Below are 72,089 nucleotides of genomic sequence, written 5' to 3'. Positions count from 1 at the left end.
GCCACGTAGTCTTCTTCGGGCTCCCCCTCTCATAGGTGACTGATATCCTCGAGGGGGACCTTTCCTTGGGCGAAGTAGGGACATCTTCAATGATGATCGGGCTGCTGGACGGAGGCTGTGGCTTGCCCGTCTTTATTCTCACACTTCTTCGAGCTTTAAAGTATAGAGGGGTCTCCCTCTTTCTCTTCTCCTTTGGCTTAGGAGGTGTGCTGAGGGCGGCCAGCACAGCTGCTGCCTCCCTTTCACGAATGTCAGCTTTCTTCTCCTTGGGTTTCACTTTTTCGGGGCTTCCTATAGAAACAGCTTTCCTGTAGGAGCAGCGCGCGATTTCCGGGGGATACTGCAGTGGGTCTGCACTCTTGGTGTTACTTCACAGGCATTCTGATGGCCAAAGACTCGGAGTATCGAGCTGCAGAGGGATCTGGATGATCACTCGAGTCTCAAATGGTGAATGATAAATGCATGGGGTGGCAATCTAGCCGATTAGATTTGAATCGGCGGAATCCATGGCGCGGGGGTGAGCTGTCCCTGCCGGACCATTGGACGATGTCATTCCATCATTTGCCTGCGAGTTCCCTTACTGCCGCATCATTCCCCGCAGATCCGCCGCCGTCTCTCCTGTTAAGCTCGTTTTTTCGACGGGATTTCTCTCACATGTGTACTGCCCGTTTCTTTTGCCACGACCGCCACCCAAACATACGACTAGACCATTAACTGCTCGACGTGGCCAGTCGAATGGCCATACAACCGCTCAACCCATTCACTTCACACTTGCAAACATTTTCAAAGTAAAATTCATGCAATTCGACGGAAGAAAGGGTCGAGACACTTACCTGTGCGGCCGCAACGTGATTTTTCGGTTCTTGGACGATGATGAGTGGATTTATTTGCTGCTGGTGGATTTGCACAGGCCCGGGGGTTCATATTCACAGGCCGCTGAAGATGGATTTGATGCCTCGGCTGCATGCGCCCGCGTTTTCATTGTATATGGCAAGCGCTGTGAATGGTGTGCACTCTAGCAGGCTTAACTGTTACGGGACTCCTGCAGGATGTCCTGTAATAGTTTTTTCCTCCTCGGGTGCATGCTGCACGACGAAGGCAATGGCCCCATGATCATGCTCACAGAGCTCATGGATGGCTGGGATGGATATGGTATGACATCTCATCATTTTTTCATCTCAAAAATTTATTTTCTCTTGATAACTCAATGATCTGCTTTGATGGTGCAGGTAACTTCATTGCATGTCGATAGGGATGGTAGAAAGAGGTGATAGCAGTGTATCAGAGTGCCAACAATAGCTTGCATGCGTCCAATCTGATCCTTGGTCGTTAGATCTCCTCATAAAATGAATTTTGGGTCGTCCCGAACTTCTACAGGAAGTTTCCTGTAGAAATAAAGAACTTCCTGTAGAAAGTCTGTGTTTCCTGTAGAAAGTCTGCACCTTCGTGTCGAAAGTTTGCATCTTCCTGTAGATGACTCAAGCCGTGATGAAATTGTGCACATGCCTTGGAGAAAATGAGTATTCTTAGAGGAGGTGCTGGTGAGGTCTCCTGGCAGCATGATAAGGATCTTTGGCTTTGCGTTAAAAGACCTCCTCTCCTTCATAGGACACCTACAATCTGCATGCATTTTCACATTATAAACTTGTTGTCCTTATCTTTTTGCTTATTGTTTTTTTTCTTTTCTCTTTTTTTTTTTTGAAAAATAGCAGGGGTGCCTCAATGAGGTTTTCACCCTTGCCATCTGCCTTAAGCACCTCAGAGAGGTTTTCACTCCAGGATCTTTTTCAAATCTCTTTTTTTTGAAAGACAATAGGGGCGCCTCACTGAGGTTTTTACCCCTACCACCTGCCTTGGGACTCAAAGAGGTTTTCACCCAAGGATATTTATTATTATTATTATTATTTTTTAGATCTTTCAGGGTATGCCCAAAGCAGAGGCAGAACCCTTCTCTATGACCAACACTGATTTCTCCATAGTTTTGATGAACTCTTGTCTTCAGAGAGGCTTCCTGTAGATCTTCAATCGATGCACATTGACAAGCATGGGGATGGCTTCCTCATCAATGGTTCGAACAAGAACAGATCCATTGTCATGGCATTTTTCCACTGCATATGGTCCTAGCCATCTGGTTCTCAGCTTCCCCTTGAAATCTTTGTACCTGGAGTCATACAACAAGGCCCAATCTCCCAGCTAGAATTGCTTGTCATGGAGGTGTTGGTCATGCCATACCTTTCTCTGAAGCTGGACCACTTCTGAGTGAAGGAGGGCCTGCATCCCGTGCTCATCCAGTCCATTCAGCTGCAATAACCTTTCTTGTTGTGCATGGCTGAGATCTAGGTCCAGCTGAGCTGCCATCCTCAAAGTGTTGTATTCAAATTCAATGGACAGCAAAGCTTTCTTCCCATAGACCAGCTCATAAGGTGTGAAGCGGTGGTGGTCTTCCAGGTGGTGTTGTAAGCCCATGTGGCCTCAACCAGGCGATCTGCCTAATCTTTCCTACTGCTGCTCACCACCTTAGTCAAAATCCCTTCCAATGCTCTGTTGGTGACTTCCACTTGCCCATTTGCCTGTGGATGATAGGGGGTGGAAGTCCTATGCTTGATTTTGTGGTGAGCTAGCAGGTCTTCAATCAGGTTGGATGTGAACTGGCTCCCTTGATCGGTGACCAGCTCTCTTGGATAGCCAAATTTGTAGAAGATGTTCTACCTTAAGAACTCAACCACCTTTTCTTCTGTTGCTGCCTTGATTGCTTTAGTATTTGCCCACTTTGTCACGTAGTCAGTGCACACAATGATGTAAGACCTTTTCCTCGAAGGAGGGTTGATTAGACCCACAAAATCCATACCCCACTTCTCAAATGGCTCAAGAGTCACTTGAGGTTGGAGAGGCATCTCATCCCTTGGAGTCGGTTTCCCCATTCTTTGGCATCAGTCACATTGGCTGATATATCTTCTGACATCTTGATGAAGCATGGGCCAATAGTAGCCTGCCTGCAGGATTTTGAAGGCAGTCCTCTTTGCTGCAAAATGTCCTCCACAAGGCCCATCATAACAGGTGAGGAGGATATCAAAGACTTCCTCCTCCCTTACACAACGCCTTAAGATCTGATCAGGGCCAAGCTTGAACAGATTGCCCCCGATCCAAGTAAATGAGTCACTTTTTCTGATGATTCTGCTCTTCTCTCTTGAAGATAGGTGCGGAGGGAACTGTGATGAAACAAGGTAGTTTGCTATATCAGCAAACCATGGAGAGAGTACTGAGATAGCAAACAGATGTTCATCAGGCATCTGGTCATCCACTGTTCCATCCTCATCTGCAGACAAATCCAATCTAGATAAAAAGTCAGCAACAACATTTTCTTTACCTGGTTTGTCAACAATGGTCAAATCAAACTGCTGCAAAAAAAGTAACCATCTAATAATACGAGCATTCAAATCTGGTTTATTCATTAAATATCTCATTGTAGCATGATTCGTATGTACAAAGGTTTGATAGCCAGTGATATAATGTCGGAACTTGTTCAGTGCATGGACCACAGCCAAGAATTCTTTCTCGGTCACAGTGTAATTCAGTTCAGCTTTGGACAAGTTTTTGCTAACAAAGTAAATGGCATATGGAAGTTTTTGTTCAACTTGTCCTAAAGCTGCCCCTATGGCTTTGTTCGAGGCATCAGTGTTGATGTGGAAAGGTAGGGCCCAGTTTGGACCTCTCAAGATTGGGGCTGACACCAACTTGTCCTTTAATTCATTCAAAGCCCTCTGACAATCGTCAGTCCATTTAAACTCCACATCTTTTGCCAACAGGCCAAACAATGGCGAGGCTAGCTTGCTGAAGTCTTTAATGAATCTCCGGTAATACCCAGCTAATCCTAAGAAACTCCGAACATCCCTTACCTTTTGGGGAGGTGGAACCTTCTTGATGAGAGCAATTTTGTTAGGATCCACTTGTAACCCTTGGCAAGAAATGGTATGGCCTAGCACGGTCCCTTCAATAATCAGGAATTCACATTTTTCAGGACTAAGGGACAGGTTCATCTCAATGAATTTGGTTAGGACCTTTCCCAGATTGGACAATGCCTCCTGGAAGTTGGACCCATGAGGAGTGAAGTCATCCATATAGATTTCCACCGCATCATGGACCAGCTCCGAGAAGATGCTGAAGACAACTCTCTGGAAGGTAGCAGGAGCATTGCATAGCCCAAAGGGAAGGACTCGGTAGGCAAAGGTACCCCAAGGACAAGTGAAGGTGGCTTTATCTTGGTCTTCCGGGCTGATTTGGATTTGGTTGTACCCGCTAAACCCATCTAGGAAAGAGAAGAACTTCTTTCCTTCCAGTCCATCCAACACTTGATCTATGAAAGGTAGAGGGAAATGGTCTTTCTTGGTAGCTTTGTTCAGTTCTCGGTAGTCCACACAGATTCTCCATTTCCCATTTTTCTTGGGAACCAACACCAGAGGGGACACCCATTCACTATCTGAGATGGGGTAAATGAATCCGGCATCCAACAATTTTTGCAATTCTTCCTTGACAATGTCCTTAAGGGCTGGATTCATTCTCCTCTGAGGTTGCCTAACCAGTTTACAACCCTCTTTAATGTATATGTGATGGGTACAGACCAAAGGATGGACTCCTTTCATCTCCTTATAGCTCCAAGCAAAAGCATCTAGGTGACTGGCCAACAGGCTACACAGCTCCTTTTCCTGGGAAGGAGATAGGGAGGAGCTGGTCTTTAACGTTCTCTCAGGGCCGAACTCCACATTCTTGACTCTGGGAGCGACAGGGTTGGTGGCATAAAAGTCCACTAAGGTGCTGGCTTGGGCGTCCTCCACCAATTTCTCTAAGGATAGTGCACTGGAAGGTGGATTCTGGATCAAGGTCTCAATCAAGTCATCCTCGGTTGGGGGGTCTCTTCTAGTGGTATCTAGGGTGCACAAAGGTGCTGAGTACACCTCATCCTCTTCTCCTTCCTCCAACCACAGTGGTAAGTCATGCTCTAAGGAGGGTTGGGCAGGAGGGTATAGGACTAGCTGCTTGGACATAGGACCGTTTTTTATGGTCATGTTTCCTGCACGGCAACTTATGTAAGCATCTACAGTGGCTAACCAAGGCCTTCCCAAAATAAGAGGATATCCAGTAAGCTTTTCCTTGGGTTGCAGAACCAAGAAGTCTGCAGGGTATTCCCAAGAGTCGACAGAGACCAAGACATCCTCCACAATCCCTTCGGGAGTCACAGTGGAGCGATCTGCTAGTTGCAGTACTGTCGAGGTATTCCTCAAGGAACCCTGAAGATTGAGTTTGAGCATGGTATCCCTGGTCATCACATTAATGGCAGCCCCCAGATCAATCAAGCTGTGAGGTATGATGGTGCCATTGATGTGGACATCCACTACAGGACTCCCAGGATCTAGATACTTTGGGCATATGACTTGTCCTAACATAAGGTCAGACAGTTGTCCTAAGACATTTATGGTTGAAGCATCTCTCTTTCGTCTGCCTGGGTGTTTAAAACACTTTTCCTTAACTAGTTTGTTGTATATTGGCACATCCTTGATGGCTTGGAGAAGTGGTATTTTCACACACAACTGTTTGAGTTCTCCCAGAAGCTCATCCTCCTCTGGGTTGGGTTGTGTGGTGGCTGTTAGTCTCTCAGGAAAGGGTGGAATAGCCTTTGGTTCACTTTCCTGTTTGTCCTCCTCATCCTCTGGGGGAGGAGGTTGGCGATCCGGAAGAGTCTTTCCAGATCGAAGATTGATCTCCTGGATCTCCACAACATAGGTAGGGCATGATGTTTCCCTAGTGTATACCTGTTGGGCCTATCTATTGTTGGGGTTCGGGTTCGGTTGAGCATGCATTTGAGGTTGCCTTGGAGGAGCAGGAGGTAATGGTTGAGGTTGAACTGGTGGTGGAGGCAAAATGGCGGGAGGAGTGTTGTACTGGGGCCTCCACCCCGACTGAGGTGCATTCCATTAAGGTTGTGGCTGGGCATGTGAATGATATGAATAAGTAGTGGGTTGAGTAGGGTACTGAGGTGGATAAGACCATGGAGGAGGCATAGACTAGGAAGGATGAGCAGGGGGACCCCAGGAAGGCATACGAGTCGATTGGTTGGGGTTGTAATAAGCTTGAGGTGCCCCTTGCATCCCATGCTGGTAAGGTCTAGGTCCTTGTGGCCTCCTTTGGTTGAGGAAATAGAGAGGTTCCGTGGGAGCTTTTGTCCCTTGGTACATAGCTTTAAGTCCAGGTAAGGTTGGGCATTGATTTGTGGAATGGTCCTCCTCACAAACGAAGCACACTTCGACCAAATGCAATGGGCATTCGTTCTTAGGGTGTCTCCTTGTACATCTAGGGCAGAAGATAGCCAAGGCCCTCTCAGCTTATTCCTTCTTCTGATGGATCCTGAATGTGTCCAGTTGCATGGCAATGGTCTGTCTCACCTCACTCTTAAGATCTTCTAATTGATTTGCAAACTCATGCTTGGAGAAAGGAATACCAGCTGAGAGAAGGTTTCCTCTACCTCGTTTTCGGGCTGCCCTAGAGTGGTTTCTGAACACAGTCTTGATGTCCTCATAAGGCAGTTGGTAAATATCTCCCCCAGCTAACATGTGAAGGGTATCTAAAAGGTCTTCAGGGACTCCTCGGAGCAGGACCAATTTGAGGGATTCAGGGTCAAGTGTGCACCTGGCCCGCTTATAGCTAAGTTGGAACCTTTCCTCATAATCCTCTAAGGACTCATCATTTCCCATGGTCATCCGAAAGATTTCTCCCTTGGTTTCCTTGGACCTACAGTAGTCCCGGTACTTGGTATTGAAAGCTTGCTACATCTGAGCCCAAGTGGTGATACTATTCCCAGGTAAGCTCATGAACCAGCGTAATGCTGCATCCTTAAGAGTTGAAGGGAAGAGTTTCAGCTTCTGCTCATCTTCAATATAGTCATAGGTTCTACAAAGGATAGCAAACTCAAACAGGAAGGTATCAGGATCTTCAGTAGTCAGTCCATGGAAGTGAGGCAGAGCGGAGGGGCTAATGTTTTTCATTTTCATATCTCCATTGGTTTCTCGGATGGGGAAGGCACCTTCTATTCTCTCATCTTCTCCTCTATTGTCAGCCATAGCTTCAGATGGGATGGTCTCTAATTCTTCTTCTGCTATAGGATCTTCGTATATCTCAGGAGGTTCACCTATAGGTTCTTCTGGATCACTGTCACCGAAGAAGAGAGAAGGGTGACTCAGTGATGTGGTGGGGGTGTTGGGTAGGAATTTGCCTGTTTTATCTCGATTCCTATGAGGCATGAAATGGAAAGACTTTTTGATTGCTTTTGCTTTTTTTCTTGGGTACCTGCAAAACTGAAACAGATTGATCTACAACTAACTATCTTGCTGAAATAAAAATGCAGAATTGAAATGAAAGCAGGAAAGGACTAATCTACTTTGCTCAAATGGAATTGCAGGAATGGAAATGCTAGTCTACGCTTGCAGAATTGAAATTGCGGAATTGAAATGCTAATCTATGAAAGCAGGAAATGTCTATGCTACTTTTGCAGAATGGAAATGAAATAAACTACTTGGCAGAAGGCGAGAGTAGGAAAACAGAAGAAAAGCAACAATTACTAATACTCTGACGCTTCCCCGGCAACGGCGCCAAAAAGATGATGGGCTCCAGTATTGTAGCAATAATGCTACAACTCCTGGAGCTTCCTTCTCTAATTTTATCAACCCGGTAGTTCGTAACAAACTTGGAAGCGACGGTGCTGTATGCACAAGTACTAGCTCTTGTCGCAGCTGTCACTTGGTCAGCAGGCACAAGTCCGCTAGGGCTCAAGCCAACTTCTATATGTTCTCAGAAGAAGCTTTCTAAATGATGAACGAAGGCTATCTCAAAGGAAATTAACCTACTTTGCAAGAATGAACTGAAAGCCAACAAAGCATGGAAACCCTAGTAAACCCTAATCTGACTAGCTTAATCCTTATGATGCAATGGTGGGAATCTAACCTCTAAAAATGATGCCATTACTTCTAGTGAGATGAGATGCATGAATTTAAACTACTTCCATTGAAGAGAACATGATTTTGTATTTTTGCTCAAGTGGGTGGAGTTATTATGATTGTGCTTCCTACTGGGTCTTGACTGTGCAGGAGTAGTTCAAAGGGAGGAAGGCTTGGGAAAGGTCAGGAGGACTCTGAGAGGTTCTAGGGGATCCCTAACATCATTCCACAGAAGCTCACAACATTCAGGTGCTTGGCAACCGTGTTTGCAGGCTTCTACAGGATGTCTGCAGGGGATCCTACAGGAAGCTCGGGATTGCTACAGGAAGTCTGCTAACTTCTACAGGATGTTCTGCAGTCGGAGTTTTGGGTGATGGAGGAGTGAAGGAGCTATATGGGTGGATAGGTAAGATGAAAGGGGAGCTTGAGATGGCTCAGGGACAGAGAGATGAGATGGGGAGAGAGTGGATAGAGCTGGTTGGTCGATAGAAGGGTAGAGGCAATGGAAGGCCGAAAAGATTGAGCAACGTGGACAGTAGAAGGGTTGGAAGGCAAATGAGCTAAACAGAGGATGAGTAGGTGGCTTAGGCATGGTTTAGAAGGATAAGAACACGATGAAGTGGTGCTGCACAGTGTAAATGAAACAAATCACCCTTATCTTGCATGTGATACGAAAGTTTACCAACCTATTCTAACTGTTTTATTAGGAATCAAAGAATAACAATGTAAGTTGAAGGGAAATCGTGCATGATGCTGAACAAAAGAGGAATTACTCAAGATATAACCATATGGACAATAATTCAACCGAAAACATTACACCAATACTTGCATGCATATGTTAAAACAGTGTTTTTGGCAGTTGGCACGGTCTACACTTCCGGTCCCCAAACAGAGGTGAAAGTGAGCATGCATTCAACCATTTTTTTGTACTCAACGTAACTTCAACCTCCCTATGCTAATTCTGAACTACTGAAACAACTTCATTCAGGAAACTAACCTACATAACCAAACCAAAACAGTTAACTCGCCAAACTGTGTTTTCCAAGTGCATGTAAAGGAAAGAAATGCAATGATAAAAGAAAGACAAGTAACAATACAAAGAAAAGGAGGTCTATTGCTCTCAGGTTGGGCCCTAACCTGAGAGCTATAGCTCCTCTAAGAACTCAGAATTGAATCCAAATCTGCTTGCCTTTTATTAAAAGATCATAATCATGAGTCTAACAACATGCCAAAATTGGCTTACAAAGAGCAAAAACAGAGCTACAGCTCGTGATTCAAAATCTACAACAAAGATTCAAGAGTCTTTATCGAAGGCTACAACCTCAATATTTATACATGATGAGGGCCAAGCTAGCCTCCTCAATTAGTGGGGCTTGGCTGTCCAACTAGAAGTAAATTGTTGTTCTTGTAGAATTCTTTGGCTACCTTCTAGCTCGGTGGTGATAGCTATTGGAGCTCGGAGTTGGGGTGGAGATCACGAGGAAGGTCATTCAAGACTGTGGACAACCTCCCTATAAACTCACAATGCCACCTTGGCTGTCTCCTTGTCTCCATTTGTGTGGTCCTTGCTCCATTTAATGTCAAAAAACCTGAAATCATCATGTATTAGCCACATAGGCATAATGACTGCCCTTCTTCCTACAAATAACACGAATATACTAAGAAATGATGCATAAGTGATAAAAAATGAAGGGTTGAGCAAGGTACGTAGGCAAAATGAGCCCAAATTGTTACCAAAAATTGGGGCTCATCATGGACCTAGAGTTGGTGTGCAAATTGGAAGCATCGTAGGATAATATCGCACGCATTGTTAATCACTGGCTTGATCAAATTATAGGAGGATTCATCACTAAGTTTGTGGTAGATACTTCAGTCAGCTATAGCGAGGTAGAACAATGCTTCCTCAAAGGACCGCGATGTAAGTATGTTAAGTCTATGAACACTTGGATTAAAATGCTACTAAGTGAAAAGAATATTAGGCGAATACATTGATGTTTGGGGCCACACAAAGTGGGAGAATTTACAGAAATGAAGGTACTGCAAAAATATAAACTAGCCCCTTGATTTCACCTCCGAGATGGGACGAGGAAGAGCTTGCCAAGGTATCACCAATAAGTGAGATCAATTTGATAAGGCAGAGGATTCCATGCATACCACCCCCACTCCCACCATCGCCAATTTCACTACCTTCACCCACATCTTTGCCCGTACCACCTCCACCACCACCACGAGTGAATATGGAAAGTACGATAAGGTTGTCGGTGTTCAAGGGAGTAGGAAATGAAGATCCATGCCATTTTTGGTTCGTGATAATAACTGTATGGGAAGCCCAGGGAGTTACGGATGAAAATATAAAGAAATTGACATTGGTTAGCACTTTACAGGATCGCGCGCTAACCTGGTGTATTAAGCATTCTAATGACAATCTGAATGCGGGGATCATAGACATCCAAGCTGCGCTAAACAAAGAATTTAGTAGATCAAAGTTAGAGGTGCAATCAATCATTAGGTTAAAGGAGATCATAATGCTACTAGGTGAGATTCCTTGGGAGTTGGATTAGAGACTAAAGTGCACAATTCACAAAGCTAATATGACTTTGACAGATGGACAACACCATGAATGGTGTGTAGCATTGCTAATGCCACATTTAAGGAGCGCACTATCACAATAGAGGCTAAAAACTCAGGAAGAGAACTTGGAGATCGCGATGAGGATACATGAATCCCCAATATAGGATCTTAACCTAGGAGTTCAATAGATCCATGAGTAGTTGAAAAACTTGTGCCTTAAGATGTAGAGTCTGAAACAAGACAAGAGAGCTTGCCCAAAAGTGCACGACGAGGTATGGTGCATAAAGTATAAGGGTCAAGGACATGATAAGGACCACTGACTGGTGTTCATGAATTACCTTGCGAGAGGAGGACCGATTCCATTATGACCAGAGGCACAAGCAATACCTAGCACGGTGTCTGCGTTGTGGTGCACGATTTGTCAAATAGGAGGAAAGCATGCTACAAACAACTGCCATTTTTTGTATAAGTACACATAGAATTCATAGCAGTTGTTTTGTAATTTTTGTAAGTCAGTAGGACATGCTGAGGGCACTTGTAAAAGCTATGAACTGATGATGGATAGGACTCCCACCAATAGAGTTTAGGCCGAAATGCGGCCCCTTGACCAAAACACAGGAATTGCGTGAACCTGATTTCAGGGGCGCAAACGAGGCCGAGGTGGAGGAGGACCTGGAAGAGGTTGTGGAAAACTGATATGTTACAATTGCGGAGGGCCAGGACATTATGCCCGTGATTCTATGAATCCAACGTGTCCGTCATGTCTATATTGTACATTGTTTGATCATGAGACGGAGGATTGTCCCACAGTGATAGCGAGCTTGCGTGACAAAGGAGCACTCCAACCTCTCCCGACTCAAAACCTGCAAATGATGAGGTATGAGTCGCACGAGGAAGACCCTACTGTGAACATTGTGCTCTGAAGTTGAATTAGGATAGGGGATGACAAAGGCATGCAGCCTGAGGATAGTACTTGGGTTCACAAGGCTCTGACAAAAGAACCAGAGTTTGATTTGGAGCTCATTAAGGAAACATTCATGGAAGCCAGGAAGAGCTTTGTTGATGCCTCCACTTCAGGAAGCAAAGACAGACTAGATCCCAAAATGGACCCATCAATGCTCATGACGTTCTTGGAAACATGCATGAAGCTACTACACGACAGCAAGGCTATAAAGGGACTGTAGGAACTCATAAATAGATGCGTTGGCATCATGCCAGGAGAACTTCACCTAATTCGGAAGATCAGAAAGCATGCAACGAGGACGAGAAGAAAAATGAGGTTGACCATGTAAATTGGGGAATATGAGATGGATCAAGTGATTCTGGACCTAGGATTAGACGTGAACATTCTGCCAAAGCAGACGTGGGAGTGCATGGGAAGGCCTACGCTGCAGTGGCCTCCTATTAGACTATGAATGGAGAACCAACAAAAGATCCTACCTATGGGAATATTGCAGGGAATCACCATGGATATTGAAGGAGAAAGTGCGCTAACAGATTTTGAAGTGATAGGAATTGTTGATGATAGCAATCCCTACCCTGTACCATTAGGAATAGATTGGGCCATCGACATGAACGAGGTGATAAATCTGAAGAAGAACAAGATGACTTTTGAGAGAACGTCTTTGCACGTAGTTGTACCTTTGGACCCTACAGAAGGATCGCGCTACACGGAGATAGTGCACGACTATGAAAGTGATGACAACTTAGATTTCATCTACAAGATAACCACACGAAAGTAAGACTGGGTAAATCCCATCATGGATGGATGAATCTCATGAGAGTGCGAATGATCCTGTACGTTGGATTCAGATGAAGAGATAGAGCGATGGTAGAACCGATTACACAAGGTAGCCATGCTAAACTACAACAGCCATGCTAAACTACAACATGATGACAAGATCGCTACGTTGCGTATCAACAGAAGAAAGAGATCTACCTACCTATGATGGATTAAGTGAGGTAGATGCTTTCATGAAAAAATTTGAAAGGGAGGTGCTAGAACAACATCATTTCAATGCTTTGAAATGAGTACTATGCGTTACGCCTGCGAGGTGGTGGGGTATGCACCAAGGAAGCTTTGAGGACTGGCACGAATACAGGAGACTGATGCACACGTATTTTTGGAAGCATCAAATGCAATTAATAAACAATATTGCCAGACAAAATGATCCGCACATGCACCTATCTAGATGGATATAGACATATGTTAAAAGACATGCGCAGATGCACAAAGACTTCACATTAGGAGACACGGTCAATAGGCATGTGTGGGCAAGGAAATTGCATCAACGACCCCTCCTGTTGGAACAATGGAGTATGGAAAGAACATGTGTGAAAAAGGTTATCCATGCAGAAGCCTTTAATGATGTATTCCAAGCACTGAACAAGGTATATGATGCACGACAGACTGATTGGGACCTGCACGTACCAGCGGTTTTGTGGGCTTATAGAACAATGTGCATGAAACTGACGAAGCAGACACCTCTGAGGCTGGAGTATGGAGGCTGTGGTAGAAATCCATAAATTACCACACATAGCAAGGCAGAAGAAAGACAAACAACCACTGATTCTAGTGTGTGTCCCCTTGAAACTGTTGTGCACCAGATTAACGATGGAGGAAAAGGGAAAGCAATTAACCTAGAAATCGATGAGAAGGAAGAAGACCTGGAGGACCTCATAACTGAAGAAGACGAGGACAAGGGCATGGAGGAAGAAACCAAGCCTACGCACTCTCCAATAAGGCTACCTGCATATATCCCCTCGTGGAAGGAAGAGCAAAAGTGCCCAAGGACCTCGACGAGAGAAAGAGCTCTCTCCAAACTCCACTCCTGCCGAGCGACATCATCATTGAGTGCACGCACTTGGGATGGGTGCCGAACTTGAAGTTTGAAGAATGGATCTCGCTAACCACGAGAAATTCCCTCACCTAGAATGTAATGTCGGTTTGAAAGATCTACCCATGGTCCGCAGACCATGGAATTGTATAAATAGAGTGAGGCTCTAAGTATAGAAAATAGAAAAGCTAAGAGAATCTAAGAATGGGTCTAGGGATTCGATGAAGAATTTAGTCGAAGTGTAAGTCGCGCCTTTGGATTGTAGAGTAGGAGAAGGCTCTACAACTAAGTGCATAGAGGCCTAGTAGTTCGCAGTTGAGTGCACAGAGCCCTGCAACTAAGTGCGCAGGGCTGGTTGTGTCTGTAACCGTGGGAAAACTAATAAAAGAGAAGTTTTACCATATTTATGTGTATCTCTTCCTATTTTATGTATTATTGGGTATGAATCTCAAGTTTACTGTTTATCTACTTTGTGAATCATATGAATGTGTTGAATAAGTAAATATAATATAAGACATCAGTTTAGACATATGCCATTGAAAATGGAATGGGTGTTTAGAATTCACAAATCGGAGGGAACGACTTTGCAACAAGCCACTGTAGATATTGGAGATAGCAAGGGGAAAGGTTTCACATTTATAGCTATATCAAAAGTGAAGTCATTAGATGGTTTGCATATTTCACCACCTTTTTCTTTTCAACATTATCCTAAAGTGTAAGACAATGCATATGTTGCACTTAGAAAGAAAGAGTAGGAATAATTGAAGTCGATATCATTTTCACGGTATTTGTCTTAATTAGAGCTTAGTGTTTTGGCATGTCTTTCACAAAATATTATTTGTTGTGTGTATTTGTTATTGTTTCTTGCAATTGATTATTTGTATGAAGATTGATAGGTTCTTTTTTCTTCTTGTTAATGATTTCAATTGATTTGTTGATTGGTAAAGTAGGTAAACATACCATCTGGAAGTATTTGCATGGGTAAATAGTTTTTTTTGTGATCATGTTGTTGTTTACTTGGTTGAATTGTACCTATTTTTTATTTTTTTTCATTGTTTTGAATTCTTTTAGTTTTATGTCTGATAATTTATTTTGTGGAATTAACATAAAATAACGAAAAACATATATCCACAATTTTCTTTATGTTTCTCTGTTTATGTTTACAAGTATTGATTTCAATTGTATATTTTTGTCAATGCAATGTAGATATGGAGAACAATGATGGCCTATATTACATTTAATTGATTAAAGATATTGCAAAAACCAATAGTTTTATTACCTATATTTGCATAAGATTTGATAGAAGACATGTCTTCCATCCAGATTTTGTTGATGAGCATATTTTTGTTTTCAATGGAATGAAATCAAATGTTAAAAATTTATATCATTTGCACCAAAAAGAATTAGGAAGGAAAACAAGAAGCAGTTGACTTGAAAGTGTGAAGTATCATTATCACAATCTAGTTGATTTCAATAAGTGTTTCTTGTGTCACTGATCTAGGTGTGTTTTGGATAAGGTGACATAAAATAATTGTATTCTTGTCGAGTGTTGAAAGTTGGGTTTCACTGTGGAATCTGTTGTTGTTGTGGGAACTAAAATATATCTCATTAAAAATAAAAATTAAATTTTTTCAATATCAGTAAATTCCATGGTTTTATCGTCAATGTCATAATGTTCAAAATTGGTTGTCATTTCTTTTTGTCACAGTGTGACAAAAATTCTCACAATAGCCCATTGGACCACTGTCAATGATTGTTAGTGATTGCCAACAACGGTCAATCATGCTCAAATTTGTTCTTTATTCATTGCCTTTACTTTTTATTCTAAATATATTTTTCCTATAATTATATTAAAATTTAAATTTTTATATTTATATTGTTTTTTTTTTAAATTTATGTGTACTTGGATTAATATTATTATATTTATTAAGTATTGAAAATATAATATCAATAATTGTATATAATTATATAAAAGTATTACTATTATATTTTCAATACTTAACATATATAATAATATTAATGAAAGCAAATATAATATTAATTATTATTAATTTACATATTAACAACTTTATTATTATTATTATTATTAATTTAATAATATTTATTTATATTATTGTTAACATAATTATTATTTATTTAACAATATTTAAATAATAATTATAAACATTTTTATTTTATTACAAAATAATTATTTTATATTATTAATTTACATTATTATTACCATTATTTTATATTAATTTATTATTATTTATATATATATATATATATATATATATTATATTTTTTTTCTCATTAAAAGTATTCTATTATTTACAGTATCAGAGAGCAATTACATCATTACATAGCAAAAAGAACCAATTGCCTGGAGGTGATGGCGGCATGGAACAACAGAGACCGCAGTCTCAGAGGACTAACCAGACCAAAAAACCAACCCACGCAGGGGCGCTAGTGGAACAACAAACTAATCCCACAGGGGAGCCAAAAACTTTCCCAACCACAGAGAAAAAATTCCAGAACCCAAACATAGACAATTTCTCATCAGCATTGACATAGACAGTAACACCACAGCTTTGACACAAGAGCATATCCGAAAACAACAAGAGTGACTGAATGCCCTCACTAACGGGCCGCAGAGACCTGATAAGAAGTTGTGTCTAGTCTTTAGGATCCTCCTCCACTACCCTGCACCACCCGAATTCTGCCATGTCATGAGCCTCCTCCGTAGCTGTCGGAACAGGCTCCATCTTGACATCCTCGTTCTGGCTGATCATCGCCTCCTTAGCTCTCGTGGGACCAGCAAGAGGGCTTTCCAAAACATTCACAGGATCTGCAGAGGGAGTCTCCATGGCTCTCGCGGAGCCATCAGTTGGCATCGTCCCCCGATTGGCTCTAGAATTGCTCTCATCATGGGTCTCCTCAATGAAGAGCACCGAAACATGGGCGTTGATCCGGGGACGGTTCAAAGAACTGTTGAAATTGAAAATTGCAGAGCCAAAGGCGGGTGAGGAAGAGGACTCAGGAGCACTGGCATCCAGGAATTGACTAGACCGAAGGAGGCTTGCACCATGAGTGCGATGGCAATGGCAATGGTAGTAATGGGGAGAGTCTTCGTCGACTGGGGGGTGCGAGGACCCACCTCAGGAGGTGCCTCGACGGCTGAGCATTCACTGTCGAGGCCGAACCATGACTGCAGGGCCAAACAGAGTCTCTATGCCTGAGGCCGGGATAGAGCTCAAAGCTAAATTGAATCCCAGAACAGCCAAGGGAAGAACATATGCAGGTGGGGGAATAGCCCAAACAAAAAGGCAAACGCTTGGAGCGACCAGCAACGCCAGAGGCTGCAAAAACAAACGAAACAGACCCTGAATTTGCATTGTGAATCCCATACCACAGCTATATATAACACATCTGCCTATGCCTCGAGGCCCTCCCACCATTACTGTGGCATTCATGGGATCCGAGGAGCTGGACCTTGCTTTGCATGCGGAGGTGAACGGAGCATTTATGCTCCTCTACTGAATGCCTTTAATTCCAATCCCGCGCAGCTGAGAGTGTCCCTTCCCCATGTGTGAACAGCTCCTCTGCGTATGGCTGGCAGGTGGCCGCAGGTGATCGCCCATCCTATCTCTTCAATCACCCGCATCCGAGGATTATTATATATTTATTATCATTATTGTTATTAATTATTATATATTATTATATATATATATATATAGAATTGTTGTGCTAGTTAATATAATTTATCTTTTATATTATTATTTTAATCTACTTAATAAACTGATAAGTCTCTATTTTAACAAAGCTTTATAAATAAATGCTCTTTTTTGCCTCCTAATATGTAATTGTTTTCAACTAGACCACTTTCGCTTGTCATTATTATAATTATGCTAAACTATATGATTTCCATTGATCCATTCGACTTGTCATATTTTTGCTAGGCCATATGATTTCCGTTGATTTCTTTCATTCTACTTTTATAATTAGAATTTAAACATGTTTGGATTAGTTGGATCATTGTGTATACTTATGTTCCCATAACGGCCCTTGTTACTTTAACGTCCGTGTATCTTTTCTCCATTGTGTTGAGGATGGAACACCATTTTCTTTTGTGGCGAGGGTTAAAATCTAAAGCTCTACAAGAAAACTCTCGTTAAATTATTTTAGTGGAGGAAAGAAGGGGCTTCACCTTAATTGAAGATCTCCAATGCAATATGAAGAGGACTTTGCCTCGATTCAATATTCGATGAAGATGGGGAAGATGGTTCACATATACAGTTTTTTTCTCTAGTTAGAAGATGGTTCACTTATACAGTTTTTTTCTCTAGTTAGAAGATGGTTCACATGTTGTATCTTAGGAAGATGGGAGGAAACTAAAGATGGGTAACCTAACGACTATCCAAGAAGGCATTTGACATGCTAAGCATGATTTTTTCTCTAATCGTATGCATGTGTTAGAGCTAATTTCACAATTTAAAGAACTTGTCATTCCATTTATGAAATAGGAAATGTCCCACATAGACATAAATATGTAATGGTATTAGTGGTTACACTTTATTCATGAAAACTTTAGACTATAAACTCATGTTGTATGATTGGTTTTCCTTATGAATACAACCATGGAACTTTTGGTTTGATGAGTGGGATTTAATCGTTGCTCTTAACCTTGTGGAAATAGGCACACGGCCGAACTTGGAGTAAGGCGTGTGCAAGGTAGGTCATCGTGCCATACTTCATTCCTTGCGTTGATTAGTTTAGTATGGATTTAGTTATACTAGTTTTTGTAGCTTCATTCTCTTGTATGTACACTTTCCTTATTGTCATATATATTTTTTTCAAGCATCTATTAAATATTAAAGTTTGATGTGTAGTGTTATCTTTTACTACGTTCTATACCTACTTTTCTATCCTATGTATTAGCTTAGAGATTTTATGGTGTGTTGATCTACTACAAAATGAGTTTTAAAATGGGTCGTCACATACTTCTTATGTTGTAGCATCATTGTGTTAACGAATTGATTTATTATTAATTGATACTTGGTAAATAGAGGTAATGCTAAGTTGTGAATATGTTTTTAGTTGATTATAACATATGACGTGCTACTAACCCAGTTATGAATCTGGTATAATATTAATTTATTTTCTTTTGTATTTTTTATTTACATGCGATAAAAATTTATAGTTATTTTGTTTTCACTGTGATGAGTAAAATTGACTACATATGCAATAACCATCCTATTTTTATGGTTATTGCATTGGGTGCCTTGTAAGTTCCCAACGAAGCTTGAGTTGGAAAACTAAATGGTTTTGTTTCTATAATTTTATCTTAGATGCAGGAGAACATATATAAATATTATAACTTTTGGTATTGTTGTTGAGGAGGAACTCAAAGAAATAGGACTTTGAATTTCCCTCGATGGTTTGGATTATTTTAAATGAATATAATTCTACCTTATTCTCTTCCTAATTTGAATAACAAGTCTTATTCCATAGTTATGATTACCCCATAAATGTATAGAAGTTCAAACTCTTCCTAACCACCCTAAAAGAAGTAGTATTTTTTTAGGTAATGGAACTTAGCGGTGATTGTATTAGAACATGGGAAGAAATGAGGAAAATTTATTGATCAAGTATGAGGAATATTTCAAAAAAAGGGACTCTAGGGAAGAAATATTTAAAATGAGACAAGGATAGGAGGAAAGTTTGGAGGATTATATCTAAAGGTTTCTCTATAATTTGCAAAGAACTGAAAAAAAAATATACTAAATCCCAAAACCTTATACATCATACTCCTTTAAGGGATTAGAGATGACTATATGGATGCCATTAATCCCATGGGAGCTAGAGATATTTCTCAGCTAACCTATAATGAAATCTATGAGTTATGTAGATTATACTCATGAAGTAGTGCAAAAACTTGGAGGAGTTCTAGATATCTCATCTCAAAGTTTACTAAACTAACAAGTGGAGTATTCACTAGAGTTGAGATAAGAAATTTGTTAGAAAATTTATCAATATTCTCAATTCACTTAGTTCTCAACTTGATATCTTGCAATCTAAGAGGATTAAGGAGCAATAAAATGTAGATTTATCTATATCATATTCTCATTGTAGAAAGAAGCATATTTTGTGAGAATTCTCATTAGATAACAAAGAAATATGGATTATTTGCGAAGAGAAACATATAACCAAAGAGTACCCTTCCTTTCCTAGATTAAAAGAAGTTTATTAGCGGATTAGGGAAGATATTGAAAAAATATGTTTTGTAACCCAAAGTATACGATGGCCATACCGACCAACCAATATGGCCAAATTAATATCTTCTTCCATGCTAGTGCCCACCACAAAATATGTATCCATATACACCATGGAAAAAATGGCTTGGACATACTCAAGACCAGCCTTGGTAGCAAGGTTGGTTGGGAGCTTGCACTCTTTGGAAATGTACCTTCTCAAAACAAAAAATACCCTTCTCAACCTTACACAACATTCCAACATCTGCAACAACTGCAATTTCCATCAATTCAACCTCCTCAAATGTGATAAAAAATGCATGTCCATCCAACACCGAATATGAATAATAATAAAGCAATGAAACCCACTTGTAACATTGAATTTGCCTTCTTTTCTAACATATGTCATCTCTGTTATATATTTTAAATACATTCACTTATGTTTGAGAAAAGTGGTGTGTGATCAAACATTCTCCATTGTCCAAGAATAAGATAATGAGGAAGATCAAATTAAACTTGATCGTTAACTTGATATTCCTCCCTTATGAAGCTATGCTCCAATCCCAAAACAACCACCAACAAAAGAGTCAATCACAAAACCCCCCATATCTAGAGAGATTGTGTATGGAAAAGCCGTCTTCAAGGCTAGAGTTTGACATTTAGAACAAATTAGGAACATGTGTTTTAATATTTATTTCTTCCAAGCTATTAAGGATGTACCAGTTTATGCTAAAGCTATGTAAGAAATTTGTTTAAAAAGGTTAGGAAGAAAGAATAAGGATTTGAAAATTATCCATGTCATGGGAAAGTTAGCATTGAACCTAATATTAGGAAAAGTTTTTGTAGCCAAATACATGGACCCAACAAGCCCAATATGCAATATCAACATAATGATACTTCCATTCCTATCACCTTGGTTGATCTAATGCAAACCATAAATGTCATGACTAAGTAAAAGCCATAAATCCATTAGTTACTCAGATTATGACCAACCCTTTAATTCGTCAATTGGTAGAGATATCCATAGTTAAAGCCAAGGGAATGCATTTGTTTATAATCCTTGGGATACCTAGTTGGTTTTATTTTCCTTAAGTCAAAACCTAACCTCGAGGGTTACCCATTAATTTTCAAAAGACCCTGGTTGGAAACTATCGATTCATATATAGTAGTATGTCTAGGGATATGTTTATATCTCATGGGAAATTAACTAACAATATACACTTTACCTTCTTACAAAACCTTCATTTTACTCAAACGAGTCCCCTGGCTTGAAGATAGTGCCAAGGAGATCGCTTAGCCTCTATTGTCTCTTGATTAGGAATTAACATTTAGAGAAGGTATTGAGTGTGATCACATTTTCTATTTTCTAGCACATCATCACACATCTATACACCCATCCCTTAAGAACATTAGGGAAAATAAATCTTAGGGGATTTTTGACAGTGCTAAAAGTCTATCAGCCAAGGGGTCTCCCTGATGTGAAGTCCCAATTAGACCTCACACTATTTGGAATAGGAGCCCCATCCAGTGTATTGGCCTAGTTTTTATGTATTCTTACATATTTGCATTGGTTGTAATGATCAGCACGAGAGAGGAGTGAAAATGTTCCTTCGAAAAGAAAGGGGGTGTGCCTAGCTAGTGTTTGTTCATATGTGTGCGAAATTTATTTTACTATTGTGGGGAGAGAGAAGTGGGCCTCTAAGAGAGAGGTAATAGTACCACCCTAGTAGACACACACATAAGTAAGAAGAATATGTTCAACATACAGTGGAATAATCCACAAAGATGCCATGACCATTGAAATCAATACAACAAGAAATATATGTCTAATATCCAACGGAATAGTCCACAAGAGTGCGACAATGATAATAACCATTACAACATATTCTCAATATCATAAGTACCAAAACAAATGAAACAGTTCAACTACTTTAACATAAACGAAAGGAAACATGAATTACAAAAATCCACAACACAGTCTTACAAATATTCGTAATCCATGCAGGAATAACATGTGCTTCTGATATGAAGTAAAATTTCAAAGACACATGTATATAATAAACACCACTAGCTCCAGTACTGTAGCATTAGACATTAGAGGAAATTTTAGCCTAAAAGTTCCCATGAAATTTTCACATAATTTCCATGTCATAATATGCAAACCAATCAATATCCTTTAAACTTAAAAAGAGGTAAATGTAAATATTTTGGAGGGAAAAGAAGAAAAAATAATTAATTGTATTTTTTCTTATCTCCTTATAGGTTTACTCAAATTTCAAGTGTAGAAACTTTTTGGATACAAAATTGAATTTTGCTTTGAATGAGTACCCATTGTGCATACGTTTGAGAAGAATGACATTGATAAAAATTAGCAATACATTATAAAAGAATGTCCAACACCATTTTTTCATGTATCTTCAATTTTTATAAATGTGGATCTTCTCAAAAGTATGCATAATGGGTAGTCATTGGATGAAAAATTTAATTCCACATCCAACGAGTGTCTACACTTGAAATTTTCAGTAAACCTATAAGGAGATAAGCCAAAAATATAATTAAAAAAATAGTTTTCTTCGTTTCCCTCCAAAATTCATAACTCTAATTTTATTATTTTAAATACTATTTTATTATTTTTCCTTAGAAGGCCACTTTTAGGTTGAAATTCCCTGTAATGGCCACTTAGTGCTCCTCAAAAGAACTACTTGGTCTCTCTAATGCCTTGTGCGAGGAGCCAAGGTGAAAAGTCCTTTTCTCATACAATGAGGTTGTATATATAACCAATGAGGTGATGTTTCACCTTCTTTGTTACTCTTTGTCTACCCTCATGGTTGTTTTACTTCCTAAGACTTTTCAACTTTTACATGACTCTTCATATTCTAAACGTTTCCTTTGGACTTCCACTTTACAAGACATTTTAAATAGATAATTACATAATCCGTAATAATGATGTGGCATGCGATGACTCGTGATTTTTATCACGAAAAAATTGATCGTCTAGACTAATTTACTAGATGGATCGAAGTACACCATGTAAAGCCAATTTTACCATAGTAAAATTCCTTTCACTATGAGAAATTACCTAATAAACCACCTTTATTAAGTAATTTATAATTAAACCCATGAAAAATAATTAAGTAAACTACTATTTTATGATTTTCTTCTAGGATATATATATATATATATATATATATATATATATATATATATATATATATATATATATATATATATTTCTCTAAGTAAAACTATTCTATTAATATGAAACAAAATATGATTACATCGAGGCTGAGGCCTCAACAGTACTCAACATCATTTATCAAGAAATATCTCGACTGCCCCATCGATGGGGAAACCAGTCTGTGAAGGCAAAAAGAACCCACACAGGGGTTATCGGTTTTAAACCAAAAAATATCAGAACATCGAAAATAACGAGAAAAGATTTAACATCACAAATCATTTCAGAAAATAACCAATCAGTAGAAGAGACACCCAGCTGGCAGAAGGGCAACACCTAACTGCCAATTGTCATCTCTAGAGGGCATATGGGGCGGGCACCTCCTCGATGAGGCACGCGTACTAGTACCAATCATCCTCCTCTTCTGACACATCATTTTGAAGTCCATGTCTAGGTTGAATGCCAGCGGAGCTGCCTGCAGCTACATGAGGGTTGGACGTGTCTCCCACTCTACCTCCTAGAGTCAGTGTGTCTCCAAATCTTCCTTCTGCAGCTTGCTGGCTGCCACCCAACTCCTTGCCATGCAAGGTGGTAACATCCTCCTCCATCAGTTGCTTTCCTGGGTCACAGGCACTCCTGTTCCTGTGAGCAGCCCGCTGCTGCATACCATTGTTCTCTAGTGGAGCATCTTGCAGGTCGTTTTCCTAAGAGAAAAAGATGGTGACCGCAGTTGTAATGACAGGCCTATTCAGGGTGCTGCGGAAATGAAATTGGGTCGTGTGACGAGCAGGGTGAGGGGGGAGGGGAAGATTGGCTATATGGATAGTGACGTCTCTCCAGCTAGCACCTTGGAGCTGTGCGTGTCCTTGGCCACTGTGAGTATCAGGATACCTGCCAGAGAAGGTGCTATAAGGATTGGGGATGTCAGGGGAAGGGGACGGGGAGCCAGAGTCAGGGATGGGTGTCACAGGAGGGCGGATGCCACCACCATGACTTCCTCCACTTTTGCTACACATTCAGTGGTGGATGCGAGCCATGGAAGTATTCGAAGAAGAGCTATCAATGGGGAAATTGGTTGTATGGTTAAGCTGAGGATGAGCAAGGGAAGTCTGAGTTGGAGTCAGATTACAGAGCCTGATGTGGGAGAAATGATACCCATTACAAAGGTTTACACAGCTAAGCAACCAGTAGCGGCTCCTGGTAACAGTGCGAGAACAAGGCTCCGTTGTCTAAGGTGGGCCTATGCTATGGAGCAGGGGGGAAGAGCATCATTAAGGTCTGTGGAATCCATTGTTGAGCGAATGATGGATAAATCTTGGCCATAGTACCCATTTAATGTTACCTGCAGGCTGCCATGAATTCTTTTCAGGCTGGCATGGGAGGGAACGTAGGTGGCCATGTGGCCCGTCCTCTCGCTGCCCGTCCGTCGAATCGTCATAAATATCTTGGTTGTCACCCACATCTAGGTTTCTTCTATTAATAATTAATTAAACCATTGTTTTATTATTATTCCTTGTCAGATTTGACCCAATCATGAAAAATAAATAGATAAATCATTATTTTTCTCTAGGAATAACTAGTTAATCATTAATTAATTACTATTCTTTGTTAAATTTGACTAAATCGCTTAGGAATAATTAAATAAATCATTATTTGTTTATTATTCCTTAACTAATTCCTTGAGATAATAAATAAATAATTTATTTGTTTATTATTTCTAAATAAAAGTTTAAATACTTTTTCCCTCCTAAACAAATATAAGAAAATATTCTAGGTGGTTATTCCAAGAATAGAATCAATAATATTTTATTATTGCTCATTATTCAAGGATAACTCAATATTTTGTTATAAATAGCAGGGTTTTCCATTCATTATTCACTTTTGATTATTTTCGTTGTTGCACTCACTGTTGTAACTCTAATTATTTTCATTGTCACACACCATATTTTTGTTGGGTTTTTTGCATTATAGAGGAGAGAGAATCTACAGAAGTTGAAGATGTTTGAGGGCAACCAAGAACCCATCCCATAGAGGGGGACTGGTAACATTTATCTATTCTCTTCACAGGTGTTATTATTAAATTATTCTTTACATATCTGGTTTCCATTAGATGTTTGGGGTTATTACTCTTTCTTTCACTGTTTAACTATGATCGTAGCATAGATTAGAATTTTGGTAGGTTTTGTTTCTATCAATAGCTATAGATATACAATGTTTAGTAGTAATTTCTATTGTTGAGATTGTTTGTTATCTGCAATCTTAAGTGGGTCCTTTTGATATATCATTGAGAAGAAAACACTACAACAAATTGGTGGCTCCACTGAGTTTTATACTTCAGATCCATAAACCTAGGTGTCCTTTGGTCTTCAACTTAAGGTTTCTTCTTTTTTCAATTCTATTAATGTTTCCTAGTCTTTTAACTCTAGATCTAATAAATTTCCGACTTCCGTAATCTTTCTGGCTGTTTCCGCAAGTCACAGGAACCAGCTATGGCAAAGGTGACACTTTTTTCTGAAATTTGTAGACCGAGAGTCTTGAAACAAAAAATGAAATTTTCAGCCCAAAAGGTGCGATCTAGGCTTCATAACGCAGCTTTCAGCCCAAAAAGTGTGATTTCATCAGAAACCAGGTCAAAACCTGTAATTTCTAGGTTTTAGGGTTTTTCTGAAATCTGTTTATGGGTTTTGGTAACAGTTGTTTGTTGGGTGTTTGACCTCTGCCTCATCCCACTTAGTCCTTGATCCATTCTATTTTACTCATCGAAGTTGTATTTAGCCTCCCCTAGGGCTTCTAGTACACTTCCACCTTTCTAGGAGGAGTTTTGCTGAGTGAGAAGTCTGAGTTTCTGCAGGACTTTTAGCCACATTTTCCAGATCTGATACGATAGGTTTCTACTATCCATAATTTCACATTTGAATTTGTTTGGTCATTCCGTTAGGGTCCCATTAGCTTCCATAGGTGTTTCAACCATCTCCCTATCCTTTTGCAACGATCTTCTCCTCTTGTTTTTTGTTGTTTTTGCACCACTTTCTAGCATCTTAGAGTCTCTTGATCCCAGTAAAACTGACATTCAGATCCCTCGACCATTTCAATGTATTTTCCATCAGTTTAGCCACCAAGCAGTATAGTGTTTGCAAACCCAGTTTGGGTGGAGTTTAGTTATATTTTGCCATTCATTTTCTATTATTTATTTCAGTTTATTTGCAACAAGATTTTTACTTTTTTACAAACAATCTAGGCTTAATCAATTAATACACTTGCACACACAAACACACCTTAAGCAAAGGCTACTTGGTTTACACCGCCCAGCCAAGACTTAGCATAATAAATTTATCTCACTGCATCAGAGACAAAAGATATATTGTTGATCTCCCTTCACTATTTTCGTGTTATGTGTGTCCTTCCATCATTACGCCACCAAGGCATGTGCCACGAAGACTATTAGGCCTTCACCCCTAGTTTCCACTTGGGCTTGTTACTCCTCCCCATCGGGTTCACGTTCGTAGCCCTCTCAGTCCCCATCCTAACCCTTCTCCTGGTCCTTTTGATTCCTCATCTGATTCTGAGCCTCCTTCACTGCATATTGTCACTATGTCTGGACCCAAAGGTAGTGTAGGAACTCAAACTGGTGGTGGGTTAGGTGCTATACTAGTGGTCACATTAGGCGGAAGAGTGTCAGGAACTGTTCCAACAACCACCATGCTCCCCTTTATGGATGTGTTAAGTCTACTGGATCTTAACCAATTGATAAACAAACCCATACACCATGATGCTAGTTGTCCCTCTATGTTGACTAAGCTTCCCTCATACATCCCAAAGTTTGAGGTTATTTATGGTGAGGATCCTACCAACCATGTCCGATCCTTCCACATGTGGTGTTTGTCCAACTCCATAACCGATGACTCCATTCATCTTCGGCTCTTCCAACGCATGCTCACTGGAGACGCTACAAAATGGTATGTAGACCAACCCTCCACCTCCCATTCCATTTCCACGATGCTTGCTAAGGCATTCTTATCATATTTCCAGTTACCTATCTAGTATGACACTCGTACAAATCTATTGACAACATTCTGTCAGTCCTCTGCCACTTGCCTTTCTGACCATGTTCAAGAGTAGTGTCGAAGGAGGAGCACATGTCGTGCCCCACCTTTAGAAGACTGTGTCTATCTAGATTGGTTTCTTAAGAGCCTCTTATCCCCCATTGGGAAAGATGTCGTGTCCCATTTTCCTTAGACCAAGGAAGAAGATCTCCAGATCGCTTTGAGATATGATTTGATTTATGCTCAATTCAATTATGTCTATACCGTCATTCCATACCTCCCTCGTCCTCGAAATTCCAATGCATCAGGGGCATCTCACACCACTGACGTTATCGTTGGATCCCTTTCACACTCTTTAACATATTCCCAACAGAGTTATGGATATCCGAATAGGGGCACTAGTTCCTCCACCATTTATGCCCCTCCTACTAGCAAGATGTTTCTAGCGGCCCAACCAATCTACCAAATTGTTGCTCCTTCTTATGCACATCTTGGCGCTGTAGTCCCTCAAGAATTAGCATCGCAACATCCCATGCATCCTCAGCCCTAGTAGCCACTGGCCCCACTGGGCCAGGTTTTTGCATAGTAGATTCATACCAATGCCTAGAATTCAAAGAAAAATAATAAGGGGAAGGGTAACATGGGTAACCAAGGTAACCAACCCAGTGAATCGTAAGGGAACTAGCCTAACATCAACAACCAACCATAGGGTAGCCAGCCCAAGCAGAACAAGACTATCTGTACGAACAGGCCTTGTCCATGTTGTGGTGTACATGGCCACTATACACATGAGTGTCCTCTTTTACCCCAGATGCGCCAAATGTGGGAAGCCCAAGAAACTTCTCCAGCTCAACAATCACCTTAGAATCTTGCACAACCTCAACTGGCCATGCTCACAAATCATTTCCCTAAGCAAGGATTTTTTGTTTCTCCACCCTATCCAGGTCAAGCAACCCACCTTCCCCAACCTTTTGGTCCCATGACTACTAGATCCTGACGATGAACTCTGATGGGGTTAACCCCTCCAATATCAACCAACAAACTCGATCGTGCCAATATTACAAGCCCTCCACTTCGTCTGCTACCGAGCCAAAAACCAAAGTATTTATTGAGCCTCTTACGACACCAAATCATGCTTTATAGATCCCTCAACCCAAATTTGAGGCCATTCCCAAGATCCCAAAGGGACCATTACGCCATAATGCGGCTTCTAACAGAGTTGCCCATACATATAGTATAGTAGAGGACTTGGCGCAATCACCTTCCACCATGTCAACACTGGAAGTCCTCCAGTCGTGCCCTTCCAAAAAGAAGGCTCTACTAACTGCCTTGGGTTCAATGGATCATTCTGGCGATCATTTTATTGTGTTCCTAGTTGATCATTAGAGAATCCCCCATTGCCTTCATCGGTTTCTTTCCAAATACCAGTTTTAGTCTGTAATACCATCATTTCCATATCCATTATTGACGAAGGTGTACCCACCTATGTGATGTCCACTGTTGTTTGGAAATAACTCAAGTAACATGAGTTTTCCCCCTCCACTATCACTTTTCATTCTTAGGATGGACACTCCTAGCAGCCCCTTGGCATGTACTGCAACTGTCTAGTGACCCTTGCGGGCAAGATTTTCCATGTCAATATCGAAGTCATTGATGCTTGTTTGCATTAGAACATCCTATTAGGTCATAGTTACACATATGCCATGTCAAATGTTGCATCTGTGGTTTTTCGCAAGATAAGCTTCCCCCATGAAGGGAAGATCGTCACCATTGATCAATTTAGTTACTACGAGCTGGCATCTGTGACCTCCCCTGAGTCCATCATCTCGTCGATGTCTGACAAATATTCTTCAACTCCCTGCACCATTGTCTCAGCTGGAGTCTATAAGGATTCCTCATTGTTAGGTGCCCTCCTTGTTCCTCCACCTCCCATTTATGAACCTACTTCCATGAGTGCTTACATATTACAAGTGTCATGAGTTGCCCTTAAGTAGTCTGGTACACTTGATCAACAACTAGCTCCTCAGCATCCTACTGTTGCTCTTTTAGGTGAACCCTATGGACCCACTCCCCCAACACCTCCTCCATTTGTGGGTGCCTCTCCTATGTTCCCACCAGGAACTGTTCCTCTAGGTCTCAAACTTCTAAGATCTATTCTGCTAAGACATTATCCTACCGGCCAGATACCTATCTTATTCCCCCCTTTGGAAAATTTTTCTATATCTCTCATGGCTTCACTGGTCTGTCCTAAGATAACTCTAGGGATCCCAGTATGGTACTTCAATCCCCCTTCAAATACTCCTCCTAGTCAATCAATACCATATCACGCTTTGAACCCAGTTCATCTAGTCTCCATGACCCTTGTCGCTGCTTTAGTGCCATTACAACCTTAACAGGAACGAGTTCCTATTGCGAAAGCATTTAGCTAGGGGTGAAAAGCCAAAAGGAAATATTCAAAGGACAAGGCTCCCCAAGCTCTTCCAGCCCCTAAGGCCCCAAAGCTGAATGCCCTGTGCGCTTTGACTGAAGGTGTTAGGCACGCCACCAACAATTGTCCTGAACTTCCTTAACTTAAATCGTTGGTTTGTGAAGCGTTCCTTGAGTCGAATATTTTGGAAGTCCATGTTAACATATCGGTCCCACCTAAGAAATTAAAAACACTTTGCACAAGCCACCCTTGTACCCTGTGTGATCTTCATGGTCACTATTCCCATTGTTTCCCTCGTCTCAATGACTTTCGTGATTGCCTTAGGGAGATTCGTGAATACGAGGCCACTCATAGTGGAGGCTTTGCTCCTCTACCTATGGATTCCAGTACCACCTGTTAACCCAAACAGGGAAAATATGGCCCTACTATTATGATCCCTCCCCCTGATGTTGAGATGAGGTACAACACAGGCCACATTATTTTCCTGTCATCATCCTTGAGTCCCTCGTCGACAAACCTTCCTGAGGTTGTTGCGTGCATTTCTATTGAACCTTTTTCGATAGAATCCTGGGTCTCAACATTAGTAGAACCTCCGTCTACCAGTCCTTCATCTACCATTCAAGATGATGCATATGTGAACCTTATTTATCAGGTTGATGCACCATGTAATACCGTCGCATCATGTAGTCAGTCTTCCTCTCGTCCACCCATCTCCCAATCTGATGAGGACACCATGGAAGCTATGGATACCCTTGATTACCCATACACTTGAGTAAGGGGGAATTTATTCAAGAGGATTTCGAAAGTTGTCTCCTTCCTAATTCTCCTAATGCGATCTACCTCCAGAAATGTTTCTCACAAAACATCCCTTTGATTTGTGTCTTTATTTCTGCCATGTAGTTAGGTAGATTGCATCATCTCATCTGTTGTCTTTTGCACCTTTCAGATGGATCCATCATCCAAACTGTATATCGGTCATGCCGATGGTGTGAGTCACTTCTCCCAGAATCTAGCCTCGATATCATGGGCCATTTTTACCCCCTTGCATACGTTAGTCCTTTCGAACGGTGTGTGCATTGGATCTGCCACCAATAATCAGGGTGAATATGATGGAGTGATGGGTTTGTTAGTTGATGCCCTTTCTCATCGCATCCTTCATCTTCATGTTCAATTAGATTATTACCATGCAATTGAACAGTGTGTATCATTGTTGGGCATGGAATCCCCCCCAAGGCATGTTTTGGGGCTTAAAGCCCAAGTTTTGACCAAGTCTTTTGTAAAAGCTCCGTGAATTGTGGGCTCGGAGTGTGCAATTATGATAGAGTCACAAGGTTGTCCACCCTAGTTTTTGTAATGTAACGTTAGCTAGATAGACCTACCCATGGTCTGCGAACCATTGGATTGTATAAAAAGAGTGAGGCTCTAAGTATAAAAGAGAACTAACTAAGAGAATGGATAGGAGCATGAGAAGTCTAAGTGATTGAGTCAAAGTGTAAAGTGTGTATGTGGGTCATAGAGTAGGAGAAGGCTCTACAGCTGAGTGCGCGGAGGCCTAGTAGTCTAAACTGAGTGCGTAGAGCAAGTCGAGTCTATAACCATTGGGAAAATCATTAAAGATAAGTTTTACTGCATTTTTGTGTATCTTTTCATGGTTTAATGCGTGATTGGATATAATTTGCAAGTATATTGTTTCTTTACTATGCTGACTTGTATGAATGTTCTGTATAACTAATTATAACTTAAGACACTCAAGTAGGTGAAGGTAATTAAACTAGTACTGGAAGATAAGTAAGATCTCAGGTAATAGCATAGAGCATGATGCAGAACCCCCGATTAAGGCTACGTGAAGGTAGTGTATCAGGTCGAAAGGGACGGGAAAGTGCGTGAAGCAATCTGCACGCAGGAACAAACAGTGGACTAGTCGAACCTCTTAGACATCTCGAGGGTGCAGAAACCTGGTTTTAGCACCTTCCCATACTAATTCGGGTGAGACCTCATTCCGCGATCCGTGAACTGTTGCTGAAAGGGCCAGTAGTACCGAGATTTTTTTGGCTAACTAACTTTGAACCTAGGTCAGGCCACAACAAGCCAACAAATGATTCCGTTGCCGGGACTAGGATCTGCATAGAGATGTCTGATATCGTATCACTAGAATCCAATAAGCAAAGGAATTGAAGATTGCTTGGACAGGAAGATTCACGAGTTCATGGCACACGAAAATAGGAATCCGTGAATGTCAAAGGAGTGGTTAGGCTACTACTTATATATAGAAATCCATGAAATTTTCTTTGCATCCTTCCCCACTGAGTTGTACGAGTGGATTGCGAAGCTAGCAGATAACCAAGGAAGATGTAAACTCAATGAACCTATTCCGTGGACCCCAGAATTGGTGTGCAGACTAGAAGCATCGCAAGATAATATCGTGTGCACTGTCAATCACTGCCTCGATCGAGTCATAGGAGGATTCATCGTCGAGTTCGTGGTAGATACTTTAGTCAGCTATAGCAATGCAGAATGATGCTTCCTCAAAGGGCTACGAGGTAAGTACGTTAAATTTTTGAATACTTGGATTAAAATGGTACTGTGTGAGAAACAGGTTATGTGAATAAATTGATGTTTGGGGCTACGTGAAGTGGGAGGATCTATAGAAATGAAGGTAGCACAGAACTAGAAACTAGCCCCTTCATTTCACCTTCGTAAAGGGACGAAGAAGAGCTCACGAGGGTCTCACCAATAACTGTGATCAGTTTGATAAGACAGATAATTCTACGCATACCACCCCCACCCACACCACCGCTAGTTTCACCATCTTCACCCCCATCTTCACCCATACCACCTCCGCCACCACCTTGAGTCTATATGGCAAGTGCGATAAAGTTGCCAGTGTTCAAGGGAGTAGGGAATGAAGATCCAGACCAGCTTTGGTTCGTGATAAAAGTTGTATGGGAAGCACAAGGTGTCATGGATGACAATATAAAGAAGGCGACGTTGGTTAGTGCTATGCAGGATTGCGCATTGACTTGGTACATTAAGCATTCCAACGACAATCCGAATGTGGGCATCACGGATATCCAAAGTGTGCTAAAAAAGGAATTTAGAAGGCCAAAGTAAGAGGTGCAGATGATCATTGGGTTCAAACAAATCACAATGCTACTAGGTGAGACCCCTTGGGAATTGGATCAGAGGCTAAAGTGCACAATTCGTGAAGCTAACATGACATTGATAGATGGACAACACCATGAATGGTTTGTAGCATCATTAATTCCGCATCTACGGAATGTACTGTCACAACAGTGGATAACTACTCATTCCAAGGCCATAGAGGTCATGATGAGATTGCACGAGTCTCCGATACAAGGTCCTAACTTGGGAGTCCAACAGATTCATGCATAATTCGAAAACTTGTGCCTGGAAATGTAGAGTTTGAAACAAGACAGGACAGCCCACCTAGAAGTGCGCGATAAGGTATGGTGCATAAAATGCAAGAGATAGGGGCACGACAAGGACCATTGCCTGTTGTTCACAAATTACCTTCCGTGAGGAGGACCAATGCCACTAAGACCAGAGGCACAAGAAGGACCAAGCGCAGCACCTGCACTGTGGTGCGCGATTTGTTAAATAGGAGGAAAGCATGCTACAAACAACTTCCATCTATTACAGAAGTATACACGGAGTTCACAATAGTTATTCTGTAATTTTTGTAGATCAGTAAGACATGATGAGCACACATGTACAAGTTATGAGCTGATGATGGATCGAACTCCTACCTACAGAGTTCAAGGTGAAACATGGCCCCTCGATCAAAATGCAGGAATGGCGCGCATTGGATTTCAGGGATGTGGACAAGGCTGAGGTGGAGGGGGACCAGGAAGAGGTCGCGGACAACTAATATGTTACAATTACAGAGGGCCAAGGCATTATTCCTATGATTGTACAAATGCAACATGACCATCATGCTTGTATTGTACATTTCTTGATCATGAGATGGAGGATTGTCCCACACTGATATCGAGGTTGCATGATAAAGGAGCACTCCAACCTCCCCCAACTCAAAACCTAAAAATGATGAGGTCTAAGCCATGTGACGAAGACCCTAATGTAAATATTGTGCTCCAGAGTGGAATTATGATAGGAGATGACAAAGGAAAGCAACATGAAGAAAGTACATGGGTTCGCAAGGCCCCAACAAAGGAACCACAATTTGATTTAGAGTGTGCTAGGGAGACCTTCATGGAATCTAAGAGGAGCTTTGTTGATGCCTCCACTTGAGGAAGTAAAGACAGACTGGTGTCGGAAATGGACCCATCAATGCTCACTACGTTCTTGGAAACATGCATGAAGCTACTGTGTGACAACAAGGTTGTAAAGGGACTGTAAGAACTCATAAATGGATGCGTAGGGGCTGCACAAAGAGAACCGCGTGTAGTCCGGAAGCTCAGAAAGCACACAAAACGAACGGGAAGGGAAATGAGACTGACTGCGCAGATTGTGAAATATGAGATGGACCAAGTAATTATGGATCTAGGTTCAAACGCAAATTTCCTGCCGAAGCGGACATGGGAGTGCATGGGAAGGCCTATGCTGCAATGGTCTCCTATCCGACTCTGATTGGTGAACCAGCAAAAGATCCTACCTATGGGGAGATTGCAGGGAATCACAGGAGATATCGAAGGAGCAAGCATGCTAGTAGATTTTGAAGTGATAGATATTGTTGATGATAGCAATCCCTACCTCATGCTATTGGGAATAGATTGGGCCACTAACATGAATGGAGTGATAAATCTAAAAAAGTACAAGATGATATTTGAGAAAAATTCTCTGCGCTTAGTGGTATCTTTAGACCCTACTGAAGGATCGCGCTACACGAGCCAGTGCATGACTACGATAGTGACAACGATCTGGATAGCATCTAGAAGATAATCACATAGGAGAAAGAGTAGGTAAATCCAACCACGGATGGCCGAATCTCTTGGGAGAGCGAAAGCTCCTGCATATCAAACTTTGACGAGTAGATAGAAAAATGGAAAAACCAGTTACATGAGGTAACGACACTCAACTGTAACACGACGACGAGATTGCTTCATTGCGTAGTGATAGAGGTAAGAGATCTGCCTATGTTTGATGGCTTAAGTAAGGTGAATGACTTCATGAACACATTTGAAAGATAAGTGCCAGAATAGCAATGTTTCAACACTCTGAAATTGGTACTGTGCTCTACGCCGGAGAGGTGGTGGGGTACAGACCAAAGAAATTTTGAGGACTGGCGTGATTGTAGAAGAATGATGTGCACATAGTTTGGGAAGCATTTGATGTGAGTAACAGCCAAGATTGACAAAGGAAATGGCCCATGTGCCCACCTATTCAGGTGGATACAGGAATATACTGTGAAACCTACATGGATGAACACAGTCTTTGCATTAGGAGACACGGTCAGTAAATAGGTGTGGGCAAGGCAATGGCATGAATGACCCCTCCAGTTGGAGCCATGGAGTATAGAAAGACTAGGTGCGGGGAAGGATATCCATGTAGAAGCCTTTAACCAAGTATGTGAAGCAATGAACGAGGTCGACAATACAAAGCAGACTGACTAGGACCTGCGCTTACCAACAGTTCTATAGGCTTATGGGACCGTGTGCAAGCACCTGACCGCACAGGCACCGCCTCAGCTTGAGTATCAAGAAACCACTATAAGTCCTATAGTACATGGAAATCATGGACCGCGCATGATAGCACCAATAGATACAATGATTTGAGGGACCCTGGAAGAAGAAATCCAACTGGGAAACTCTAGGCTCCAAGAACTTGAAGAAGAAAGGGTACGATTAATAAATAGAAGTGCTCTGGTGGACGTAGAAGTCAAGAAGCTAGAGGACGAAATAAGGGAACATTTCCTCGATAAAAAGACTAGGGTGATAAAACATGGTGTGCATGATCAAGCTAACAAGTTTGAGGACTATGGTCTTCAATTGATTAGTCTGATGCGTTGGCTTGGACCGCATATTACTAAGCAAATTAACCGGGGTGGTGCACTATAGATGATAATGTATGCGATGCTGCCAGTAAGGGTGAAAGGTGGGTATTTCCCAGGAAGAAGGATGGATGACCAGAGGAAGCCATATACAGGTGATGCGGCCACCTGACTAGCTGGCAGAAGCACAGTCTTCGCACTCCAAGGATCCCGAAGAAGGTGTGGGGACTATAAACACATGCAGGGGATGCATGCATTAGTGCAAAGAAGCACTCCGAACACAGCGATCTCGGAAGAATGCATGCAACAGATCCAACAAGCAACAGCTCAGTGTGTCGCCGACCTTGCAGCAATTCGAGGAGAATTGGAGGGACTCTGCGCTGACATAGTGACTCGAGCATGAGTCACGATGTTTGTGTTGGGGGCCTATTCGGTAGGGAATCCCCCCAAGGCATGTCTTGGGGCTTAAAGCCCATGTTTTGACCAAGTTTTTATAAAAGCTCCACAAATTATGGGCGTGGAGCGCGAAATTATGATAAAGTCACATGATTGTCCACCCTAATTTATGTAATGTAATGTCAATTGGATAGACCTACCTATGGTCCACAGACCATGGGATTGTATAAATAGAGAGAGGCTCTAACTGTAAAAGAGAACTAACTAAGAGAATGGATAGGAGCATGAGAAGTCTAAGTGATTGAGTCAAAGTGTAAAGTGTGTCTATGGGTTGTAGAGTAGGAGAAGGCTCCGCAGCTAAATGCGCAGAGGCCTAGTAGTCTGCAACTAAGTGCATGGACCCTTGCAGCTGAGTGCACAAGGCAAGTCGAGTCTGTAACCATTGGGAAGAACAATAAAGAGAAGTTGTACTATATTTTTGTGTATCTTTTCCTGGTTTAATGCATGATTGGATATAATTTGCAAGTATATTTTTTCTTTACTGCGCAGACATGTATGAATGTTTTGTATAACTAATTATAACTTAAGACATTCAAGTAAGCAAAGGTAATTAAAATAGTACTAGAATACAATTAATATATCGGGTACTAGTGCAGAGCATGATGCATAACCCTTGGTTAGGACTGCGTGAAGGCAGTGTATCAGGTCGTGAGGGACGGGAAAGTGTGCGAAGCATCCTGTGCACAGGAACAAATAGTGGACCAGTCGAATCTCTTAGACATCTCCAAGGTGCGGAAACCTAGTTCTAGCACCCTCCCATACTACTTCGGGTAAGACCTTAGTCCGCGCTCCATGGAATGTTACCAAAAGGGCCAATAGTACTAGGATTTGTTTGGATAACTAACTCCGAACCTGGGTCAGGCCCCAACAAGCCAATAATGATGTGCTTAACTAAGTCCTATTTAGAAAATATCTACAAGGGAAGCTATTGGTATCTAAATTTGAAACCACTACATTCAATCATGTGCTTAGAGACCAAAATCACTATGTAGATACCATTGCAAACAACATTCTAGATTGGAATTTATCACATGCACACCATAGAAGATAACCACACAAATGGCAAACCATCATCGTCATGCAAAATGCATAATCATATTATGTATCATAAAAATGTTTGGAGACATATCTCTAAATACATATGACATGCCCATAGCATGTTACAAAAATCACAACCAATGGGACCCACATGTCCCTACATCTAGTCACTGTCTAGTGGATCTCGTGCTAAGGGTTCTGCTCCACCTACATGTAGATCATGTACTACCTAATCAGCCATCACCATGCATTGCACAATACCTCGCCACTCTAAAGGAAGACTGGTGCACTCATCTGTGTATTGATCCTCTAAATTGTGCCATCCACACTCTGAAACCCCAATCAAGAGTACATCAAACCTATGATGCAAATTAGCAAGCAACGCGGTATCCTCTGGACCCTGCTGTGATGATGATGTACCCCAATCTTTGACCCCAGGCACTACAGCTCAGCCTGCATATCCTGTCGGCTTCCATGGTGCTATGTCTGCATACAACATGTTTCACACTCAGTACCACATACATGTGAAAGAAATATAAAACGGACCATAAAACATAACAACCTAACACTTACTGTCTGGTCCTCATGCTCGCCCAGGTGGAAGTGGCAAGTCAGGATCCCCTTAATAGTTCATCATGCTATAAGGGTAATCATCAATGTAAAGGGGCTTCTTATCCCAGTATGCGAAAAAATCGGGTTAGAACACACCTCCGACTCCCCCTCCTCCTCTCTGTGGTAGCTACCCCCAGCGGCGCATCTTGGGCTCCTATGGGACCCCATCTCAGATCTATACATGATAATGGATAATGGGTATCTTCTCAAAGAAGAACACACATAGTACTGTACCAAAAGTGTAGTCACGATTCACTTGTCTCTTGCAAAGACTCAATTGTTGTTTCATCGACGGCAGCATCATCTACGCCTACCCATAGTAAGTCCCAGCAAAAACACTCTCAACTAACATCATTTTCCCTCCAATGATATGGTGGAATTCTTAGCTGCCCAAGACCCATAGCACAGTTGTAGCAACAACCTGTGTCTCTAGCCTCTCTAGATCAACAAGTGGGATAGTCGTGCCCTTGACATGAACACCCCGTTGACAATGACACTCCATAAACCTAGTAATGTTCCTCCCATGAGGTAATAGAGGATGAATATCACCCACCACTGTGAGGGGAGGAAGTCTGGTCAAGAATTAAATATCCTGTAATTTGAGCTCGATCTTGTGCCTGTGCATGAAAAATACCTCCTGGTCTAGATCCTAATAGCTCAGAATTCTCGATAGCAAGGGCTTACCTACCCTCATCAGTGGGTTCTCTACCAACTTGAGAACCCCATAATGATCCAATTCCCCTCGAACTACCTGATCCCCTTGGATCTCGTATTGAAGAGTATCTAAGTCTTGTTCATGCTAGCTGATTTTCAGCTCTACCATATTCGCAAAACACAACATGTCTTTTCAGTTCAAAAATGAAAACAACCAGCTACACTGATCAACCTGCAACCCCCACCAGGCTAGCAAACCAACCCTTCCTCTAGCCATAAATCGCATTTTTCATCCTAGAAAGTGTGAGCTCACAGATTTCCAACTATTTCCTGCTAGCCAGATCACATTTCTAGACCCAGAAAGTGTGATACAACCATGAGCAAGGGAAAGAGTCTCTCAAGGGGTTGTCAGGTGCCAAAAATCAGGAAATAAACCACTCAAATTGAAGAGATGAGTAAGGCCACCTACCTAAAAGTCACAGATCTTGATTCTGACGGTTTTTTTGTCCGCTATGATCTCCAAAATATTTAGGTCCTTTTCCTCCTCTCCAAATTCACCACATCTCACTTAGAAAATGAATCCAAATTGGATGGAAAACATCCTTTCATAGAAAAAATCCACAATTTTTTTGTCACCCATTGCGAATAGAACATAGCTCATTTTGAGGAATTGTTAGCACCATTGGAAATCTCTCACTGAGCTCTATAATGGGTCTTCCTCAGTTTTCACTGATTTGACACTTCACCAGGAAGCCTTTTTTCCAAGAAGGGTCACTTCGTCGCCCCTAAAAATTGAATTTCATCATAAAGTGACACTTGTACTTTGAGTTCCACCTCCTCTTAATACTTATCATACCATATGTCTATTTTTGTCATGTGTAACCATCATTTACTCATGTTTCATGGTCCCCGCTGGGCCTAATTTGTGTGGCAGTGTCATCAAGTCACCCTTGTCTAGAGCATCCACGATGAGTCACCCTTGCATTCTTGGAGTTGATTTCATGCCCCATCTTATCATTTAATAGTATTCCATCCATATTTTCATACCATTCATCCTATGTTGCCCATTTTTGGCCTCCAGTCATACTGTCCCCATCCCCTCCGGTGTTGATTTAGTTGCTGCCAGGTCAACCATGCACTCTATGCTCTGACAAGTGTAGTCGTCTGTTTTTCCCTCAATCTCCTTTTTACCATTATCCGTGGTTTACGTCTATTATTCACATTACTATTTTCCCTCATGCTTTAGTTGAGGACCCTCATTGCCTCATCTATCGCAGGCCCTATTATGTCAACATCAACTCATTTATTCTAAAATAACGGCCTAGAGGGCGGTGTATCTTAGTTCCAACTTACATTGTTGTTCGTCATCTTGGAACAAGCAGAGGGTCTCATTTTTTCCTTTTGACTTGTTTGTTTCATGTTTGTGATCCGTACACTTGATGGTCTAGTGATGCAATAGATTTTACCGGTGATTCCTCGGTGTGTGTGATATTTTCTAGACCTCATGATGGGGTGGCCCTTGAGGTAGCCCCCCACATGCCCAGATGCATACCTACTATGCTACAACGTTAGATGAAATTCCGTAGATTTTATGGGTTTGGTTCCTACCAATCGCATTGTTCATCGCATGCATGCCTCCTCCAGATGATCCATTCAGTTTTGCAGAGCCCTTCCTTGTTCAGTAGGGCTTCTCCAATTGTTCTACCCTCCCTCCCACCCATTTTATTGAGGGAAGGGTCATTGTATCTCATGTACTTAGATATTATTGTTTTCAATCCTATCTCATGTTTAATAGGTGCATATGTATATGGGACACATTGTATAATTTTCTGGCTTTGTTATGCCAGCATGTCATGTACCATTCAGCATGTACTTTATTGCTCAATTTCATATTTTTAGGAGAACCATTATTTTTGTACTAAGTTATCTTGATAGGTATGGGTATGCCTCCCCCACCTCATTGAGGTCTGGTACCACAACATAAAACGAGACTTGCATTAGTCTCCCCCCCTGTCACTATCCTCTCTTAGATTCAGATTCATTGGTCTCTCTTTCTCTCTCCTTGACTCACTTGTGTTGTCTAAGTGACTGTGTCTCTACAACGTACTTCGGTCATATGTTTTGCTCCTAACACTCGTATGTTGGGGAGAAATCTATTATCACCAAAAAAATGATCATATAGCCTAATTTACTTGATGGATCGAAGTACACCATGTAAAGCCAATTTTATTATAGTAAAATTGCTTTCACTGTGAGAAATTACCTAATAAACCACCTTTATTAAGTAATTTATAGTTAAACCCATGAAGAATAATTAAATAAATCACTATTTATTTGATTTTATTCTAGGAATAATTAATTAAACCATTGTTTTATTATTATTCCTTTTCAAGTTTGACCCTCATCATGAATAAACAGATAAATCATTATTTTTCTTATTTTTCTTTGAGAATAACTAATTAATCATTAATTAATTACCATTATTTGTTTATTATTCCTTAACTAATTCCTTGAGATAATAAATAAATCATTTATTTATTTATTATTTCTAAATAAAAGTTTAAATACCTTTTCCCTCCTAAACAAATATAATAAAATATTCCAGGTGGTTATTCCAAGAATGGGATCAATAATATTTTATTATTGCTCATTATTCGAGGATAGCTCAATATTTTTTTATAAATAGGAGGTTTTTCCATTCATTATTAACTTTTGATTATTTTTATTGTTGCACTCATTGTTGTAACTATGATTATTTTCATTGTCGCACACCATATTTTTGTTGGGTTTGTGCACTATAGAGGAGAGAGACTCTATAGAAGTTGAAGATGTTTGAGGATAACCAAGAACCCATCCTATAGAGGGGGGCTTCTAACATTTATCTGTTCTCTTCATAGTTGTTATTATTAAATTATTCTTTACATATCTATTTTCCATTGGATTTTTAGGGTTATTACTCTTTCTTTCACTATTTAGCTATGATCGTAGCATAGATCAGAATTTTGGAAGGTTATGCTTCTATCAATAGATGCAGATCTACAATATTCAACAGTCGTTTCTATTTTTGAGTTTTTTTTTCATCCACAATCTTAAGTGGGTTCTTTTCATACATTATTGAGAAGAAAACACTACAACAGTGACTAGACATGACATGATAGTGATGACATGGACTGCATGATGATGTGGAAGTGCCAACCTGTACTTTTGTTTCTTCGTTATTTCTGACTTCAATAAGAGATGCATCCAATGCTTCGTATTCATGAGACATATGATTTTCTCTTCATATATATCCTCCAAAGGGTTCTGAATGAGATGTATTCTTCATGCGGTCTTGATCTTTGGTCTTATGTTGTAATCTAGTGTTCCTTCGTCTTCTTGTATGATGATCATCTTATATTTTCGGATACATATGTGTCTTCTAGGATTTCCTCCTTCTCCACCCCTTCTTCATCATCTTACCATAGCATGATAGAGAATGATAGAGTTTTTGCATTTACAATCCACTCATGAAAAGATGGCATCAGTCTTATATACCCCTACATAAGATGTTGCATGACAATCCAGTGACTAAGTCGGAGCCGGGTGGAACGTTGAGGGAGAGGCTCAGTGATTCTGCAATTCCATAGCTAAGGTAGCCAAGGGTCAGGCTTGAGCCTTGAGGCTATGAAATGTGCATTTCATGCTTGGACTGAGCAAAACTATTGCGTAGTTAGGGAGATCAGGGAGCCATGCTGAGGGTTTGAACACTTATTGTTGGGTTGTGTTATATTAGTTCCATGACTAGCCCACATAGTTCACCGGGGGGTTAGAAGGGGAGCGGAACCCCCCCTTTCGTTGCACCGATTGCGTAGTAGGGAGAGTCACAAGGTGTTTAAGGGGTGTAGGTAACCCCACTCTATGGGGTCCAGGGTGATGCCCTGGAAAAGTTTGTTTTTGGACCCTATATTAGGTTGGGCAGACCTACCTATGGTTTTGTGCATGACTTTTTGCACATGGTTTTGGATGCGATGGTTTTCAGTCCATGGTTTTAGATGCGATGGTTTTTGGTCCATGGTATTGGATTCTTCGGCATGTATAAATATGTATTGTAACATTGAAAGGAACATAATGAAAAATCAAGCTGGTAGTCCTGGTTTTGGGATCCAGGGGAAAATCTCTGTGTATATGTGTTTTACGTGTTATGCTCTCACATTGTTTATTTTCTATTTCTTAGAATTCATATGTAGGTAATTTCTATACGGGGTTAAAAACTACATTTGATATCGGAGTTGTTTTGGCTTCAAGGGGATGCCTTTGTTGTTGAGGGGTTTCTCTCGAGCCTATGGTAGACCTTGTTCAGTGGGAGATCTACGAGATCGATTCTAGTGGTGAAAGAAGATGGAGAGCAGTGGAAAGATAGAGATCGAGAAATTTAATGGTCAGAGTTTTGAGTTATGGAAACTCAATATGGAGGATCTGTTGGTGGATAAAGATCAATGGGTCATGGTAGATCTGGGTACTAAATCAACGGGAGTGTTCGATGAAGAATGGAAGAAGTTGGATCAGAAGGGTAAGAGCACAATACAATTGTGTGTCTCAGATTCAGTATTGTTGAATGTATCAGTTGAAACTATAGCGAAGGCTTTGTGGGACAAGTTAGGGACTTTGTACCAATCTAAGTCTTTGGTGAATAAACTGTTCCAATGGAAAAAGCTGAATAACATGAGGATGAAATATAGAGACTCAATGACAGAACATCTGATATTAAAATTTCAAATGAGGATAAGTGCATCATTTTGTTGTGTTCTCTACCATATTCATGGGATAGTTTGGTTATTGCAATAGGTAGCAATGCAACTGCCTTGTATTTTGATGAAATAGTCTCATTGTTTCTGACAGAAGAGATGAGACAGAAAAATATGGAGAGCCAGAATGGTGATGCCTTTTCTGTACGAGGACAGTCCCAGAACAGAAACAAAATAAGTCATCGAGTGGGAGATCTAAATCTAGAGGGAGATCTAAATCTCCAGGAAAACCTGTAAAGGTGGTGTGCTGGAAATGAGGAAATGAAGGGCACTACAAAAGGGATTGCAAATTTAAAGCTCCTAACAAAGGAAAGAGATCTGATGATGATCCTTTAGTAGAGGCGAAAACCACCTTAGATGAAGGTGGGGAGGTGTACTTGGCTTCTTCAAGTACACATGTAGATCATGAGGCATGGTTGATTAACTCAAGTGCATCCTTTCACTTCACTCCCCATAGAGAGTGGTTCTGCGAATATGAGAAATATGATGGTGGTGATGTCTTCTTAGGGAATGATAGGAAGGCTAGAATCGTTGGTCATGGAAAAGTAAAGTTGAAGTTGCAAGGTGGAAGGGTTAGAAAACTTCTGGGTGTTCTGCATATTCCTGCGGCGTTGGCCATAAATCTGATTTCTGTAAGCAAGCTGGATGATGCAGGTGTAAAAATAGTGTTCGAGAAGGATACCTACAAAATGGTTCAGGGAGCACTAGTATTGATGTAGGGAGTTCAAATTGGAACTTTGTACAAGCTACAAGGTAGCACTGTTATTGATGGGTGAAACAGTTTTTTGGTTCCTGGAAGTGGCGCAGAAAATCTAGTGGTCTCTGGAGAGAAGACCATGTTGTGGCATCAAAGGCTTGGACATATTGGAGAAAAGGGCCTTTGAACAGTTTCCCCTCTGGTGTTAAGAGGGTGAAGTAGATATTAGAGCTTGTGCATAGTGATGTGTTTGGACCTGTGAAGGTTCCATCACTGGGTAAGTCTGTGTACTATGTATCATTTATAGACGAATTCTCAAGGAATACATGGATATATTTCATTAAGAAGAAATTTGAAGTCTTTGAGAGGTTTAAAGAATTTAAGGCTTCGGTGGAAAACGAGACAGAGAAGAAGACAAAGGTACTAAGGACAGATAACAGTGGAGAGTTTTGCACTAAGGAACTTGAATGATTTTGTAGAAGTGACGGAGACAGCATGTTACCTGGTCAATAGATCACCTTCATCATCATTGGAGGATAAGACTCCACAAGAGGTATGGACTGGTAAGAAACCCTCTCTTTCACATCTCAGGGTATTTGGATGTGATGCATATGTACATGTTCCAAAGGAGAAATGAAACAAGTTGGATAGTAAATATGAAAAGTGCATCCTTATTGGGTATAAGGATGGTTTAAAGGGTTATAAGCTTTGGAACCCAGTAACAAGGAAGGTTGTGTATAACCATGATGTGGTGTTCAGAGAGGTGAAAGATGTTATTAAACATGAATTCCAACCAAAGGAACCTGAGAAGATAGAATTTGAGCTAAAGGAGAAAGAATCAGACTCTACAACATAGGAGGAATTAGAAGATGAAGAGCCACAAACTCTGGGTGTGAGAAGATCAGTTCGAGAAAGAAGGCGGCTAGAAAGGTATACTCCATCTACCATTTGTTCAAATTTTTCTTTATCTATTACTGATGATGATCCCAGAAGTATGAAGGAAGCAGTAGATTCAGAGGATGGAAAACTCTGGAAAGAGGCCATGGTTGATGAAATGGCATCATTGCACAAAAATGAGGCTTGGGATCTGGTGGAGTTGCTGGCTAGAACGAAACCCATTAGCAGCAAATGGGTGTTCAAGAAGAAGACAAATGCAAAAGGAAAGGTGGAGAAATACAAATCTCGGTTGGTAACAAAAGGTTATTTCCAGGTGCTAGGAATTGATTTTGGTGATATTTTTTCTCTTGTTGCCAAGGTAACTTCTATTAGATTACTTTTATTTGTTGTTGTTGCTTTTGATTTTGAGGTAGAACAGATGGATGGGAAGACAACATTTATTCATGGGGATCTGGAAGAGGAGATGTACATGAAGCAACCTGAAGGTTTTGTGGTGAAGGGTACGAAAGAACTGGTATGCAAGTTAAAGAAGTCTCTATATGGGTTAAAACAATCACCAAGGATGTGGTATTAGAAATTTGATACATTTATATGGGGACTTGGCTTCACCAGAAGCAAAGCAGATCACTGTGTGTATTTTAAATTAGTTGGTGACCGTGTTATTTATCTGGTGTTGTATGTGGATGATATGTTGCTAGTTGGAAATGACAAAGAAATTATACAGGATTTGAAGACCCATTTGCCCTCCAAATTTGACATGAAATATCGTGGTGCTGCAAACTACATTTTGGGCATGGAAATGAAAAGAGACCGGAAAAAGAGGAATATCTTGTTAAACCAGAGGAAGTATGTCAAGACAATATTGCAAAGGTTTAATATGCAGGATAGTAAACCGGTGAAGGTTCCTATTCTTGTAGGTGTAAAGTTATCTGTTGAATAGTGTCCCAAGACACAAGAAGAGGAAAAGGACATGTCCCGTGTTCCATATGAAAGTGCAGTTGGTAGCCTGATGTATGTGATAGTCTATACTAGACCAAACATTGCACATGCAGTGGGAGTATTGAGTAGGTTTATGTAAAAAGCAGGGAAGGAGCACTGGACAATAGTGAAACGGGTTTTCAGGTATTTGCGTGGAACTAGTGATTATGGATTGTGCTACCAAGGAAGACTAGGATTGGACAGAATGTTGGATATTCGTGGCTTTGTTGATGCAAATTGGGCTGGAGATCTAGATCAGAAAGGATCTACAAGTGGGTATGTGTTTAACCTATTTGGAGGTGTAGTCAGTTGGTTGCGTAAGAAACAATCTGTAGTGGCACTATCAACTACAGAGGCAGAATACATGGCAACCACTCATGCAACCAAGGAATTAGTTTTGTTGCAGAGATTGTGTTCAAGTATGGGGTTAGTACAGGGAGCTATAAGAATAGACTGTGATAGCCAAAGTGAAATTTCCTTGGCAAATAACCCTGCATATCATTCAAATACAAAGCACATTGATGTTCAATTTCAATTTGTGAGGGATATGATAGAAGAAAAAAAAGTGTTGCTGGTAAAGGTGGACACTTTGAAGAATACTATAGATGCATTGAAAAAATCTGTGATCTCTGAGAAGTTATCTTAGTGTAGAGAAACAATGGGCATTGTAGGGCTAGATAAATGACTAAGCTCTCTTGTGGCCGCCTGTGGAAAGAAGACAACAAGTGGTAGAATGTTGGGTTGTGTAGTTAATAGTGGGGTTATAAGGGGGGAGAAACCCCCCATTCATTGTGCTGATTGTGTAGCAGGGGGAGTCACAGGGGGTTTGAGGGGTGCAGGTAACCCCAATCTATGGGGTCTGGGGCAACAACCCAGAAAATTTTGTTTTTGGACCCTATATTAGGTTTGGCGGACCTACCTATGGTTTTGTGCATGATTTTTCGCACATGGTTTTGGACACAATGGTTTTCGGTCCATGGTTTTGGACGCGATGGTTTTCGGTCCATGGTATTGGATGCTTTGGCATGTATAAATATGTATTGTAACATTGGAAGGAACATAATGAAAAATCAAGCTAGTAGTCCCAGTTTTGGGATCGAGGGGAAAATCTCTGTGTATATGTGTTTTATGTGTTATGCTCTCGCATTGTTTATTTTTTGTGTTTTAGAATTTGTATGTAGGTAATTTGTTTATGGGGTTAAAACCTACACTTATTTTTACCATTGTATAGTTCTAGAAGATAGAGGAGCTTAGGTGATTACGAAATTGTGCAGTTCAAGTGTTAAAAATATGAAACTATGCTCAAATTCTAGTTTGCATAGCTCACTTGATGTAGATAATGATTGAATTGAATTCCTCTTTTCAAGATGACCAAAATCAACCTAGAGATCATTTAAACCGGATAAGGGAAAGTCGATTTATGAATAATATTCCACATGTGCATATTTGATAAGGTCGAACCTAAAGCAAAGTATACCCTCTTGGAAGGCTATAAATACAAATTATCTCCACCTCATTTGGACACAATCGTGAGACACTCCTTTATCTTGGTTTTTGGCTCGTACATGTTGAGGCTTGTCTGCAGCAAAATGGATTCACTCTTAGGTGAAATTTTAGGGTTCAAAGCTTGAATTTAAGATCTAAGAGTTTGGGCCACAGTCAGAGGCACAACACGGGACAGATCTGACCATAGCTACTGACAGAGAATCTCATCTATGTGAATGTAACCTTCTAGTCACATGGACCACTCTCCATCAATGCGACTAGGAGTTAGGCTTTCAAATTTTTGGTTCTATACCCCATTCGCTCGCAAACCGGGCATCAGAGAGAGAAAATGAAGTTATAGTTACCTGGTCAAAGTGCTTTACAGTGCGAATAGAAACCAAAAGTCTCTTGCATAACAACCTGTAGGGTGTGATCGAGACCCTGAGATAGATCTAGGTAGATCCGACCCTAGTCACTCTCTTACACTACTTAAGGGAGTGAACAACAACCATAGGCACTTAGATGACTTCTCCTCGATGAGACTAGGAACCAAAAGATGAAATCTCAACTGTCCGAATATTTTTATCAGTGACCAGAGGGTTCGACAGTTGATTTGATTTAGTGGTAGCTCAATACGTATTTCAGAATGACTATTTTGAGTATAAGCTCTGTTGGGTTTATTTCATGGATGTTGTAGGTGTTAGTTGCATAAATGGAGATATGGATCATTGTACTCTCTTTTTTTGAATCATTTGATGACACTCTATAAGAAGAAGAATTTGTAAGGGTTTTCCCATAATGGTTTTTGCCTTGGCCTCCAACCAATCTTAGTGTCTCAAATGTGAATCATTTTCCTCTATTGTTCCTTTATGTTCCATTGCATTAATAATGATGATATTGTTCTTTCTACATAGTTGCATATGTTGATGAATAATGATGTAAATCTTAATAATGTGATGATGTTATGGGGTGAAATTAATGTGTTAATGAAGTTATCCAAGAAAATAACAATATAGCCCCATGAAAAATTAACATGGAATCAGAGTTAGGCCGAAGAAAAGTCATGGAGATCACCCCCATTGAGACACCTTTGATGTAAGCAAGAGAATATGGATGTGACCTAAAAGAATTCTAGGGTTTAAAGGAAACCTTAAGCAATTTTTGTATTAGGTTTTGATGGATATTATGAAGTTAGGGTTTGCGAGAAACCCTAGTTTATGTCAAGATTTTTGGTATGAAATCTAAAAACCCTAGCATGGTCAAAGTAAAGATGTTCAAGCACTTGTGACAGATTTGAGGAAGCCCTAGATGGGATAGTCTCTAGTAGGTCTTGTTGTTGATAAAATTGATTGAAGGCAACATTATTATATGGAAAATGCATAGTGATGGATTTTGGAGGCTTGTTCAAGTGGGATAGTATCACCTCTAATTGAAGAAAAGTATTTCTTGAATTATGATGTTCCTCTATGTCTTTAATTTTCTTTAGACTTATATGGATTTGATTATTGTTTTGACTATTACTCATGCCTCCTACATATATATTTAATTGTTTGGATGGTTCCAACCTCTTGATGAGCTGTGATAAGTGGATCCTTTTTGAGGATCATAGTTAGTGCATGAAGAGAAGGAATAGTGTTGGAAAAATATAAAGAGGTAAATGATGAAAAGGTGACGATGTGCTACAAGATGGCTATAAAAAATAAGAATGTGCACATGTATTTGAATACTACAAGGTATGATGAATGTTTCATTCACAAATGGTTATTGCATACATATGAAAGTGATTTGGATTGATGTTTCTTATGATGAAATGGTGCACTTGCATTGAACATGATGAACTTGTTAAATTATATGAGGCTAGTTAATGTTGATCTTTGGTATATTAGTATACTTGATGTTTGGATAACATCAATTGCTTTGGACATCTCTATCCTATAAAGAAGGCTAGAACCTTGATCCTAATAAACGATAACTTGATACTTGGAATGCATCTTTCATTATAAGACATGATGAATTTCACATTGAAGGTTAGCTCATTAATTCTTATACATGACACTATTGATAATGCTTGTGATGAGCATGACGATAGTGTGGAAAAAGGGTTGATACCCTTGTTGTTATGGTAAAGTTTTGTTGAATACGCTAACTTGGTAGAACCATAACAATATGATTATCATATGGTAAAATTGATCCTATTGATAATGATAAGCATGGTAACCATGATTATAGAAGTGTAACTATGAGATTGATAATCTAGATCTTTTATTAACCATGATTATGTTTTGATGTGATTAGTAACTATGGCATATGATAAAGCTCAATTCCCTAACTTGATGGATTGACTTCATATAAGTGATATTGTGTTCATGATCTTCGAGGTGTGATGACAAACCTGTCAGTTTTGCCTATCATGTGACTCTAACCCTTGATGAGAGATTGATGTCATGATGTGATGATGTAGTAGTTGATATTAGCATGTTATGATAATAATGGGTATATGTTTAACTTTATGATCTAACATATATGCTAATGCATGACAATATTATAGATAGGTTGATGACATGAAAGAAGATGATTGAAGTGGATTACCATTTAGAGGGAGAAACTTTCCATAATATCCCTTCTCCTATCTCCATTTTCATGACACGTATATTCTTTACTTTTGAAATATGATTTGTGGCCATGAATAGATAGATATCTTACATTGTTGATCTACAACAAGGTATGATCTGAGGTCAGATAATTTTATCTCACTCTAAGCCTCAATTGCATAGAAGAAAACCTACATATGTTACTATAGCCTCCCAGTCACATGGATGCAAGCTCAAGGGTGCGACCAAGGTACTGAGTCAGTTTTGAGATAGGGTTTGGTATTTGGGAAGCCACAGTCGCTCACATAACATCTTGAAGAGTGGAACTGCAATATCCCAACCGCTGAGAGGAAGGCCTATGGGTGTGACTATGTGACTATGCCTGCTAGACACAAAATGAAGTTTTGTGCATGAAAACGGATGTTCTACTTATGGATATCAGTCCTAAAGATGTGAAATAGAAAATAGAGAGATCTATGAGAAGTTGATTTTGAATGATTACTATAATATGAATATGAAAACGGAACTTGCGTTTGTAGATGACAAGGATATGCATATGTCAAAATGATTTAACCATTAAGGTTTGTGCTGCAAAAGTCTGATTAGATTTGACTGATTGATATAGATGATTTGTATGATCCCTGATAATTACTTAGAACTTTGACTCAATGGTTGAGATATGTCTTGGACTATAAATCTCACTATGATAGAAATTCTGGGGTTTGACTTGATGACTCATGATCTGACTTAACGATTTTTGATTTGCCTCGATGACAATGCTATGTCGGCATAGTGACTTTCAGTGATTTATATTGGTATTTGATAATGGTTTTGTATTGGCCTCCTTGTTCCTAGCACAATGGTTGAAGTATAGATAGTTGTGATTCAATATGAAAATGAAACCTGCATGACTTATCCTTTATGTATGCATTTTCATCTAGTGATAGAAAATACTTGTATTATGATCATAATAATGACTTGATGAAGTTTTTATTGATACTACATGATAAATGAAAAATTTTTGGCATGATAATAGATGAATTCAAGAATTGATATGAGCTCTACCATGCAACTTGGTCTAAAGAATTGATACTGTGATATTAGTTTTAATCTGGCTTCTAAACTTTGATGAGCTAACTTAGTTGATTTGATTGTACAATATTGTGAGTATAAGTATATTGATTTCGAAAAGTGTTATAGTTGTAGAGAGCATTGCATAAATAAAGCTCTCTGATCCAAATATGTCCACATTAACAGTTATCTCGTGAAACCAGGATGATGTGTTGATCAAAACCTCGACTTCAAAAGTATTCCAAGGTATGATTTTGATTTTGTTTTCAGTTTTATATATTGATGGTCTATTATTCACAAGTAATGAGCCTCAAATAATATGAGTAAGAGGGAGATGGATTTTGAAGCATAAAATGATGAGTCATAGCATGATGAATAAATTTCTGAAGCTGGGAAAATATAATCCATATTGTGAGGCAGTATTGGAAAGTGGAAAAGCAAATCGTTGGACACTTCGATTGAATTTCAAGATGTTGTCAAGAAATCTTGTTGAACTCAAGTTGGAAACTGACAATTGATTGAATCATTGATGTTTTGTTCTGAACATCTATATATATATACATATATATATATATATACATACATACATATATATATATATATATATATATATATATATATATATATATATATATATATATATATATATATATATATATATATATATATATGATGTGCATAGAACTTGGTTCGATTGAGCTACCTCATACATATTGAGCTATGATTGAGCACCCTTTGAGATGCTTGGATGAGACGAGCAATTTTGATCTAAAATATTCATCATATGATATGTGGTTTCCTGAATGTACTGATGATGTTTGGGATTATTGTTCATGAGCACATTTGCATGCTACTTTAGAATGAGATATGCCATGATATTCTGGATGAGAGGTCTATATCATGACCGAGGTTGAGTATGATTTTTGTAGCATGGATAGATGTGAGGTAGGATGAAGAAGCTCCTTAGAGATTTGTCTAACAATAATCTTGATATGACATGGATACATCATGATGAAAAGGAGTGAAATGCGATTGGGAGAGAATACCATATATAGTTGGGACCCATATGCTTTCATATATTGAGAAAATGTAGTTGTACGAGATAAAGCTTAGTTTTGTGGTTGGAACTTCCATGAGAGGGAGAAATAATATGGTATCCTTTTATGATTTATATGATTATTTATGTTTTAACATGATATTTGATTTTGTGCCCTGTATGAACAGGATGTAGTTGCTATTACTACATGATAATCAAGTTGATACCAGATATGAGTATGATGACAACATCACTGATCGAGGACACTGAGCCAACTCTTCCTCCCTGTCTGAGCTCCCAGGGTGAGAAATTGAAATAGAAGGGCTCTTGGGGTTGATGAAACTTTGGACAATAGGGTATCACCTCTATCTATTACTCATAGTTTTGGAGATACTACTCCCCTATGTTTATAATGTTGGATATGTTGTTCCCCTATCTGGTCTATGTATAGTATACCACAGTTGGCATCATACCCACAAGCAGGGCCTGCTGGGAATATCACTCCTCGTTTGTCCAATGGGTTGAGAGTGTACTTGGCATGTAAAACCTAAGTCAATTATGATGAAATTGTTCTACCACATTATTTCTTAGAGTCATTGATGGGAAGATCAATAGGAAATAGGATTGGGTTGACACTTTCTCCCCTATACAGTTCCGGGTTGAGAAGAATCTCCCCAATGTGATTCTAAGGTTGAGATGTGCTCCCCTGTGTGTTTGGATATCCTATTGATCAATATGGGATCATAGTAGTAGCTGCCCCATGAGAGTTTAGGTTTATATGTGCTCCCGGATGTTGTTCTAGGTTGATACGTGCTTCCTGATGGTATGCTCTATGATGATGATACAAATATTAAATTTAGCTCCCCACCGATATCCCTGAGTAGTATCCCGCTGTTGTGGGGGAAAATGCCTATGCAGGACGATCCTATCCACCTATGGTGTGACAGTGCCTTAGCAACAAACAGAGACAGCTATTCTAGTATTCTTCCTTTATGAATTAAGAATGAAGAGAGATAGATGGACTAACCGGTGTCTTCTGTTTGTCCCTCGATCCGGTTTCTCTTCTCTTGGAGAGTTCCCAGCTACTTGCCTTCTCGCTTGCCCAGCTTCAAGAGGTTTCTGCAAGATCACAAGAAGAGAACACTACACAAGACATGGATTCATATTCATAACTAGTTCAGGATTAGAAATAAACTAAACATACTAATGCAATCATACATAAAAAATACATCAGTATATAGGAGAAACCAAGATAGCTTTATTGATGAATAACAAGGTTCAGGAAGAGATACAACCCAGAGGGCTCCAATCCAGCATCTCCTTCCCAACAAATGGAATTCCTATCTTCACCCCCTTCAAAGCATTAAGCACCCAATGATTCCAATCTCAAACCAACAGCAATTCTTTGCAATAACAAAATTCCAGCCTCTAGATCTCATGGAGGAGAGATCCATATATAGATGTTTGGAGAGAGGATGAGTCAGCTTGAGATCTGACTAGTGTCCTCTCCCTCTGTCAGTTCTTGATTCCACTTGGAGGTTCTTGCTTCCACTTGGAGATTTGGAACCTCTTACTCATCACCAGTCGAATTCACTGAGGCAAGTGTCATTGAGGAAGATTCTGGAAGCTTCCTGGGTCTTGACACCTCTTGGAATGAACTTGCCATTTGGCAATTCTCGCTCAGCGCAGGTAGCTAGTGTTGGCTTTGACATTCAGCGCAGACAGCTAGTGTTGGCTTTGACATTCAGCGCAGACAGCTAGTGGAACCACTGAATTGATCCTGAATTGACTTGTTTTTGAGCAGTTTCTGGTGGAGAACTTCTGTGAATTGCTATGGTTTGTTAGCCTTGTTCCTCTAGGGGTAGGAACAACATGTTTAGGGACTTTGGATCCCTTAGATTATGGACATTTCATGCTCAATGCTGTAAGGCACAAAAATGTCTATAACAGTTGCCCCCGAAAGTATGAGGCCGTTTATCGGGTGAAATGCTTTATCAGGGGGATCCGAAGTTCATCCAATGTTGGGAGGAGACCTGTAATAAGATACAATACAATACATTATTTTTCATACTACTTTCATGATCTAGCTGAGGCGGGCATTCCAATGCTCAGCTTTATAAATTCATTTTTCTGTACATAGAACAGACAGTCGTCTGATGGTAGACTGATAATTTTGATGAAATTATCATCCTTTGGATAGGATGATTATCTACTGCAATGATGTACATGTCAATGTCTTTATATTTCCTGAATATATATCGCAGCCCGGATGGATGAAACTAGATCCGGGGTCTTCAAACTCGTTCGATCTTCACTCTAAGTACAAGTCGATCCATGTGAGAAATGCTCTGAAGTCGAACATGGAAAGACATCGCTTGATTACCGGTCAATGAGGTAAATCGTTAACAAGCGCGAGAGGAATCACCGATAATGATAATGACCCTCAAGGTACTGCAGTACAATTCACGTGGTGTGAATAAAGGACTTGGCGTCGAACACCAGGCAAAATCTTTCGGTCGAAGGTCATTGATGTATACCTGTCGCCGGAAGTGAGAAACTTGCCATTGAGGCATGCAAGCTTCAAAGTACTGAAGGGGTTGTTCCTAGATCAACTTCTTGGATAATGAGCTGATGTCGACAAGAAGCGATCCGTCAAAGGAGGGCCTTAATGAATCCCACATCAATGACACGGAACGACACTAATGATTTTGATGGAGGTGAAAACGATCTGTGACATATGATTCAGGGTGGCGGTCATGAAAGGATGAAGGATAACGTATGGCAGTGGATGGGACACGGTTGACTTTTCTGAACGACTTCTCTTGAACATATGGCGACACTGATGCGATGGATTGGTAGCATTACCCCAAATATGGATGGTATGGTGAGACCATGGATGTGACCGGTGAATGAAACAACCCAACCCGATTGTGGTACGGAGGAAAAGTGTCATGTTCAAGAGCGACTTGCTACCATCAAAGTTTTCTTGAGTTTCTCCCAATTTTTCCCCAGTCATTGCTGACCAGTACCTCTTTATTTTTGTCAAGCTTGAGGAGGATAACATATGCTTGTTCTATAACCTGCCCTTCGGGCAAGCCCATCGTTATGTTTTAACGAGCCTAGCGATAGTGAAACTCGTTCTCGTCTAAAGACAAGTTTGTCGCTATTTAATGATTTTAACGAGTCTAACGACAAAGATAACTCGGTCCTTTTCATTTTTAGAGAGTCTGAAAAGGTACATAAAGTTAACTCCGAAAGTCCTTTTTCGTCATCTAATCCCTTAAGTCCGAAAAAGTATAAAACAATACAGAAGGGATGAGTTTTCGATAGTTTTAACGAGCCGAACAAAACAAGCGCTCGATCTTTTTGTGCAATAATCCCTCAGGTCCAAAAAGATTAAAATCTAGAGGAGGGATAGCACTTCCTGTCGCTTTAACGAGCTGGAAGGCCAAAACTCGACAATCTTTTCATATTTTACGAGTCAGATGAAAAGAGCTTAAAGAAGACTCGTCTTTTGAGGAACGAGTGATAAAACGGGTTAGCAGTTGATTCCAGGTACAGGTTGGAATTTTCCAATCACGGCAGTGTCACAAGGATGGCTAGTGAAATCACTCTTCGCAGCTGTTCCTCAAAATGGGTAAACAATCATATGGAGGTGAACGATCGGCCAATGGAAAAGTGGAGGTGACGGGCAAACATGACCAAGGCTTTAATGGCTGATGATATTACATTCACAGTAGTTATTTACCGGGATAGTTCATTTTTTAACGAGCTTAAACACGGGTGGAAACATTTGCTCGGTCTTATGTTTATTTTTTAACGAGCATGAACTATGTGCTAAAACTGCTCGGATCTTGCGTTTATTTTTTAACGAGCATGAATTGTGTGCTAAAACTGCTCGATTACCGAGTCATATGATAAGAATGTCTCATTAAGATTCTATTTTTTATGGAGCTTCATCTTACAAAGCTATGCCCCGCATCCTTTCGTTACGCAAGTTCGGAAACGACTAATCCTACGAGTTTAAAGGGTTAGACCTACAGGTTTAAAGGGAAGGACCTAAAAATTTAAAAAATAAATAGTCGCCCCTTGCTTTCACTCCAAAAGGTTTGCATGCCCCCAGGAATAAAGTATGATTTCAAGGTTACCCCTCAATTTGCAGACACAACATTCGTTCTATCGAGAGAGGCCTACCTTTTTCAGGTTACCCAAAGATTGTTCTGTTATTCTTTCAACAAAACACTTCTTCGGTGATGTCTACCGAGATAAAAAAAGGTGAGTGACGAGACCCACCCTCTCACATAACTTTGACAAGAGAATCTTATTCCAGAACAACCCCTCTTCCAACCACGGACGGGGTACGGACTAGTCATATTTTCCCGCGGAAACCTACCTTATACCCAAAGTTTTCCTGCCGAAGCAGACCAGGACGCATGCCCCCTGGGTTCCAGTCATATCCTCTCGGATTACTCACGCTCATCAGGAGGACGGACCGTGGGTTGAGGCATTTCTTGCCTGAATAGACCATTTAGGGATGGTACATGACTATTTGCGACGCGTGATCTGGGAAATGAAAGTTGGTCCACGAGCTTGACCACTCTTCCTTCATGCGGAAAACACATTACTCTAAAGAGTGAGGAGACGATGGCTCCCATGCAATATATATAGTCTCGTCCAAGGAGTAGGTTATAATCCAAGGGTCCTTGAACGACCATCACGTTCATTTGAACGGTCTTCCCTTTCAATGTGATGGGCACATTGGGGAGGATCCCTAAAGGTCGACTGGTTCCTTTATCAAAGCCTGATAGATTTCTCATTTCAGGAAAAAGCACTGGCGAACCAAGCGCTTTCCAAGCAATAGAGGAAAGGATACTCACAGATGCCCCCTCATCAATGATGGTGCCAGCCATTACCATTCTGTATATTTGAACGATAATTCTGAATGGTATGCTTGCTGGCAAACGGGGTCTGCCTAGTTGGTTCCAGTCGAACGCGACAACTAGGTTGCTTGGTGGTGGGACCGAATAGACGGTCGGGTATGACTCTGACGAAGTTCCTTCCTGCGATAAAGGAATGGGCAAATTGCCCCCTTGTTGGAGTTTGTGTTGATGAAGAGAATTTGGACGGTGTCGTCTTTATTCTCCTCTGTGATGGTATCATTCGAAGATAGAGCCTCTGAAGGCAAAACCGGGTCAACTACTGCCTCAACCTTTTGACTTTCATCAGGTATGGCTCCAGACGGTTCATCTTCAATGATAGGTGCTTCGTCTAACCACCTGGGCGGGCCAGCCGGGTTCTCAACTAGTGAAGGACTTGGTAGGAGTTTTTGATATCCAGGAGGAAGTTGCGCTTGTAAAATCGGGCGATCTTCCAAAACTCTTTTAGCCTCGTCTAAGAAGGGACAACGGTGGATGGCATGGTCGCCTTCACATAGTTTGCAGGGAAATCTAGCTTTCCCTTTCTGTCATGTGGCTTCACTTTCACTAGTTGACGGTGAGCAGTCAACATGGCTATCAGAGGTTGACGCCACCGAATTGTGCAAACGGGGAGACCAGTCCCTTAGTATCCGAGGGATGCAGGGAAAATCTCTGTGGAAGTGGTCTCCCTTGCATATGACACATGGCGATTTAGGCCTAGTCAGTGCTGTGTGTGGATTTTTGTCAGACGCCACTTGTTTTCCCCCAGTCGCTTTTGGCTCCTTCTTCTTCTTCTCTTTCTTCTTCTTTTCCTTCTTCTGCTTAGGAACTTGGTTTTTTGTTTTACCAGTTCCGTCAAGCGAAGAGGAAGGATGAGAGGAAGAATTAGATGAAGTAGAAGGCTGGTGGGCAACTCTGGTCTGGTCTAACTATTGATTCGACTGTTCAGGAATAGTGGTGTTCTGAACAACATTGGTTGAGAAGAGCCAGACAGGCAAGCCTATTGTCAGTCCTGGAAGCGACAATGTGGCCATGTGGAGCGCACCAACATTTCCCCAAGAGGAGAAGGGACTAGGATTTTTACCAAGGGGAATTCCTTGGTTGGTGTGCTCCATTTTCTCAACCTAAAGATCAACGCAGGAATAGGGGTAATTGTTCTGTTTAAAATAAATTTTAACGACGCTTTAGACACAACTTGCTTTTTCAATTTTAAAGAGTCGAGAAAAAGCTAAAGATGACTCTAGTCTCCTTCGATGTTTTAACGAGCCCGAAGTGACAAATGCTCGGATGGACTTTTTCTGTTATAGAGTCTGAAAAATGCCAAAAGGAACTGCTCTAGAGTTCTAGGCAGAGGGTGTGCCAAACTTTTCGCAAAACCGCAGAATACTTTTTAGGGTACGGGCGGTCGATCTTCCTGAATGCTGTGTTCAGTGCATTGCGATCAGTAGGGCGGCCGACACGGCTTCCTAAGGATAAAGGTTTTATGCCTATAGGGGTCTCCCAATATATACACGACGGTACGTGGGAGCACAATCCGTACTGGCGCTATCGTCTCTCAGGAGGAATCACCCACCATCAACGAGATCGACAGTCACTAGGCTTTACGACGTCGGAACACGTCTCTAGCCTAGACCTGTATGTTGTGCGTTATGTTGCAAAGCGTTGTTAAGTTCATTCAATTTATTTTAGGTTGATCTTTTTAAAGTTTTCCTTTCGAGGTTCACCACGAGATGTACGATACAATTCCTAAATGCAGTCTAAAGATGATAAGCAAGATTTATATCTTTTCAACTTATGAAAATCCTAGCTACAAAGGGAAAAGAAAGACACCATCTTTTCTCAAAGAGCAATCAGCACACTCTAATGCACTTTTCCTAAATCAAACATGCAAACTATCAAGATGCAAATGCACAATGCAAGTGTTTGTTTTCCGCTTTCTTAGTATTGATGCCTACAAAGAAAGCTTTTTGTACAACTTTGAATTTGCTTTTTAAATGACAAATACAAACAAGTTTACTTTTTCGAAATCAGAGAGGGTAGAAGAGATTACAACACTTAACGATTTTCGAAATGAATACTTGTTTCGACACTTAAAAGAGACAAACTCAAACCAATAAGCAAGAGTAAATGTATAATCAACTATAAACAGCCAATGAAATCTCTCCTAAGATCACAATCAACAGATCTGAATCAAGGGATACAGGATGACTATTTCACTCTTGCAAAGGAAAATTGTAAATGACGCCACAAACACATAAAAACACTCACAGTCTTTTTGTACAAAAGGAGGCGGAATTTAAGCAGAGAAAAGGAGTTATCAGACTGGTACCTATGCTGGTTACAGGCTGCAAAAATCAGAGATCAAAACAAGGCAAAACAGAGCAGAGAACCCCAGCTGCACAAGGCCAAACTGGTTCAGCGCAACCTCAACACAGGGGTTTTGACATTCAGCGCAGGTAGCCTTCACGGGACCTACGTTGAAATGCAGAACCTCTTCACAGCTGTCGCGCTGAAGGAGAAACGAGAGTTTCTCACTGGGTTCTGGGTCACAGATTGCTATTTAATCTACTGTTTCAGGCCAAATCAAAGCAACAAGCAAGGTACAATCAAAGGGATGCTTTGAGGGAGTACTAAGATCTATCACAAAGGATCATCAAATCATTTGTGAATCCATTGTTCAGATCATAGACAAGTCCAGTGATTGGATCAAAGCAGCAACTGTCTACTTTGCATTTGAGAATAGCAGATGCAGTTCGATTGTTGCTGTCGAGTCTATGAAACAAACAATGATAGAAACACAAATAAAATGACTAAACAAATCTTCCCCAGTGGAGTCGCCAATTTGTTGTGGGGAAAAATGCCTATGCAGGACGATCCTATCCACCTAAGGTGTGACAGTGCCTTAGCAACAAACAGAGACAGCTATTCTAGTATTCTTCCTTTATGAATTAAGAATGAAGAGAGATAGATGGACTAACCGGTGTCTTCCGTTTGTCCCTCGATCCGGTTTCTCTTCTCTTGGAGAGTTCCCAGCTACTTGCCTTCTCGCTCGCCCAGCTTCAAGAGGTTTCTACAAGATCACAAGAAGAGAACACTACACAAGACATGGATTCATATTCATAACTAGTTCAGGATTAGAAATAAACTAAACATACTAATGCAATCATACATCAAAAATACATCAGTATATAGGAGAAACCAAGATAGCTTTATTGATGAATAACAAGGTTCAGGAAGAGATAAAACCCAGAGGGCTCCAATCCAGCATCTCCTTCCCAGCAAATGGAATTCCTATCTTCACCCCCTTCAAAGCATTAAGCACCCAATGATTCCAATCTCAAACCAACATCAATTCTTTGCAATAACAAAATTCCAGCCTCTAGATCTCATGGAGGAGAGATCCATATATAGATGTTTGGAGAGAGGATGAGTCAGCTTGAGATCTGACTAGTGTCCTCTCCCTCTGTCAGTTCTTGATTCCACTTGGAGGTTCTTGCTTCCACTTGGAGATTTGGAACCTCTTACTCATCACCTGTCGAATTCACTGAGGCAAGTGTCATTGAGGAAGATTCTGGAAGCTTCCTGGGTCTTGACACCTCTTGGAATGAACTTGCCATTTGGCAATTCTCACTCAGCGCAGGTAGCTAGTGTTGGCTTTGACATTCAGCGCAGACAGCTAGTGTTGGCTTTGACATTCAGCACAGACAGCTACTGGAACCACTGAATTGATCCTGAATTGACTTGTTTTTGAGCAGTTTCTGGTGGAGAACTTCTGTGAATTGCTGTGGTTTGTTAGCCTTGTTCCTCTAGGGGTAGGAAAAACATGTTTAGGGACTTTGGATCCCTTAGATTATGGACATTTCATGCTCAATGCTGTAAGGCACAAAAATGTCTATAACACCCACTAGAAGAGATTATGAGTAGTATCTCGATGGTCATAGGGTGGTTTAGATCCTTTCCAATGTAAAAATTATTCCTATTTTAGATTCGAGAATGTTCAACACATGAAGAGGAACAATCAAGAGATAAGTAGGAATAAGCAAGAGATTAGTCGATATGATTATTGATGATTGAATATGATGAGATACTTGAGATGGGACATATGATGATATGATGAGATATTGGTCGATATACATATATTGGTAGGTGGAATTTTCCCTAGTTGAGAGGGAGCATTGAAAATATGCAACTGCAATTAAATCTCACTTTGGACATCTCACTTGATGTAGACAATGACTGTATTGAATTCCTGTCTCTAAGAGGACCAAAATCGACCTAAACATCACTAAAATCAAATAATTGAAACTATATTTAGTAATAATATCCCACATGTGCATATTTATAAAGGTCGAATCTAAAGCAACATGGACCCTCTTGGATGGTGTTGGAGTAAAAACACAAACCCCCGATTATTCTCTTAATTTTTAAGATGGGGACCCTTTCATCGAATGTTTGGCCATATTACTATTTGAGTTTGAGAATTTAGATGACCTCAATGAGTTCGATATGTTCTTATCTTCCTATCATAACTCGTTTGATCTCATTTGGACATTTGGTTTGTAAATGGTGCATAATTGTCGATTGGACGTTTTTCACTGCATTTGGCTAATGATATGTATACAATGTATTTTACCTTTTTTCATTATAGGTTTTATTCCTTTATTTTTAATTTTATTTGTAAAATATTTATTTATATTTGTAAATATTTTTTTTTAATCCCTTAAATAGCCCCTGAGACCAAGTTTTTAATTATATAGTGGCTATAGTTTCATTATTTAACAAAACTAAGTGGATTTGGATTTTGAGCATTTATAATTCACTTATTGCTAAAAAGGTCCTTTTTGTAAAGCCTTTAATATTATAAAATGGTCGTATAACATAGTCGAAGGCTTATAATGACTGGTTGTAGTTTAATCCTTTGTAATACATATTGGGGCCCTGTAGCTTTTACGTATCAAAGTTTTTGTGTGTCGCATTGGTAAAATACCTGGTATATCACTTGGACAATACTCTGATAAACATCCATCATCGATATCCCAATGCACTTTCCCCTCTGACTTACGATACTTGCTAGGTGCCGATATGTCAGACCCGATATGGTATTAATTCTGGTCTATAAAGATATCATGTTCGCTCCATACTGGAGCTCCTTTATGTAACCATGTTAGGAATTTATGATATCAGAAGATCTTCGACATACCTTTGTGCCCACCACATGTCTGCCTATGTTATCACCTTCGGACTTGATATGGTTATAGAATTGGTTTAATTGTAAGATCACATTCGCTCATATATCAGAACTTTTAGAATGGAACACATCTAAAATATTCAATAAGTCCTAATATTCTTATCTCTCATATGGTTGTGGATCTGATGGGTTTCATCACAATGATTTAATATAATATTGTGTCCAATCCTCATCGGAACTTTCCATATATCGTAAGTTTTGTAGGGTGTGCATGTTAAAACTCAGATTCTCAAAAGCTCTGACATGCATTACTTTTCAATATGCATTTCTCCAATGCCTTTCAATGCTTAAATTTTTTTCACCTCCAGGGGACCATTTTCTTATTAATAGAAAATCCATGATATATATTGGTTTCGGGCTTAATGAGAGTTCATTCAAAGTTTGTTTTACACTATTTTTAATCTATAATGGCTAATTTTGATTTCTGTTTTGACAAAGAGCTTTTGATATATGGTTGAAAATGAAAATGATCCAATAAAATTCCTCCAAGCCACAAATGAATCCCTTATTAGCAAAAATTTGTTGGAAGCCACTCGGTTAATTTTAACACTTTGTAGCGTAAATTGGGGAATTTGTTCTTAATTGTCCCATCAACATTTTTCCAGATCCTAATTAAAGAAATCCTTTTGTTTCATTGTATTTTTAATAACCCTTTTGTTGAGATATTTGGGAAATGATTATTATTTTTAAATCGTGTGTAAAAATCCATAGTTGGGTTGACTTCTAAGGGGATTCAAATATAGGAGAAGAGGCAGAATAATTTAGGAGCTTTCAATTTATTTGTAGAGGTGTTTCAACACTCATTTGTAGTATTGTAGTGGGATTGAAGTCTTCTTTGTAGACATAGATCTAGTTGCTGGCTGCGATGGATTTGCATGACTCTAATCTTTTGAGGTTATATAAAGATTTAATTTCATCATAAAGTTTATTTCTATAATTGTCGTATGGCACTAGTTTTTGCATCAATTATTGAAATACATGTTTACAGTTTTCAATTGCATTTATGTTCTATGAGTTACTTGTTGGCTTTAGCACTATTATTAAATGTTTATTATTACCTCATTTAAAATTATGATAAATCTACCTTGCAAAATTAATTAGAAATGCATCTTGAAAACTGGAAATTGTTGGCATTATGATACAGGTATTGTCCTTGATGGCAACTCACTTAGATGAAAGATCACAGTGCAACAAGTTAACAACAAAAAGTTACAGACTAGACTACACAGAATGAAGAAAGAGAGGTATACGCAGGTTCACCTTGATCAAGCTATGTATACACGCAGGTTCACTGACCACAAGTAGCATATACGTACACATGCAGTTTCACAAAATGAAAAGCGCATATACCATGGAAAACTAAGTTTTTGGTCCAAAGTATTTGGTCCATGGTATTTTGATCCATGGTATTGGTCCAACGTATCTAGTCCGAGGTATTGACCCTAGGTATTTTGTCCAAGGTATTGGTCCTAAGTGGTTTTGGTCCATGGTATTGAGAAATGCCTAAAACTATAAAAGGAGGAGAAGATCATTAGGCTAAGTGTAGAAGTATTGAATATCTGATGAAGTGTGAGATCTAGTATGCAGGTTATTAGCTTATGGTGATTTGCTTGATCTAAACCAAGGATGAACCTTAGCAGTCGATGAAGGATAAGATCTAATGATGGATCGGGGTCTTAAGGCTTGAAATGAATTATCACTATGTGGTTTGATCATCTATAGTCTAAATCTGAATACTGATGCATGTGTTATTATGTAAATATTATGATCTGGGTATAACTGAAGTCTGGAATAGCTACAAAATTATGAATTAATATTTGCATATGTATAAGTTGGTTGGCCTTGGTAAAAGCGTGTATACATGCTAGTTTGGTTCATCAAAGTAGCGTGTACATTATGAGATATGATATTTGAGGTTGCAGTTGGATCTAGTTGTTGTTGCAGAATTCTAGGTTCTGCTCTGTTTTCTAGTGACTTTGTTTTGATTACAGTATACTAAATGTTCAGATTGATTAGTTGATTGTGATTTGCTTCAGTGGTGATGGGACTTCAATGATTCAATTATGGGTGATTGAGATATTGATGATTGTGTTTCAATGATTGGTTAATGCAGATGTATTCGATGGTTGTATTACAGTGGTGATTGAATTTGAACTTCAATGTTGCTGATGGGTCCAGTATGAAAATTGGATGAAACGTGGCCTTCATATTATGGTGTTGTGTTCTAGGAGTATCCAGTCTAAAAATTTATGAAACGTGGTCCCTGGAGGAAGAAAGAAGGTTGTAGCCTTCGGTAGGTCAGTGCCTACATACTGGTAAACATATCGGCTACTACAAGAGCCAGGGGGTTGGAGCTCCCTTCCAGTAGCAACTAGAAAAAGAGTGAAGGTTGGAGCCTTCAGTAGGTCGGCGCCTACGTACTAGCAAACTGATCGGCTAGTACATGAGCTAGGGGGTTGTAGCTCCCTTCCAGTCGAAGATGGAGAACGAGAGAAGGTGGTATCCTTCTGCAAGTGGGTGCTTGCATCCTTGTATGAGTTTACACTAGTACAAGATTGTAAACAGGTTGTTATTATATTAAAAGAAGACAACAACAAGTGGTTTTTGTCTCACATTGGGTTTCCACCTTATATCTTGGTGTTCATGTGTGTTTCTCATGTGTGATGGTTTGTTGTGAGATTACTGCACATGGTTACTATTTATATGGTTAATGAAGTACTGATTAAAGAACAACATATGATGAACTAACTAAATCATAAGCTTAATGGATATACGCTGGTTGCCTTAAACACAGTTTCATGTACACATGGATTACCTTCATTGAAGTAGCATATATAAATCAAAATATGGAAATGAAAAAGATTATTGACTTGAATAATAGTGATTCAGCCCCCCTCTTAGTATTATTTCCATTAATTGGTATCAGAGTAGGTCCTTCAGAAGAATCTTGATCACTTGAAGGAAGATCCATCATCATGAGTAATCAAGAAAGCGTGGGATCCATCAGACTACCAATATTTGACAGGAGCAACTTTTTTTATTGGAAGATAAGAACCACAACCTATCTACAATCTCTTGGAATGGATGTTTGGGAGATTGTGGAAGGAGGATATACATTTCCATCAGCAATTCCTACAGATATGACAGGTAAAAAGTAATATGAAACCAATGCCATGGATATCAATACATTATTGGGTATTCTGTCACAATCAGAGTTTGTCAAAGTTATGCAGCTCAAATCAACCAAAGAAATATGGGACAAAATCATTTTGAGCTACGAAGGAGACTCTTAGGTAAAACGTGGTAAACTTCAAACTCTCAGAATTCAATATGAAGCTCTTAAGATGCATAAGGATGAAAGTATAGCTAGTTACGTCTTACGTATAGATGAGGTCCTCAATTGTATGAATAATCTGGGTGAAGATATAAAGGAATTTACCTCAGTTCAGAAATTTAAACCAAAAGTATCTGCCATAGAAGAAAAACAGGATCTGTAGACTATCACTATGACACAGCTTCACGGAATCTTAACTACCTTTGAGATGAGAAAAGGAGGCCCATAAAATATGATAGAAGCTACATTTAAAGCTTCAACAAAAGGGAAGGAATAACTTAATGAATCAAGACATATTTCAGAAGGAGAAGATGAAGCAAACTTTGTTAAGAAGCTTCAACGAGGTTCCAGAAGATTTAGAGGTAAACTACGCTTCAAATGTTTTGCTTGTGGTAGAGTCGGTCATCATGTTGCCAAATGTCCTCATAAAGATAAATATTATAAAGGGAACAAATATGCAAAATTGAATAGAAAACAAAGTGTAAGTAAAAAGAGTTACTATACTCATGAGGATAGTGATGGTTTATCAAATAGTGATGAAGATGAAAATAGTAATGACTATAGACTTCTAATGGCTTATGACGATGATATTTTTTGGGATTGTTTAGAAGAAGATGATCTGCATGAAGAAATATCTAAACTCAAAATCTGTTTAGAAGAAAAGAATATGATTACAGATACATTGACATACCAACTTGTTGAAAAAGAAAAACACAATGAAAAACTATAATGTGAAATTGTGGGTCTAAGAAAGGATCTTAAGAAAACAAATTCTCTCAATATTAGATTTGCTAAAGGATCAGAAACCTTAAATGAAATTATCAAAGTGTAGCATTCTCCTCTGCTAAAGATAGGTCTTGGATATACTGAAGAAGCATCTCAATCATAGAAGCCATCAACATGCACTAAAAGTTATCTTGATGCACGAAAGAATAGTGAACATTATGACAATTGTCAGTAGAGGCATAAAGAAAATCACCAAGTAAATCAGTCTCAATTTACGTCAAGGATGAACAGAAGCCACAACCAACCTCAGGTAAATCATACTCAATTTTCTCCAAAGATGAATATCAATAGAAACTACAATCACCAAGTCAATAGATTTGATAATCGCATGAACTTCTTTAATGATCAATGTTTCTCATGTCATAATGTTGGACACAAAGCTACTTAATTTGTTGCTTACCAAACCATCATGACTAGAGAAGCACAAAATCAAAGGAATGTGACAGGGATCAAGAAAAGTTCCTATAATAACTTTTCTCTTCTTGAAAATGAAATAGAATGCTCAATCTGTAACAACTTTGGCCATGAAGAATCTGAATGCAGGAGCAAATTTCGGCAAACATCTCAAAAGGAGAAAACTTCATTAAATCCCAAAATATGGAGAAGGAAAGAACCTCAAATAGAATGATGTGGTATAGACTTGTATGTAGAAGGACAAGAAAATTAGTGGCACATCGATAGTGGATGCTCAAAACACATGACAGGTGACAAAGGAAAACTTCACTCATAGAATGCCTTAGAAAAGGAAAAGAATGTCTCATTTGGAAACAACACTCATGTTTTCATAAAAGGTAAAGGCTCTATTTTCTTGAAAGAAAATGTTAAAGCTGGGAATGTTATATATGTAGACGGTCTAAAGCATAACCTATTGAGTGTCAGCCAAATGTGTGATCAAGGTAATGAAGTGGTGTTTTGATCAAACGGATGTGTTGTTCGTGAGCTTGATATAGGAGAAACCGTGATGAAAGGAACAAGAACTCCAAACAACTTATACATACTCAAGGGAGGACAACAACAATGCTATCTAAGCAAAAATGATGAAAAATGGCTATGGCATAGAAGATTGGGACATCTAAGCTTTTCTCAAATAAGAAAAGCATGAAGATTCCAGGTTGTTTGTGATCTTCCAGATATCAGTATTCCTGAAAATACAATATGCAAACCATGTCAATTCGGTAAGAAAACCATATCTCACTTCATTGAAAAGGAAGGGTCGGCTAGTAAGCCTGTTGAACTTGTTCATACTGATTTATGTGGACCATCAAGGAAAAAGTCACCTCTTGGAGAAGAACATTTTATTTTGTTAATTGATGATTTTTCCAAAATGTGTTGGATAGGTCTTCTAAAGCATAAATATGAAGCATTTGAAAGTTCAAAGCCTTCAAAGCATTGGTTCAAAATGAATCAGACGGCAAGATAAAATGCCTTAGATCTAATCGCGGAGGGTAATTTACCTCAGATGAATTCTTTTACTTTTGTGAACAACATGGAAGAAAAAGGCAGTTCTCCACTGCAAGGACTCCTCAGCAAAATGGAGTGGTATAAAGAATGAATAGAACTATTCAAAAAATGGCTTGCACTATGCTAGATGAGTCTGAAACTCCTGCAACCTTCTGGGGTGAAGCTGCATTCGTTGCCATCACTATTCTCAACCAAGCAAATGTTCAGGTAAACAACATTCAAACTCTGCATGAACTTTGGTATGGTAAGACTCCTATTGTCAAATGCTTTAAATTTTTTGGAAGCAAATGTTATATAAAAAAGATTGATGAAAAACTTAGTAAGTTTGAGCCCAGAGCAAATGAATGTATTCTTCTTGGTTACCCTTCTCGATGCAATGGATATAAATGTTATAATAAAATACTTGGGAAATTTTTTTAAAGTATTGATGTTGTAGTTGATGAAGTATGCAAAATTCAAAAGCAAATAAAAACGAAGATTATGACAATGAAGAAGATGGGGATTATTTTCCCACACCAAATCACAATGATTCTAATGAAGAAACCAATGAAGCACCAAAAGAAGAAATAACAGTAGAAGAAAAGACTCCGTCCAGGTATGTTTAGAAAAATCATCCAAAAACTCAAATTTTAGGGGAAAAAGGGGCAAGTAGATAAGAAGAACTATTACAAAAACCTCAAGCTATCTAGCATTACTATCCTCCACCAAACCTCAAATTGTAAATGAAGAATCCAAAGATGAATGTTGGGTCAAGGCCATGAATGAAGAACTTGAGAAAATTGAAAAGAATAATACTTGGGAATTAGCTCCTATACCTCATGATAAAAATATCATAGGAACTAAATGGATATTAAAAAACAAGCTGAATGAAAATGGAGAAGTTATTAGGAACAAGGCCAAACTTGTTTGTAAAGGGTATGCTCAACAAGAAGTTATAGATTTTAAAGAAACTTTTGCACCTGCTACTAGACTTGAAGCCATAAGGATGTTTCTTGCTCTTTCTAGATTTCAAAAATTCAAAGTATACCAAATGGATTTAAAAGCTACTTTCCTTAATGGAGATTTAGAAGAAGTATATATTGAACAACTAGAAGGATTCATTCTTGGAAATGATGCAAAACTTGTATGTAGACTCATAAAGGCTCTATATTTTCTAAAACAAGCTCCAAGGGCCTAGTATAACCCCCTTGACAAATATCAACACCAACAGGGTTTTTCAAAGTGGACAACAGATAGCAATCTATATACAAAGATTGACACTGATAAATTCCTAATAATTGTCATTTATGTTGATGATATCATTTTTCATAGCAATGAAGAGTCCATGAGTCAGAATTCTGCTTTAGTAATGCAGCAAGATTTTGAAATGTCCTTGCTTGGTGAACTTACCTATTTTCTTGGTCTAGAAGTTCAACAAAATAAAGATGGTATTTTTCTTTCACAAACCAAATATCTCAAACAGATCATGAAAAAGTATGGCATGGAATATTCTAAACCTATATGTACCCCAATGGTAACAGGATACAGTCTCAGCTAAAATGATGAATCAACAATAATACATCAACCAACTTACAGATCCATAATTGGCAGTCTGCTTTATCTAATAGGTACCTAACTTGACATCAAGCATGCAGTAGGAATAGTTGGAAGATTCCAAGAAAATCCAAAGGAGTCACACCTGCAGGCAGTCAAAAGGATTTTCAAATATCTTCAAGGAACATAGAACTTTGGTTTATGGTATCCTAGAGATACAGATCTTACGTTCATGCATATACAGATGCAGATTGGGTAGGAAGTGTTGATGACAGAAAAAGCACTAGTGGTGGTGCATTGTATATGGGTTCTAGGTCAGTGTCTTGGTTCAGCAAGAAACAAAGTTCAATTACGTTATCTATAGCTAAAGAAGAATATGTGGCTGCTACATCTTGTTGCACACAACTACTTTGGATGATGCAAAAATTACAAAACATTCATATCACATGCACTACACCCATCTCCATTCTATGTGATAATATAAGTGCCATCAATATTTCAAAGAATCCAACCATGCACTCCAAGCCCAAGCACATACCCATCAAATACCAATTTCTACGTGAACAAGTGCTTGAACAAAAGGTCAAATTGGAATATGCTCCCTCCAAAGAATAGGTTGGTAATATATTCACTAAACCACTACCCAGAGAGACATTTGAGTATCTCAGATAGAAGCTGGGAGTAGTTGCTACATCATCCTGTTGTTAAATCAAAATTTTCAGAGAAAGGTGATTATACATGAGTTTCCTAAAGTGAATTCATGTACACACGCGGGTTTCTGTGAGTCAAGGAGTGTATATGTTTTTCAAGCAAGAAAAACAGTGGGGCAGGCCTTCATATGGGTACTCTGACTGATATTGATGATATGCTCTATTCATTAATTTTTCACAGGTAGCACTGGTTCAAGGGGAGCATTAGCCTTCACATACATTCAGTATTGTTGGCATTATGTTTGCTAAGTCTAGCCATGGCTTCAGATATTTATATCATTGGCTACTGAAGTCATGTAAGAGTCTAAGATGTGATATGTCTTCTCATACATTTGGATGGGTCCTCTTGGAAAAATGATGTAATTTATATCCCCGCTTTACATGGGATGAATGATGTGATATTTCTTGTTTTTGTCATTTATAAACAATAGGAGATGGGTGGATGAGTCAAATTTGGTATATCCCCACTTGGTCGGGAGATGGATGTATGTATAAATCATTGATGATAGGAACGTCATTGATAGAGTCATGTTATTCTTTTAGAAAATATTTTTGCAGACTTTTCTTATGCTTAAGGGGAGCATGGACTCAATCATGGGAGCTCAATTAGTACATTTTAGCATATCAGAGAATTCAACATGTACTCAGGGGGACCATGACCAGCATAATGTATGTCAAAGGGGGAGCATGACCCTTTTCCCTTGATGTCAAAGGGGGAGAGTGACTTGGTGTTGTTGTTGCCATCAAGTCCAAAGGGGGAGATTATTGGCATTATGATATAGGTGTTTTCCTTGATGGTACCTCACTCAGATGAAAGATCACGGTACAATAGGTTAACAACAAAGAATTATAGATCAAACTACACAGAATGAAGAAAGAGAGGTATACGCAGGTTCACGTTGATCAATTTGCGTATACATGCAAGTTCACTAACAACAAGTACCATATAAATACACACACATTTTCACAGAAGGAAAAGCACGTATAGCTTGGAAAACTAAGTTTTTGGTCCGAAGTATTTGGTCCGTGGTATTTTGGTCCACAGTATTGGTCCAAGGTATCTAGTGTGAGGTATTGACCCTAGGTATTTGGTCCAAGGTATTGATCCTAAGTGGATTTGGTCTATGGTATTGAGAAAGGCCTACAACTATAAAAGGAGGAGAAGATCATTAGGCCAAGTGTGCAAGTATCGAATATCTGATGAAGTGTGAGATCTAGTATGCAGGTTATCGGCTTATGGTGCTTTGCTAGATTTGAACCAAGGTTGAACCTTAGCAGTTGATGAGGGATAAGATCTAATGATGGATCAGGATCTTAAGGCTTATATTGAATTATGATTATATGGTTTGATCATGCATAATCTAGATCTGGATACTGATACATCTGTTATTCTGTAAATATTATGATCTGGGTATAATTGAAGTCTAGAATAGCTAAAAAATTATGAATTAATATTTATAGCTGTGTACGCTGGTTGGATTTTATAAAAGAGTGTATACACGTAGGTTTGACACATGGAATTAGTGTATACCTTATAAAATGTGTTTCATTTTTTTATGTTTCCTATTGCAGAGTTCTGGGGTCTGCTTTAGGTTCTGGTGATTGTATTCTGGTGATAGTGTTCTGAATAATCAGTTTTAGGTTCAGTGATTGGTTGATGCAGATGTACTTGATGATTGTATTACAATTATGATGTTGTTGATGGGTCCAGTATGAATGTTGAATGAAAAATGGCCTTCAGATTGTGGTGTTGTGCTCTAGGAGTATCTAGTCTGAAAATTCATGAAATGTGGTCCCTAGTAGAAGAGTGGAGTTTTTTGTAGGATGGCACCTATGTACTAGTAAACATATTGGCTAGTGCAAGAGCTAGGGGGTTGTAGCTCCCTTCCAGTAGAAGCTGGAGAATGAGAGAAGGTTGTAACCTTCTACAGGTAGATGTATGCATACTGGTATAAGTCTACACCAATACAAGATTGTAAATAGATTTTATTATTATTAAAAGAAGATAGAGACGACAACAACATGTGGTTTTCACCCACATTGGGTTTCCACCTTACATCTTGGTGTTCATGTCTGTTGCTTATGTGTGATGCTTTATTCTATTTCTACTACACTGTCTAATAAATCTCTAATATACTGGTTGAAGTTCAATGCATGATAAATTGGGTAAATCTAAAGTTATCTGTATATACATTGGTTGCTTTAAGTACAATCGCATATACATGCTAGTTCACTTAGTTGAAGTAGCGTATACAAATCTGTTTGGGAAATTAACTTATTGATCTGATAATACTGATTCACCCCCCCTCTTAGTATTATTTTCAACAAGGAAATTGTATAACAAAAAAAATCTATTTCTTTAGGCTAGCTAGCTCTATAATAGTTTAGAGTTATATATGTTTTTATTTTCTACGTGGCATTTCATTTAAACTACTTCAACACTATGACATAAATTTCTCGTTCTTATATATATTTTTAATAAGAGTTGGAGCTATTGACAGTTAAGTGTCTGGTAACTATTTATTAGGCATTTAGCTATTTGCATTTGTTTTAGCAAGGATTAGA

The sequence above is a fragment of the Pinus tabuliformis genome, chromosome X (genome assembly GCF_031772625.1).
Source record: "Pinus tabuliformis cultivar Carrire ecotype Pingquan chromosome X, CPIR1, whole genome shotgun sequence".
Lineage (NCBI taxonomy): Eukaryota > Viridiplantae > Streptophyta > Pinopsida > Pinales > Pinaceae > Pinus > Pinus tabuliformis.
Note: the sequence above shows the minus strand (reverse complement) of the source record.